Source organism: Diadema setosum, chromosome 21 (genome assembly GCF_964275005.1).
Source record: "Diadema setosum chromosome 21, eeDiaSeto1, whole genome shotgun sequence".
Lineage (NCBI taxonomy): Eukaryota > Metazoa > Echinodermata > Echinoidea > Diadematoida > Diadematidae > Diadema > Diadema setosum.
Genome location: NC_092705.1, coordinates 12,883,163 through 12,955,251, shown reverse-complemented (window position 1 = coordinate 12,955,251; position 72,089 = coordinate 12,883,163). Strand labels below are relative to the sequence as shown.

The following is a 72,089-nucleotide window of genomic DNA, read 5'->3' as shown; positions in this document are numbered from 1 at the left end:
GGGTGTACACATACAAAGTATGATATAGTTATTATGGATAGCTTCACGAAAATACAGTCCGACCTCTGTATCCGACCATGTCGAGACAGCCGCCCGTTCGGATAAGGGATTTGGCTGGATATGGAAGAAACAATATTTAATTCAGTTTAATATTATTTTGTTATTCTCTGCACGAAATTTTCTTTTGTACATCAATTCTCAAGCATGCTCAATTTCAGCTTAATCTGATATTCCCTTCTTCGTTGTTATTCCAGTGGTTTACATCCTCTTTTTGTCTCATTCATCGCCCATCCATCACGGTTGGTAAAGATTAAGCGCTTTAATAGAAACTGTATTTCAGAGCCTCTTTTCTCAGTTCACACTTCTCAGGAGTGTGTGCTTTCTTTCCAATATTTAGATAGGTTAGGAGAATTCATCTGAATTGAGTTATACACCATTTGAAAGCTCAAAGTGTGCTCTTTTAGAATCTGCTTTTAACTAAAAATCCTTGTCTGGCGACTTTTTGTTGCGTTTGTGATGCAGGGTCACATAATCTATGTATTTGAACCCATTACAATATGCCTGGCAAATCTTCACGTGATTATCATGGTTTATTTCATTTTGTAAGATTAAGTCATTTTTCCTATGCTTATCTTTCTCTTTTTTTTTTTTTTTGGAGGGGGGGGGGTGGAATTATAGAAATATGACATTTAATGACTTGTGTGTTTCAAAGTTTTTGGCTGTCTTGAATTGTATTGTGATGATTTTGACGTTGCTTTTTCTTTCAGTGTTATGATTAGTATTTTGCTGCTGTGAAATATGTAATATGAATTTCAATTCATTTCAAACAAAGTGTCAAATCAATTCAATCATTTCTGAGGCAAAATTACGTCAGAAATTGGTGGTTTATGGTACATTGACCTATAATTTCACAGGAGGAGTTAAATCAGCTCTGCACAGACGACTAGCCATGTACAAGATCTTGGGAAACTGCTATTGCGATGTAAAATGCGTGATCTCTTCTAATGTGCATAATAATAGTATGATTCTCGTGAGATTGATATTCCTATAGCATAGGAAATCCTGGGGCCCATTTCATGAACATACCAAAGTTGCTATGATTGCAAGTCCTGCTGGGATGTCAACTTTCCCTGCTGGCATGTCAGCTTGCTATCATAGCAATTTCCGTTTCATAAAACTCTGAAACTGCACTGCCAACTTTTGATATCGAAGGAAAAGTTGTCATGTCAACTTGAATGATCATGGACGAGCCTGATTTTCTATTCAATCCCGTTTGCGTGCACTCATTTTTTTTTTTATGTAGTCTGCTCTGATGGTAACAGTAGTTACGAATTCTTATCTCAAGGACGCGGCAAGGTCTTTTTTCTTTGGCTCTGTTCTTCTTCTTGGTTGTTTTTGTGCTTCGACACAGCGTAACATGCTTTAGTTGGGATTTTACTGTGGACGCTTGACACTTGCTAAATGAGATCGTTAAAATACTCTCACCATTGCTAGGATAATACTCCCATCATAACTATAGGCCTATCAAGGAGTTCGCACAATAGTGTAAAGAGTAATGAACATTCATGGTCAAGAACCACTGATCTGAACTGAACTGACCACTGAAAGCTCGGTGGTCTAGTGGAGGTGACGCCTGTTCGGTGATCAGGAGGTCGTAGGTTCGAATCCTGCTCGAGTATGTACGCCCATGATTTTTTATCATGGCTACTACTAAAACACTGATCAATTCAGTGCCTATTTACGTCGATGTAGGGCAATTTGTCAATCAGTTGCAACCACTGATCTTTATAGGAAGTAACGTTTATGGATATCTCATTGGACACATCACGTTTTACAAACAATTGAAGCAGTCGCGCCGCCATGTTTGCCTCGCACATAGGGGACTTGCACGCATCTTCCACAAGAGACTGTCACCTAGATTAGGTGATGATGTCGTGAGCTCCATACACAAGTTTTGGAAACGAACGTATAATATGCGAACGAAAAAGCGCGTTTTTGTGGCAAGAAAATGACTTTCAGGTAGACCGGAAATACAAAAACCATGCAATGGATGCATGCCGAAATGTCAACTGACAGACCATTTTGGGTCACCTGGTCTAGAGGCAAGTTCATGCTTTGTTTTTAACATGAATTCCGTAGATTGTTATGTAGGGCAAGCTTCCGCATCATTCCGCTCTGAAGATGAGTATATCTACCTAAACAACTGAGAGAAAAAAAGTCATTTGTATACCAATGTGCACGTGAGCTATTTGTGAACTGGCTTATTGTGAAACTGTGAAAGACTTTGTATGTCATTTTACAGGTCTTCTCCTTTTTTACAAAATGCCAGTAAAGATAATGTATTCTACTTTCAAGGAATTAATCATTATTCCTCGTCCAAGTTATAATCATCTGTTACGCGATCATATTCTAACAGAAGTTAAACGGTTCCTTGGAATAAAAAAAAAAAGCAGCATGTTGACACTTTTATATTGCCGCAAAAGCGAGTGACAGAAACACATAGATTCTTAAGTAGCCCTTAAGTAGCCCTTAAGTAGCCCAAGCGCTAAACTGAACTTGCGCCCTCTCTCGGTTACTTATCCATCTTCTTAGATGGAAATGAAAGAAACAAACCATACAAAAACCTTTCCTTTCCGCACTCGCTTTCCTCTACAACTTAGATATCAATAACGCCTTATTGATCCTCCATCTTATGCACAGTCTCACTTCTGTGGTATAGCCAGTTAAGGATATTGCCAGTTTGCCTCATTAAACTTGTCGCAAACGTTTTTACCCCCAGAATTCCAGCTGACTAAACTTTTTTTTTTAACAATGTTAAAAAGCACTTTCTCAGACACAATGATCTTTCCATAAGGTTAATATATGCTTTAAAACCCCCTCGAAAGTGACGGGTTAAATCTTTACCTTATATAGAGTAAATAAAGTCATTCGACTGTTTAGGTGAAACAGTCAAACAGAAATGGACTTGCTGTAACCTAAAGCAAACATATACACAACGTTCAATTCAATTCAATTCAATTCAATTCAAAATTACTTTATTTCCCTATAAAGTAACACAAAGTAACATACCTAACGCTTACATGAGTACATAATATTTAAAGGAACTTTGAATCACGTACGTTTCAACAAAACATGAATACAATTTTTATAATGATATCAACTCTGGTTTGGATAAATAAACAAGTAAGCAATATAATCTTAATTTATAACTCTACATGGAAAAGAGGAATTCCAAAGAAAAGCATAGCTTGTAAAATTTGTGAATACTCTAGAAGGTGAGGGCATCTCAGGATCCGTCAAGGACTCCATGTATAAAATTTTGATATCCTGATGTCAGGCGAAATAATCAGAAAATAAAAAAAAGGACTATGACAAGGACAAGAACAAAAGCAGGGACGGAACAGACAGAAAATAGAACTAAAGATAGATATGACAAAGAAAGGGAATGAAACAAAACAAGACAATGTCTACATTCAGTTACCTGGAAAGGTCACCAAGGCATGAGGAAGAACTTCTAAAGTTCTATTTCAATTGACGTTAGCGTCAACTGAAATGAATAGAGTGACATGGATAACATTCTAAGAAAAACAAATGAAAGTAACATAAGCATTCATAAAAACCGAACAGATGATAGAAAAGCCTTGGAATTGCCATGTTTCGCAAACTTTCAAAAAAAAGGTTGACATAAGACAATAATTCAAAGAGAAGAAATTCTTAGTTCATGATTATAAAACTTGCTCTGTGCTATATTATAACGATTCAATTATGAGTTTCTGAGAAGGTATTTTATTTTCTCCTATTGCTCCATCATTATCTTCTCCTTCTCCTTTTCCTTCTTCTTGTTAACATTGTTAATTTCATCATTAACATTATTATCATTATCAGTTTCGTTATATTTCATCGAATTATTTTTGTCGCGTTTAGTATGTAATACAGCATTCATGTGCACTGTGTGTATATTCGCGTGTGGTAAAACTTGGCCAGGAAACATTGACCTTCATTCGTAACCCCATTTTCGCGGGGGGGGGGGGGGGATGATTAAACAGTTCAAAGGCTTGTCCTACGTCTTATCGAACAATCACAGCTTTGTAAACATCATTTATATTTGATTGCCGTCTAGATCTCATCATTGATCGCGTGTCGAAGCCGATTAGGCCTATAATCAATGTCTATATTGATTCTTTGCTTGAAGAGTTTATAATGGGGCGGAGAATCAATGTTTGGTGGGCCGATGACAGTTAAGGAATGTTCTCGAATTGACCTCACAAATGCGCGAACACTTACCTGTACTCTTCTGAGTTTATTGCAAAGTGTAATAACAGTAAGTTGGCTGCACTAAACGTGTCAATTTCTGGAGGCATCCATGCACAAAAAGTGAGTGTGACCTGTGGGCAATCTTTATACCTTCATCACTCTTGACTACAATTCTCGGATCGCTCTTCTCTTGATGATTTATTCAGGTAAGTACTGATCTTCTTAGGAAACTCTGTCATAATTTCATACAGCATTGCCGTGTATATATACCCTTTAGTTTGCCTGCAACAAGAGGGACACAATCTTGTCAAGGAAAGTTAGCACTGGACAGTATTCGAACTTCCCCTCAGTATTTTAAGTTGACATTCATTATTGACGGGGAAGATTTCATTGAAATTATAAATATGTTCATATTTTTTTTTTGTCAATGCAATTCGATGCAGTATTGCACTAAACATGTATAACCATAATGTGACCCTGGTACATTACAACTGCGTGTGGAGTCTCACGTACATGCAACTCTCATAATTATTATGTATACGTTTAAGTCCTATAACCCTTTGAAATATGTATTGATCATTGCGAAGTTGTTACAACTCTTCAGTGATGTGATTCGAAGGATACGAATTATCAATTTTCTTGTGTAAAGGTCAGTTGAAAATTTGTGAAGCGATTACATCATTACGTCATCTATTTTGCAGGGTGTAATTGTTTCACATATCTGTTTTTAGAAAACATGTGAAATTACGATTTTTATTTTTTATATAATGATAATAGTACATTTTTATTCTGTAGGAATATGCTGAAGTGAGCATGAAAATATGATTCAATCAAAAGAAAGGCAAACATTAATTAACAATTTAACCTCCAAATCCAATACATCATCTGTGAACGCCTTATATTTTTGTTATCAAATATAATAATTGATGAATATTCATTAACTTGTACATGGAGTGGTATTTCGCTGTAAAGAAAACCTTGAATCCCCCCTTTGTTTATCTAGCGTTATTATTATCTTCTAAAAAATGAGAGAAGGACACTAAAAAAGGGTTTATGAATGCCTCAGAGCCTTCCCATCGTGAGAACTGCATGTGCACAAGAAAAGGGGGACCAATAATTCTGCCCTTTTATCGGTTTTATCTCTAGGCAGAAGACCACTTTGTGCGACGCGAAATAGCGTGTCACAGCTCCTTGACACAAACACAGGTATATTTTGAGACGATCTTTTCAGAATCCCTATCAATGATGCCGTTCATTTCAATGATGGTCATGTTAAATTTTGTGGTTTAACATTTACCACAGAAACCAAATGTTTCTTCACGAAAAAAGAGACAAAACAAAACAAATCACTGACATTAGAGCGAAACGGAAGGAATGAAATCCCAGCTGTCTGTTCCAATAGCATCTGGTTTTCGAATATCGAGTGGACCCCCCCCCCCCCCCCGCGGGTCGGTGATAGAGCGCTAACCCATGCAGCGGGAAAGCTATTAGCTAATTATTCAAGTTAACTAATCTTCAAGTTAGCTATCAACGAGTGCGTCTACACGGTGCTTAACTACGAGCTTATTCTCGAAGATAACATCCCTAACGTAACTGATAGGTATAAAGAAGAAATAGCATCATGTGTTTATGAGAGTGAGCTTGCTCAAAAAAGTGTCTTAAACTAACTTGTTGAAAACTCACCTAATATTATACGTGAACACAACAATGAGTAACAGCAGCCGGATTTCTTCGACCATTATACTCTTCTTCTTCCTTGCAGGACACAATAGGCGTTTTCACATCAGCCCGATAAAAATCCAAGCTCGAAATATTTTCCGCGATTGGAATTAGAGCGCTATTTCATTTCTTATTCACATCAGCCCGAAGAGGGGGTAGCCCGAATAGCTAAAAATTTTAAAATAGCTAATTCGACAGCTGAGTATGTGCAAACAACATCAGTAATGTGTGCGCCCTCTCAAAAATTCCTCATGATTTGTGTGCAGTTTGCCTCGGTCGATCGGGTCACACACGCTAGGCACGATGGGATTCATCGCGCTAATCTCTCGAGTCGTTTTCACATTATCAAATAGCGCGCTACTATCCCGCTATTTCAGAAATTTCCCGAGTTGGACTCGAGAAATTTTCTCGATCAGAGCGATCAGATCGATGAGTGATCATTACATGATATATTGTGTCTTAGGAAAGCTAAGTTGCAGTGATAATGTAAGTCATAAATACAAAAAAGGTAGAAGTTTAAAGAGATTCGATGAGGAGGTCTTTAGGAAGGATATGAAAGACATTGATTTTGATTCACTTTATCAAATTGAAGATCCAGAAGCAGCTTGTTCAGCTTTCTTCTCATTAATAATGCCAATTGTTGATAAACACGCCCCACTCAGGAATACACGAATTAAACAAAAAGAATCTCCCTGGATGACAATCGACATATTACAATTAATTCACAAAAGAGATCGTTTGAAATATAAAGCCAAAAAATCTAAAAGCATAGATAATTGGGAAAAATATAAAAAAGCTCGAAATATAGTTACAAGGCATATTCGTCAAGCAAAACGTAATTTCATTTCCACTAATATTGAATCTGCCGTAGGAGATGTTAAAAAGGTATGGAAAACTCTTCGCTACTTAGCGCCTGAAAAGAAAGCTGACAGCGGTGCTTCTTCTATCAAGGTGAATGATAATTACATTCATGGTCAAGAGGTGTCAAATGCCTTTAATGAATATTTCGTAACAATTGGTAAAGTTTTGCATGATAATTTTGATGGTAATGTAAAGAGGCGTCACACTGAATCCCCCAGTTCTTATAAGGCTCAATTTGTTTTTAATGATGTTACAGTGGATGAGATTGAAAATATAATTAAGACGTTGCCGCTGAATAAAGCAACTGGACCGGATAATCTCCCAGCCAAGCTCCTTAGACATGTAGCTCTTATTATTTCACCTCCAGTAACACACATCATTAATCAATCTTTACGTACGGGTATAATTCCCGGTCAATGGAAATGTGCACGTGTAACCCCAATTTTTAAAGGAGGTGATAAGACATGCATGGAGAATTATCGTCCGATTTCTCATTCCTATCCTAGCTAAGATAATGGAGAAGATTGTTTATAAGCAATTATATCATTATGTAACGGAGAACAATATTTTATCTGATTGTCAATCGGGTTTTAGGCCAATGTATTCGACTCAGAGTGCCCTTCTAAATGTTTTTGATAAATGGTTGGTTGCAATATAGTTGGGGTGGTAATGATTGATCTAAAAAAGGCGTTCGATACGGTAGATCATAAAACATTATTAGAAAAATTAGAAATGTATGGCTTCAGTGAAATAACTTTGGGGTGGTTTAAGAATTATTTTGTTGGTAGGAAACAATTCACTTCTGTAAATGGCTACATTTCTGATGAAGAAGATATAGTATGCGGAGTACCCCAGGGTTCTTTATTGGGCCCCCTACTTTTCTCTGTTTTTGTTAATGATATGCCGAATAATGCACACTGTTGTGATCTAGCTTTATACGCTGACGATACTTGTTTATTCACCTCATCCAAAGATCCAATGGACATTACAAGAAAATTGAATGAAGATTTGTTGAGTCTGTCAAATTGGTTAAAAGATAATAAGCTTATGGTTAATCCAAAGAAATGCGAAGTGATGTTTATTGGTTCACGCCAAAGGCTACAAAGAGTTAATAACCTCTTTAATGATTGCCATGTTTATATAGATGACAGTGATATTAGAAAGGTTGAAGCTTGTAAGTATTTAGGGGTTGTCATTGACCAAAATCTTTTATGGCATAATCAGGTTGATCATGTTTAAAAAAAAAGTTATTAAATGTATGTATCTTCTCAAGAGATTGCGGCCGTATATTAGTAATGACACTGCCTTGTTATTCTATAAATCAGTTTTGCAATGTCACTTTGATTATTGTAGTCCGGTTTGGGCAAATGCCTCCAAATCTTACCTTTCGCAATTACAAATACTACAAAATAGATCACTTCGTATTGTTATGAATGTTGATTATATGCATCCTTCTGATAATTTATATGATACATTGAAATTAGATCGGCTACATGTGAGATGGGCTAAACAACTAGCATGTACAATGTACCGTTCATTACATGAATTATACCCTCCCTATTTAAATCAAATGTTTTGTTTTCGACAGACTGCTTATAGCACAAGGTCCGGCCCATCCAAACTGAAACTAATTCAACCGAAGACCAACTATGGTAAACGGTCCCTATCTTATCGAGGGGCCAAACTCTGGAATGAGCTTATTTATCCCTCTTCAACTATTGTATCAATTGAAGCATTCAAACGCTACGTAAATCACAGCCCCGACATACCTATTTTTGCAGGATAATGAGTCAACGAAATTAGTAGATTATTTGAGATTGTACAAGAACGATTTTTCTCACCCATCCCCCACCCCCATTCCTCGATTTTTGATGTTGATTATATTATATGGTTTCTAATTTCTTAGTATGTAGGTTTTTTTTTTTCCTTAGTTAAATTGTAGCTTATGCCATTCTGGCTTTTTTATGTAATTTCAGTTGTATATTATTGATTGATTTGTTGTTTGTACTGATGGCATGTTTTGTATTTTGGTTGGATCCCTGTGAAAACCAGCTTTTAGCTGACCAGGGCAATCCATCCCATGAGTGGAGAATAAATAAATAAATAAATAAAATAAAGATACAACTAGCGCGTTAATTTGTGTTCACATTATCAAATAGCGCGCTATTTCGCTATCGGGAAAATTTCCCAAGTCAGAAAATAGCGCGCTATTTCGAAACATCGGGCTGATGTGAAAACGCCTAATGTCTGGGTGACATCGTTTGCTGACTTCCCGGTTGCCACCTGAGGTGAACCATGAGGGGTCGGCATCATTTTCCCGTTTTCTGGTGTGGGTATTAACATGTGGACGGACCACTTTACTAGGTTAGTACCCTGATACTTGGCGATGAATGAATGAAGCGGGATCTTGTACGTGCTTGAATCGTGACCAACTCTCACCTAAGACCTCGATTATTAATGTTCTGTCCAAGGGACAGTTTTTTTCTTCTACCTCTTACGAGTATAGAGGAGACAGCATGATTACATCAAAATAACAATTGTTCAGCGACACTCGATAGAATCGAACCCGAGCTATTTTGACAGATTGCTCAGATAAGCTCAAAGTGCATTATTTTCGTGATATATTGTATTATTTTATATGTTTATTTACATATGTATCTATTTGAGACGCGTGTATGAAATGAAAATACGTTTGCATACACAAGTACATCAAATAAACATCTTTGACACACACTCATAAAAAAACCCTATAAGGCTGCGTTCACATAGAAGTATTCGGTATTCGCTATTCGCTATTCGCTATTCGCTATTCGCTATTCGGGCCCCGAATACACCATCACCCGCACCGTCAACTCACCATCCCATGCAGTGAGGATTTCTTCCTCCTGCATCCTAGCAAATCTTATCAACAATTTCTAAACTGCATCAGAATGTCAGTCTACATGCTTATTTTTGCTAAAGGGCAAATCCAGACCAAAATTGTCATTATTTCATAAACGAGAGACGGTATACGCTGCAAGAAAATCGAACAAGTTCGATTCCCACTTTGCTATACTTTTCGCAGCTATTCGGTACTTTCGAATAGTGCCCTCCTATATGTGAACCGGTGTGAGGAAATCCTATCGTTCGATTAAAGCTATTCGCGTGCCCTCGAAAAACGAGCCCGAATACCCGAATAGTATACTTCTATGTGAACGCAGCCTAAGAAACTAATTAAGCGTCCACCTATTATAGCATATAGCATGCTCGCAATATCTAAGGCTGCGTTTATCAACTTTCCCCTGTTGAAACGGCGTTCAAAAGCCGTTTCTAAAGCCCTTTCCAAAGCCGTTTCCAAAGCCCTTTAAAAACGGCTTCCAAAATAGTTGCGTTTATCAACTCTTCGCGAACACGATAACTGACCTGTCACTGCGCAGCTGCATTGCGCAATTCGACCCGAGGAGAAGAGGTCATATACGGCGTGCATTGTTCGTTAACTGCAGTACAATACAACAAAGCCGTTTCAAAACAGCTTTGCGTTTATCAACTTCAAAAGGCTTTTACAAACAGGTTTCTGAAAACCTGTTTAGGAAACCTGTTTGGAAAGCCACAAATTTGCGGCTTTCGAAAAGGCTTTCCGAAAGGGCTTTCAAAACAGCTTTGCGTTTATCAACTCGTAAAAATTCCTTGAAAGCTGTTTGGAAAACCTGTTTCTGCCGAGAAAAAGAGTTGATAAACGCACCCTAAGACTTACATGTATATTGACTTGAGAAGATAGTGTACGAGCGACATACCATTACAAAATGAATATTCTCCACCTGTCCTCGGAATCTATCGATTGAGTGTAATATACCTAATTGAATGAATGTTTATTCAACATATCTTTGTTGTGCTTAGTTGGTAGCGTGTTTGTGTGCGTGTGTGTGTGTGTGTGTGTTCGTGAATGTGTTTACGAGTGTAAACGTACGTTTGTGAAGATAGAGAGTGAACATGAGAAAACGTTCACGTGTGGTTGCACGTATGTGTCATCTAATGTTGTTTTCTCTCCGTGAGGAGACATTACTGTACGGGGCTTTGTTCATTTGAACACACCGAGGGGCGTGAGTATGCGTCTGCCGTGTATTAAAGTGTGTGTGTATGGGCTTGTTAGGATTTTTTCATTGTCTTGCGAATCTATCATTAAATCGTACCTTCCAAAAACCACAGTGCAATAAAGTGTATTCCAAAACATGAGTACCGACGTTACCGACGCTCTTGTCTGTTATATCATGATTGGGAGATAGGCCCAATGTAAACGCGTGCGATAAAGCATCCGAGCAGTATCCTGACGTTCCAATACCCTAGTCTTTTAATTTCAGACCTGATCGATTAGATGCCCTCCAGTCCAAAAACCCATCCTGTTAAACCGGTAGGCAATCATGATTGTCTCCCCGCAGTGACGCTTTCTTTCCTGTGACGTCATTGCAGGGATCGCAAATCTCTGCGCGAACAGATATTTAAGTCGCGTTCTTTTTTTTAGGACCTCCAATTTCACAATCTATTTATGCTTTAGTATCAATTTCTCCAAACCTACGCATTACGTCTAACCAGTGTCATACCGTCATACGAGCAGACATTACACAAGTAATGACGCAATTTTGCGTTCCACGAAAGTGTTGGACCAAAAGAGGTCTGGAAGCAGGACTACACGAGAAAATATGCTGTCCTCGGCCGCGGAGTTGGCATCTCAGAGTGCGCTGCCAAATATCATAACGCCATGCATGCATAGAGTTGCATTCTTTCATTGCACCCGTACGTCTCCGACAGATCTGCGGAACCTGTCGGCGGAATGAGGTTGCCTCTCGACTGCTCCATACATGACATCTGCAGGAGTGAGATGGGATATCGGAGTGCTTGATGTGTATTGGCAATGGTAGCACTTCTGGTTAAGGTGAGAAGATAAGAACAAACATTCTATCTAGTAGTTATTCTGTTGGCATCTTGTTAAACGTTTGCAGCCGGTCAAAAGCTTGTCGATTAAGGCATCATGTATCTGGATGTTATATTCCTCTGGGCTAGATTATGATTTCTTTTTTTAAGGCAAGTCTGTAAATAATTTAAAGAAATAACTATAACTCAAGCTTTAGTGCTAATGAAGTGCAAGTGCATTCACACTGCCTATTATCTCTTGGTGGTTACTCTCTTTTATCTGTACAGGTTGATCTTTAAGTCGTTTACCTCCATACACTGGGCTGCGAAAATTGCGCATTTGTAGAAAAGTTGTGGCCTTGTGGACCGCGTAATGAGCATTCGATAAGAAGAACACAGGGTTCGAACTATGCCCAACACTCACTGTAATTCTTGATCTAGAAAACTTTTTTTTTTTCAAGACCTCGCTCCTTACCCTGCAGTGCCCAGGTGTATTTTATGGTCACCCGGTAGAAAGCTGAACGTGACACCGTGGGCGAATTTAGGCCAGTTCGTAGTTCCAGTTTGCGCATGAGTAGAAAAAAACCCCTAATTCTCTGTACAGTCACAGGCATGTTGGTTCACTGCAAGACAATAAAATGAATGCTTCCCCAAATGTTGACTAACGGATTATTCTGGTCACCTGGTGTACTCAAGTTCATTCTTTGTTTGAACATAATTCTATAATTTGCTACATCGGGCAATCTTATGCACTATGTTGCTGTGAAAAGAGTGAAGTGCCTATCATAACCAAGGAGGTACTACTAGTTTTACCTCCTTGTTTATAACCAACTGAAAAATGAAAGATCATTGATTTGTACCAATGTGCACATGAGCTAACGTCGAACTGGCTTACCAATCGTAGGCCCTATTTGACAAGTGCGCGCCGTTACGTGGCGACTTGGCAGAATACTGCCAAGGAAAAGGGGAAAGAACGCTGCATGAGCAGGTGCATATATTGCAAGGTAAAGAGAAATTGGCAGCGCGTCTTTATTGCAAACAAGTGGCTCCAGAAGTGGCTATACATGTCTAGCAGAGCATTACATTAAATAGAGGAAACGTGATATAGCCTTCCAGTATGATGCAAATAACGCCATGTCCTTCGGAAAGGATAATGTAAAGGAGGTGTTTTTCGACCCACGCATGACGAAATCTCACTTCACTTTCCACACACACACAAAAAAAAGCAATTACGGTTCCCCCTCTAAGCAGGGATCGAGGTGGAGAGTGTCTTTCTACCCCCCTGGTTCAAGCTGCACCACACACATCAGAAAACCGGAGCCGATCCTTACCCCTCGAAGATCGCCCACAGTGCCCAACGTGCCCCCTCCCCTCCTATTGGGCTTTACAGGGTTAAATCGACTTATGTTGGGGATGAATATCCACTGCAATCCCCGTTTGGGTATGTGATAAAAACACCGAGGTTGCACTTCCTTTACCAAACCAATGGGGTAGATTCCCGAGGACACACGGTCTTTTTCAAAGAGCTTTTATTGACGTGTGCCATTGTGCCAATGACAATGCTAACGAGGTAAAAAATCAATGTGCAGAACATAAGGAAATAAAAGAATTAAAGAACCCAGCGAACAAAACAGACAACAAACAGATCTGACAGACACGTAGGCGAGGGTAAAAACTCCGCAGAACCTTCTGGTAGACCAGTGGTAATACCGAAGAGGATACCCTGGATAAATAAGACCGCATTACTGTATTATAATTGTTATTGTTATTATTATTGTTATCATTACTATTATCATTATCATTATTATCACTATGATTATTATCATCATCATCATTATCATTATTTTTCTTATTCCTGTCATTTATACATTTCATTATCATTATCGTCCTTATTACTATTATTATTGTTATTATCATCATAATTGTTATAGTTAACAATCATTATCATCATCATCGTCATTATCATCATTATATTTTTGTTACACTCAGAACTCCAACAATTCCGTTTCAAGTCTATACAGACAATAACAGATTTAAAAAGAAAAAAAAAACTGGCTTGATACTTTTATACAGAATTTTTCAGACGAGACTTCCAGGCACGCTTGTACTAAATTTTCATTCATTTAGATCATAATGCATGACGCTATTCTTTTTCTCATTTCTTTTTTGTTTTTGCGTGTGTGAATACAACACAGTGCGAAGCAACTCTAACGAAAAGAGAGTATGAACATTTTGTTTTTAACATAATAATAATAATAATAATAATAATAATAATAATAATTATAATAATTATAATTATAATAATAAATAATTTATTAAGCGCAGAAACTATGTCTATATATTCTACTGCGCTTCAAGAGCTCTTAAATTCCTATGTTGCATAATGCTGCATGGGAAGTAAAAAAGAAATAGGCTTATGCTAAAACAAAAGTTTTCACTTTTGATTTGAAGCTGTCTAAAGTCTGACATTTCCGAATGTCTAATAGTAATCTATTCCATAATCTAGGGGCTGTACAAAAGGATCGGTCACCTAAGGTAACTTTTGTTTTGATTTGTTTTGACTGATATATTGGCAGGAGCTTTCAAGTGATTGAGTGCTTGAGAGAGTACGAGCAGACGACAGAAAAGAAAAGGAACAAACTCCAGACCCAATGGCCAAAGTGTCAGACATACCGCTAGGAGAGGAAATGGGCAGACTATGCCCAGATGACAACATGGAGAAGCCGCCAGAATCCCGACCGACGAAGGTGAGTGTATGGTACCTTACAATTTTCGTAGTGAAAATAGGTCTACTTGAATCAGGGAGGTGGAAGAGAGTCTTCAACCTCCCTGCATAAATTATCCTCCCCTATACTCACTTGTAGTGTGTCATGGGAAGAAAAAACAAAAGATGGCAGATCGCTAACGATACTTCATCTCTAACGCTTCCCTACAAGATTCCGTAATCTGCATAGACTTTGCACACGACACATCAGTCTTCCGTACTCAGTGGGTTAACGTAATTATCCAAATTGCGCAAGGAAATATATGGATCAAGAACGCTATAAGCAGTCGTCTCCCTTTATAAGCTATTTACATTTATTACGTAACAACAATCTCATTGACTTGGACACTAGGTACGTGACTAATCTCGGAGACGTCTTCGCGACGTCTTCTCAGCCGCAGCTACTCGCGGAGTCTATAACTATATTGGTCGACAACGTTTCAGAGACTTCTCCGTGACCTTGCGGAGACCCGTGGCGATCGACATACCGGCGACGACGTAAAAACGTAACTGAGACGTTTCCACGACTGAGACGACGTCTCAGAAACGTCGCGGCGATGTCCCCGTGACGTCCTCGCGACTTCCAGACCAATAAGTTGTCACGTTGTTTGGAGGGGATCTATCGCTTGGTCTACTCTCACTTCGTCTAATAGCCAAATTTTAGTCTCAACCCAAATAGTCCAAAATCCCATTAACCAGTTCGTCTAATGACCATGTAGTCCAATTGCCACTTTGCCTAATTACCAGCTGGCCTACATCCAGATGGGTTATGTCCATTTCGTCTAACACCCACAGTTTATTAGACACAGTGGGAAAATCCAAGGAGACAAAATTGCAATGAGACTATCTGGTCATTAGACGAAACGATACTTGGCCAAACTGAGCATTAGACCAAGTCAGGATTAGACCAAACCGGCTTTAGACGAAATGGATGGTTGAGAGTAAACCAGTGGTAAAACCTGTTTGGAGACGTCTCTGAGGTCGCCCAGGAGTGGCCTTCTTGGCGAGAGGGTAAGCCATTTCTTTGCGTCACACGAGTCGCGGCAGTCACGGCAGTCACGGCGACGTCTTCTCCAGTGAGATAGGTCCCTTTACTCCAGACCTAGCTTTTGATATTCTGTGCCAATTAAAGTAAATGAACGCAATTTACTTCGTGCTTTTTATTTGAAGATCCCAACATGAACAAAGCAGTATTATGCCATGACACAGAATAGTTATTTGTAGTGACATTCATAAATGCAACTTCTTGGAAGCTTTATATTTTGATATTTTTTAAAGTCTGCGCCTCTTTAAGTAGTTGCTGGTTTGCTGGAGTCCAATATACAGTTAAGAATTGAGATCGACATTGAGGTTCATTGTCTCCTTGCTGTAAGGAAATCCCGAGTGCAAAACATTTATACTTTAGACAGCTTTTCATTCATCCAAATTCACTGACTGCGGTGTATCATCGTTTGAAACAAATTATGTTTAAAAATTAACAATGTTGACAGTTAGATATCAGTTATTTTTAATCTAATCTAATTTGGTGTCATTGCATTTCATTTCACCTCATTTCACTTTTATCTTCAAAGTTCTGAAATGAAGATACACCGAAATAATGAATACAATATGATCTATGCAATACAAAACATAGCATTGTCATAATTATAGTCCATGGGCCAGGCCAGATATTGGTACCACCTGAGGTGGCAAAACCTTTTTGGTGTCATTTTGTTTGTCGGGCATAGATATGCTTATCAAGCTATGATAGCATTTCCAAATGAGTGGCTTAGTCATAATAAATAAATTTTTAACCAATTTGGTCTCGTTGTTATATCCCTATACTTCTGAATCGAGACTAACCGCTACACAAAGGAGAGCATTGTTTTCTGTATGTTCACAGGTGTTCTATTGTTGTTGTTGTTGTTGTTGTTTTGTGTTTAGTGGCGTTTTCCATTCTCTTTAGAATATTTACGCCAAACACTTATCTATAGATTTCTTTTCCTTTTATCATTTTTTTTTCCAAAAAAGAATATTGTAATGAGTATCCTTGGTCAGCTGTCGGTACGTCTATTTGCCTGCTTAAAATATCATATCTTCTGGCCAATCCGGCTCATTGTCTCGAGCAGACTTCTCAGCCGTTAAAACGGCCTAGGCCCCTCCGATATGCAGGCAGTAGAGTCCGATGCTTACCAGCACAGGAACCTCAATTGGTCCGATACAGAGCCAAACAAAACAAGCAAGCAATATTAATAAATTACAAATATATATAATAATCACATATACATTCTTTAATAAAGTAAGCAATCTCTGGGCTGTGGTGCACATGAAAAGCCTCTTCAGGGTACCTCGAGGCAGAGTTAGTGTAAACTATGTACACTCATATTATGCATGAAAGTTTATCTATCAGAAAACTCGTTGTGATCTTTTAACATATAACACAAGAGCTTTTTGGTATACTGGGTTAGTTGAAATTAGTAAGCTTTGAATGCTGTTCTCATGAATTTTTGTTTCAACTAACATCATAGCTCTGGGTATAATATATCTGGGGCAGAACATAAGAAAATGATCAACTGTTTCTGGGACGTTACAATATTCACACATACCCGACACATGTTGGTTTATTTGAAACAAATTGTCATTTAAACCGAAGTTCCCCATCCTGAGGTGATGTAGGATTGTCTCAGCTCTTCTGTCATTCAAAGTGCATAAATAGGTCTGAGAAACCTTTCGTTGAACATATTTCAGGGGGGAGTTTGTCTCCTCCCATTTAATTTGCCATTTTGTCATATAACACCTTTTCAGTTTTTTATTAAATTCATATTTATTCAACTTGTTATTCACTTGTATGGAAACATTTTGTAAAGCCTTTTTTGCTGCTTTATCTGCCACTTCATTTCCTGTTATTCCACAGTGTGCAGGAATCCATTCCAAACACACTAATATTCCCTTAAAGTATAGATTAGTACAGAAACTTAGAATTTCTGTAACAAAACTTTCTTCTCTTTGAGATCGAATGGCTTCAAGGGCACTGAGTGAGTCACTAAAAATAACTACTCCTGTTTGAAGTGGTGGTAGTTGATCAATCCAATACAAAGCTAACGTGATAGCCGCCAATTCGGCTCTATAAACAGATGTTTGGTTCTGCATTCTTTTACTCTGAACATAGTTATACACTGGCACATAAAATGAAGAGGCTACCTTGCCTTCAAGTGATTTGGAGCCATCTGTATATACATGTAAATAATTTTGCCATTTGGTATACATCACTTCCAAGGAGGCCTGTTTTTGGAAGGCTGTGTTGTCAGTCTTTGACACACACTCTTTTAATTGTGTCGATACACACGGAGGCTTCCACATCCAGAAAGGCACGTTGGGAGGTTTTACACACAATTCAACATGAAGTGGATCTAAAAATTCAAATGAGTTTTGAGTCCTTTGTCCGAAAGGTTCTTTTGAAGCAGTGTTTTTACAAAATTCAAATTGCCAACAATTCTTAAGCCCTTCTTTCATAGGATGATTGGGAGTATTCTCAATACGTGCTTTCAGTCTAGCCGAGAGCATCTCTCGACGTAACTCTAGGGGCATTTCTCCGAATTCCACTTGGAGGGTTCTTAGGGCTGTCCCTTTTTTTGCGTTTGCACAAATAGTTAAAGCCTGATATTGTATGGAGTTTAAAACATTCTTGACACTCATAGTAGCAGAATCATAAGCCTCACAAGCATAATCTATTATGGAGCGTATTAAAGATCTGTATACGCCTAACAATTCTTGTATGCTTTGACAAAAATTTGTATGAGCTAAAACTTTCAATATATTCAACCTCTTCTTACATCGCAGAACTACGTCTTGCAAGTGTGGTCTCCAAGTCATCCTCCTATCGAATATCACTCCTAAATATCTATACTGAGGAGCAAATTTCAGCTCATTTTTCTCCAACAATAGACGAACGCGCTCATCTTTGTTTCCACGAGAGAAAAGAACAGAAGTGGTCTTCAACGGTGATATTTTCAGTCCCCGTGAAGTGAACCATTCATTCAAAACGTCTAAGTATGTTTGAATTTGAACAGTCATTTCTCTAATATCATTTCCTGATGTCCAGATAACGCAATCATCTGCATATAACAAATTATAAACATTATTCGTTCTGCTTACAGGTACATCAGAAATCATAAGATTCAACAATATAGGGCTCAAAATACTGCCCTGTGGGAGCCCGTTTTCCATATGGAAAATATCAGATTTCTCGTTTCCTATTTTGACCTGGCAAGTGCGATATAATAGAAAGTTCTTTATAAACTGTAAAATATTTCCTTCTAAACCCAAATGACTGAGTTTTACTATGAGTCCTTTTGTCCAGAGTGTATCATACGCCTTCTCCAGGTCAATGAACACTGCTAGAGACTTCACACCAGTTTCTAAATTCTTCATTATTTCATTTTCCAAATGTACGATATTATCAAGAGTGCAACGGCCTTTTCTAAAGCCATGTTGAAAATTTGCGAGCAGATCGTGTTTTTCTATAAAATATTGCAATCTGTTTTTCACCAGCGTTTCCATTATTTTCATGAAACATGATGTCAACGCTATTGGGCGGTAAGAGCACAAATGGTGTGGGTCCTTACCCTGCTTGAGGAGAGGAATCAAAATCGAGTGTTTGCATGCTTCTGGAATATCTCCAGTATCCCATATTTGGTTGTACAATTTCAGTAATATCTCCTTTTTTGACTCTGGTAAATGTTTATACACTTCATATCCTATCTTATCTTCTCCCGGTGCTGAAGCCTTTTTATCTTGCAGAACTCTTTCCAATTCACTCATCACAAAAGGCTCGTTTAAGGCCAGTTGCAAGCCTTCCTTCTCCTGAACCTGGATCACATCAAATTCTTCCTCGATCTCTTTATAAATTTTACTTTCTGTATTTCCTTTCCCTGTATGCTTCAAATATCTTACAAATTCATTTGCTTTGTCTTTATCATCAACAATAATACGTTCACCTACATATAACACAGACATGCTATGGGTTTTATTCCGAGGAATACCGTTCATACTCTTAATGAATTTCCACAACGCCGAAACAGACGTGGATCGATTCAGACTTGCACAAAAGGCTTGCCAAAATCTGGCTCTTGCCTGCCTTATTGTTCGCTGCGTTTCTGCTTTCTTCTTTTTGTACCTGTACAAATTTTCCTCAGACCAACACCTAGAGAGTCTATTTTTCAATCTATTCCTTTCTTTAATTTTCAGAGAACATTCTTTTGTCCACCAAGGCTGTGACTTTTGGTGTTTATTTTTTCTTCTTTTACCTCCAACTGTATCTTCGAGTACCTCTGTTATGTGTGACATAAACCTCTCATAAAACATTTTAGTTTCCACGTTAATATTATCTATATTCATAACATTCTCACACAATTGAGCAAATTTTTGCCAATCCATATTTTTTAGATTCCAACCATTGCTTTCATTACTCATTTCTCGAAGGAGAGACTTTCCTCCCACACACAACTCAATACAAACAGGAAAATGATCGCTGCCTAGTTTGTCTGGCTTAACATTCCAAGTGCACTTGCTTGCTAACTGAGATGAAATCAGAGACAGATCCAAACAAGATATTTTTCCTGAATGGGGGTGAAGTCTCGTGCCAGATCCGTCATTTAATATGACTAGATCATTTTGTAAAACAAATTCCTCAATCAATTTACCATTTCTATCCAGTTTATCACTACCCCAAAGGGGGTTATGAGAATTAAAATCACCTACAATCAATAATTTTGCAGGATCTTTAGCTTTACTTATAAATAAATCTACAGCCTCACAGCGTATCTCTCTACAAGGGTTATAATAATTAACTACTGTGAGGAAAAACTTACCCCAAAAAATATCAGTCACTTGCAATTCAATTTCAGACTCGCCGCCTTTATAATCATAATATACAGAGTCATGTACATAGAAACAACACCCTCCTCTACTTTGTGTTGTTCTATTTTTAAACAAACAAGTATAATTTGGAATCTGCAAAACATTATCACTGTTAAACCATGTCTCCTGTACACATATCAAATGTACAATATCAGATTTATTTGTACTTAAAAATTGTATCAATTCTTGTCCGTGTCCACTCATTCCCTGAGCATTCCATTGGAGAACGAGGAAGACCGACATATATAAACTAGCAAGTTTCCCCAACATCATAGCTGTCTTGTCCAAGAAGTTTACCGGCTGCTGCATTTATCAGGAGGCGAATTTCATCCTCTGATTTATCTTTCATGAGATTCATGATCAAAATAACGATGAAGTTGATCAGCTCATTGTCTGTAGCCTGAGCTACAAAGTTTACACCTAACCTGTTTTTGGCCGGTCCCTCTTTTTCTTGGGGTAGCTTTTGCATGTTTTGCTGGGGCTGAGCTTGGTTTTTGCTTTGGTTGGGAATCAACGAAAAGGACCGTGTAGCTTTTGATGGGGGGTTGTTCACTTCAGCTGAATGTGGGGTATGACTCACGGGTTGGCTTGCCCGAGGGGTACCATGCTTCATTTCTTCAGTGCTCTCTTTAGTTTCTTTCACTGCAGGCTGAGGTATGGGTTGTGTCTCTACTGCAACATTCGGCCTTTGCTCATGTTCTTGCCATTTGCGAGTGGCCTGTGCGTAGGTTAAGTTGTTCATTACTTTCAATTTTTGTATCTCTTTAGCCTTTTTCACCTCTCGGCATCCGCTGTATGCAGCCGAGTGGTTTTCTCCGCAATTAATGCATTTTGGAGTGTCTTTCTGTGGACATTCCTCAAAGGTATGCGGGTCGCCGCATCTCACACATCTTTGTTTTGCCTTACAATTTGCAACTGCATGCCCAAACCTTTGACAATGGAAGCACCTGAGTACAGGGGGTATGTATTGTTTGACCTGGAATTTCTGGAAGTACAAATCAATGTCTTGGGGTAATGTGGTTGCTTCAAAAAATAGTATGACACTGCGTGTCGGGGTGAGCTTCATTTGCTCGTTTCCTGAGTTGTTTTGATTTTTCTTTTGTTCCTTTCTCATTATTCTTTTCACATGAGACACCTTTTGCTTTTTCAATTCCATCTGAATTTCTGTCTCAGACATTTCCGTGGGGATCCCAGATATTACTCCTTTAATGGTGTACATCTGATCTTGCACCTTTACTGGCATTGTACCAATAGATTGAAGTTCCATCAGTTTTCTGTACTGTTTCTCGTTTCTACATTTCACCATAATGCCATTTCGCGTAGACTTAACAAACTCTGGTGGGGATCCACAGCAAGTATGGATGGCTTTGGCTACCGTAGCCAAGCTTGTGTTTTTTAAGGGACCTTTTCTTGTCTAGTGGACATATGTACAATCTCAGATCAGGTGGTTTAGATCGGGGGGTACCAAACTTTTCATTACCATTCATAGATCTATCATGATGGTCATCCTCCGAAGAGGAGTCTACTCTTGTCGCAAGGTCCTCAACATCAACACTTCCTTCGCGTATTTTCCTCTTTTTTTCGACGGACTTGTCTATCAGACACAACAGTTTGAAATTCGTCATCAGGTGTCGCAGTACCCACTTCCGAATCCATAAATGGATCCGGGGGGTTTGCGGCGGCCATATTGGCGCTACTCAATAAAAAGGGCGGGAGATTCAAAATCTATGTGTAAATCTATGCTAACTCTAATAGGTCTATACTAGAATCGTTAGTTGTGCAAAATGGGGTGCAAATGAAGCCCAGAATGATTGCTTACCTCTGAATGATTCTATCCACAGTCATGAATCCATTTAGCCACAAAAATGGAAAAACAACGAGAGACCAACAACCAACAACCAGCAACCCCGTGTCTCGCCAGCAACCCCGTATTGTAAACTCGGTGCACTTAGTCTTTATTCAAGGCAGCGAAGGGAATATCCAAAGGTTATGATGTCCATAGCGCTTAGTCTTTATTCAAGACGGCGAAAGAAATATCCAAAGCTTATGATACAGTGTATATCCCTTTATCTAAAAACAACAACAACAAAGCAAATCCTCGTGAATTTTACCGTATTTTTCAATTATTTATCATTTTCCGGTGAAAACGCTAATACCACGCCAATGTTGCTTTATTTTCATCCAACAATGAAAGATAATGCAAAAACAATGTACCGGTACACTACAACACATTATAACAAATAATATTGTAAATGAACAGAGTGGTTTTTGTTTAAAACTGATGTACTTGATGAGAGGGTAGTATAAAAACAGCATATAATCCCTTTTATTAGGAACTTTAGATATCATGATAACGGTACATTGTTCTAGATAAAGACTAAGCGCACCGCATGACAGCTGTGGACATCATAACCCTTTGGATATTCCCTTCGCTGCCTTGAATAAAGACTGAGTGCACCGCGTTTACAACAGAGGTGCGTGTGGGCAATGCACTATCCGAAACAATGGAGATTTTTTTTTTTTTGACGCTTTTTATAGCCTTTATTCAGACCAATCAACATTGTTACATTGTAGTGACACAAAATATCTATATTACACTGTTTGACGGACAACAAAAAGGTTTGTGCAAAATATAGATTGAACATTAATAAATTGTACACACTTGACATGATTCAGTCACCAGTCTGAATAAAGATTTTATCTAAAACAAATACACTGTACAAGAAACATGAGAGGTGATGGAATTACAAAATCTTTAAAATGTAATCTATTCACCAGTTATAAACATCATGAGAACTAATATCTCTCTGGGTCATAGACAAGTGGAGATTGATAACCAGATAATTAAGCTTTAATAATGACGATCAGAGAAAAGGAACCAGTATATGGAGCGGGCAAAGCAAAACACAGGATATTCCATTCATTTTAAATAGATTGACTGAGATAAATACAAAAGATATGTCTTAAACGGGATGCAATAATTAAACCCGGTATTTCATGAAGTATAATTTTCCCATTTCGCGTAATGTGATATCAATTTATCCTTTAAAGTTGCTTTTTCATATTCAGACTGTTTTGAGGTGGCAATTGCCTTAGATATTTCTTTACAGGTTGGAACTCTTCCACTTTTACGGTTAGCAAAAATCATATGCTTAATCAAAATTAACACATGATTCAACAAAGCATCGAGTTTGATATTTTCCCTGAATCCAAGTAAAACGTCAAGCCAATTTATATTAACAAACTGAGGAAATTTTAGTTTATTTCCTACCTCGTTCCATATTCGATAAACTAAAGGACAGTCATAAAATATATGATAATATGTTTCAACCTCTTCCCTACAAAAGGAGCACAGATTTGATTGTGTTATTCCAAACTGGTGAAGTTTATCATTACAAAAAATAACATTGTGCAGAAGCTTATATTGGAATTCTCTCAGCTTCCAGTCTAGTGTCGAAATTCTAGGAATAGAAAAACAAACTGCAGTAGCCGATCTATCCATGTTTAATGCTAATACTTCTGGGTGTTTTGAAAGAAAAGAATCTTCAATGGTACCAATAAAAATATTGTATATCATTTTTGAAGATACTGACAATAAGGGGTACACTTTTTTGTTTATATTAAGACTAATTTCAAAAACATCAGCAGGGTTATCACTCAAAATATGATCCCTCACGTTACCTTTTCTCGCCACCTTCCATTCTGCTGGAAATTTATCATACAATTCATAAAGAGAGATTAAATCGTCTGCATTTAGGCCCTTTCTAATAAAATAAGCCCCTGGTCTAATTTTTCCACCAGCGTCAATGACATGTTTAACTTGAAAAACATTAGCTTTAAATAGTTTTTCATTAAAGGGAAAATTCCTACCTGAAATAAAAAAATTATTAAAAATTATTTGATTTTCATTATACGTTTCTTTAACAATTACATTTTTTCCTTTCAAATAATCCCAGATATCTAAAAATTCTAAATACAACTTCGGCGCTTTAATATTTAATAACCGGGGATCATAATTACAATGAAAAATTAGTCTCCCTCCTACTTTGTTAAATACATGTTCAAAAAACTGTTTCCATTTCATATTCTTATCACCTCTAAAAAGTCTCTTAATCCACATTATGCGCTGGGCATACACCATGTACCTAAAATTCAGCATTTTCATTCCCCCTTTATCATAATTCAAATACAATAAATTTCTCTTTATTTTGTCACGACCGTTCCAAATAAAATTAAAACAAATCGTTTCCACCTCTCTGAAAACCCATCGAGGTACTGACATTATGGAAGAAACGTATAATAGCTTAGATATAGCAAATACTTTAACCAGTTGAATTTTCCCAAAAAGGGTCAAATCCCTTTGCTTCCACCATCCCAACAATTTTTTTATTTTACTCAAAATTTCTTTATAATTCATTTCTTCTTTAACATTAATATCTAAAGAAAAATATATTCCTAGCACTTTAACTGTTTGAACCAATTTGCCCAGCGTTATTCCAGTCAAGTTATCATTATTCTGACTAGAAGACCCCAATTTCATAATATATGTCTTATCCCTGTTTATCTTTAATCCCGATGTATAATAAAAAGAATCCAATATATTATCTAATCTTTCTATATCACGTTTTTCTTTCACAAAAATTGAACAATCATCTGCATACATTACTATCTTTGTCTCCATATCACCAATCAAGATACCCTTTAAATCTTTTTCATTTCGAATAAACAATGCTAGTGTTTCTATAATCAACAGAAAGAGGTATGGAGACAAGGGATCCCCTTGCCTTACTCCCCTACCTATTTCGAAGTATCCCGTGGAGAAGCCTCCATTCATAACACAACTAATTGCATTGTTGTATAAGACTTCTATCCATCTACAAAAATATGGACCAAAGCCATATTTTGTCATTAATAACGGATTAGCCCAAGGAAGCCCTCTGAGCCCCATTTTGTTCAACCTGATGCTCAGGGATATTCCAGTTAGGCCCAACCCCAAAGTCCTATTATACGCCGACGATTGTGTAATATGGCAATCAGGTAACGACATCACAGAGGTTACCACATGCTTACAAGGATACTTGAATATACTAAAATGAGTGGTTCAAAAGATGGGGCATGCTCATCTCATCCCCCAAAACAGTTCCAATACTGTTTTCCCGATCCAACAAAGAAGAGCCCATTCTACTCTATCTAGACAAACAACCACTTATTCAGAGAAAAGAACACCGATATCTCGGAGTTATTTTAGACAAGAGGTTAACGTGGAAATCTCATATACAAGACTTAGCATGTAGAAGTAAAAAGAAAGTAAATATACTTAAATGTTTGGCATATGTAAAAGGGAGTGGCGGAATAAGGATTTGACAACAGTATATATATCCCTTATTCTTTCTTTTAATACTGGATTATGCATTCGAAGCATATGACTCGGCATCTGATTTTGTCAAAAATATACTCAACTCAGTTCAATATCAGGCTTTGTCAATTTGTTTGGGTATATAGCAAAGTCGGAACCTCCCTGATGAGAACTCTCCAAGCAGAGTCAGGAGAGATTCCCTTAGATATACGGAGAAAATTGCTGTGTGCAAGGTATATCAAGAGAATCGAAACCACTCCGGACCACCCTTTGCTGGAAGATGTCGGGGACTGTTGGCAATAGATTCTATGATAACAAAACTCCTTTGGAAACAGGGTAATGCAGTTGAAAGAGGAAGTCTATCTCGATATGCCTGTTGAGCCGGTAGCTCCTTTAACTATCCCACCTTGGCATATCCCCAAAGTGGATGTCTCAATTGAGTTAAGTAGGTTAATATTGAAGTCAGATAACCCATTGTTTCAAAATCAAATGAGTTTAGAAATTACACAAAAGAAGTGGAGTCACTACTTGCATGTATACACGGACGGATCAAGAAGTCAAACAGGCATAGTGGGAGCTGCTTTTTTCGCTCCCTATTACAAATATATTGAATCCAAAAGAACTTGCTGCAATTCTTATGGCATTAACCTGGTTGAGACAACTTAATAGTGTGTATACAGGAGTTGTCATTTTTACTGACAGTTTAAGCGCTCTCCGGGCCCTTGAAACATGTAAATTCGAGGATGCTTTTGTGAAAGAAATACACATTCTTTCGATCGATGCACTTACTCACTTATTATGATAGTGCATTTTGAATGGGTTCCCGGCCACCGTGGCATCACGGGCAATGAGACAGCAGATAAAGCGAAAAAAAAAAAACAGCCCTACAAGAGAAACATATCGGAATCAATAATGGACTCAATAAGATGGAAGTTAAATATGTTTTAAGTAGTCATTTTAATAAGAAGTGGCAAAAAAAAAAAAGATGGGAAGAAACACAGTCCCCTGTAAAAGAAGTACAGAAGTATGCATTTGCAAATTACGAATGCAGATTAAAAAACAGGGAAGAACAAGTCCTTATTCACCAAATCCGTATGGGTAACATTGGGCTGAATTATGATAAGTGGAAAGTAAATTTGCATGAAACAGGCAACTGCCCTCATTGCCCGATAACGGAAAATTTAAGTCATTTTTTATATGATTGTCCGAAATATTTGATAGAGAGAGCCATGTTGATCGCAGATATTGGAGGCGAAGATCAGAACGGGATATAAGAAAAGTATTATCCACAAACAATGTTAACCATCTGAAGGCTTTAATTTTATATGTGAAGAGAACAAGAAGATTTTCCAAAAGACTTACATAAGTTTGATACTGTGAGTTATGCAGGTAATTATATATATATATATATATATATATATATATATATATATATATTAGTTTTTGTTTAATTTAGATTTGCACACTGCACAACCGGATGTTTGCTTATTACATAATGTAAAATTGTGAATTAATTGTAATTTATGTTTATTTATTGGAAAGTGTATATGGAATAATTATTTTTGATGGCCATATATCGCATTCGGGAGTCTGCTTGTGCACCATGTTGGGCAGAGGGTCCTGAGTGCGGCAAATGAGGGATCTAGGTCTGTGTGCGCGACCGAGAAGCCTGCTCAATGTAACGAGCCGGGCTGATCAGAGTTTGCCATCAGCATGCACCAGAACTTATTTGCCCCAACCGTATAACAGCAGACATATAGCGCGCATAAAAATAATTGCAAAAAGTATATATTTTTTTGGTGAGAAATTAGTTATATGTAAAATAATGATATTTGATTTGATTTGATTTGATTTGATTTTATTGGTTCCTGCATTATATCATTGCTCATGCAGATACATAAACATACATCATATACATTAATGGTACCATGCATATACATGAACATTAGTTGCTAACAAAATGAGTTTTTTTCTCATTACCTTTAGAATATACAGCAATACATTTCTTCATTGCCTGTACATAAATGTCCAACAGAACAGTGATGCAATGAATAACGCAGAAGGGCTTGATTTGCATGCAGCCCTCGTACATAATACATAACATAATAATAGGAAAATAGGGAAGGGATGACTTGCATAGACCCCGTTTACAGTGCGGGGCCGGGCTCGGCCGCGGCTCGGCCGCGGCCGAGTCCGGCCTCAATTGCGCGGCCGAGCCTCGCAATTTTGTCCGTTTACACTGCTGGGCTCGGCCGCGCTTTTGATTCAAACCTTTCAATATTTTGTCGTAGTGGCGCTCTGCTTGTGAACAAACGCAATTTGGTATTGTCTGGTTTTCAGACCCTTTGCCAAATGAATTCCGTGGCGACGAAGTCGCCGTTCGGGCAAAGGCCTTTGCCGAAGGAAAAAATCCTTTGCAGGACAAAACCACCTTAAACTATACTAGTTTTCGACGTTGAGGGGGTTAATATCCTGAATAGCGAAAGATACAGGCAGAGGGTTTGGAAGCCAGACTAAAATTGGCCGCGCAATTGGCCGCGCATTTGGCCCAGTTTGCGTTTACACCAAGGAGAGGCAGGGCTCGGAGGCGGCTCAGCCGCGGCCGAGACCACCTCCAGAGCGAGGCCAAATGCGAGGCCAATTTTGGCCTCGCATTTGGCCTTTTGCGCGTTTACACTGAAGCGGGGCTGGGCTCGGCCGCGGCTCGGCCGCGGCCGAGTCCGGCCTCAATTGCGCGGCCGAGCCTCGCAATTTTGTCCGTTTACACTGCTGGGCTCGGCCGCGCTTTTGATTCAAACCTTTCAATATTTTGTCGTAGTGGCGCTCTGCTTGTAAACAAACGCAATTTGGTATTGTCTGGTTTTCAGACCCTTTGCCAAATGAATTCCGTGGCGACGAAGTCGCCGTTCGGGCAAAGGCCTTTGCCGAAGGAAAAAATCCTTTGCAGGACAAAACCACCTTAAACTATGCTAGTTTTCGACGTTGAGGGGGTTTATATCCTGAATAGCGAAATATACAGGCAGAGGGTTTGGGAGCCAGACTAAAATTGGCCGCGCAATTGGCCGCGCATATGGCCCAGTTTGCGTTTACACCAAAGATAGTAGAGATATAAGATACGAAGGCGCGCGATAAAGATGGACACAAAATGGCTACCCTACATGACGATACAAAAGAGAGCTAAGTACAAACTCAGTACACCTAGGAACATCACTCATTTCCAAAAGTAATGGTGTTTTTATTATCTTAAAAAGATTTAAAAATTATAGTCGTAGCTTTTTTTCGATGAAGGGGATAATTTTGAAGAACGAGATTTTTGAGTAATAAGGATTATTTCGTGGAGGTAAAAATTTGGCAACAACATGATCTCACAATCAAAACGCTTGATAAACAACAACAACATCTTCAAAGACAGCGCGTCTCAGGCAAAGACACACATCACCAGAAATTTTTAACAACCCAATGTCTGGGGAAGAAGTAGTAAAGCATATCAAGCTACTGAAAAATAACAAAAGCTCTGGAAGTGATTTAATAGTGAACGAGTGTTTGAAAAATAGCAGTGGTTCATTGATAGGTGTGTTAACTAAATTGTTTAATGTCATTCTTGATACAGGGATCATACCAACAGAATGGTCAATAGGTCTTATTCGTCCAATCTATAAAAAGAAAGGTTCCATTGATGATCCAGATAATTATCGAGGTATTTCATTATTAAGTTGTGTTGAAAAACTATTTTCTTCCATTGTAAATGAAAGACTCAATCAATATCTAAATTCCTTAGATCTTATTGGTGAAGAACAGGCAGGATTTCGAGAGAATTATTCCACAATTGACCATGTATTTGTGCTGCATTCTGTCATAGATTTGTACCTTTCCCAAAAGAAAAGATTATACTGCGCCTTCGTAGATTACAAAAAGGCATTTGATTCAATAGACAGAACATCTTTGTGGTATAAGCTTATACAAAACAACGTCAAGGGGAAAGTGTTCAGAGTAATATTATGTACTCCCATCTTAAATCTTGCGTAATAAATAATAATGAGAGGTCTGATTTTTTCAATTGCAATATGGGTGTCAGACAAGGTGAGAATTTATCTCCTCTTCTCTTTGCTATATATTTGAACGATTTTGAGTTGTACATGAGAGAGAGATTCAGTGGTGTTCATTTGTTACCAAAAAATATGAAGGAGCTCATGTTCGACAATGGCATAGACGTTCTTTTAAAACTTTATTTGCTTCTGTATGCAGACGATACGCTGATACTAGCAACAAGCGAAAATGAATTACAGTTGGCTTTAAATGCTCTCAGTGAATACTGTAAGTTATGGTCTCTCCAAGTCAATATCAGTAAAACGAAAGTGGTTATTTTCTCGAGAGGAAAGGTCAGGAGATTTAAACCATTTATGTTTAACACAGAAATATTAGAAGTTGTTGATGAGTATACATATTTGGGAGTAGTGTTCAGCTACAGAAATAATTTCAAAAATGCCCAAGATAAACAAATCAGTCAAGCAAAGAGAGCCATGTATAACTTGTTGATAAAATCTAGAAAATTAAGGCTGCCTTTAGATATTCAATTAGACCTTTTTGATAAACTTGTTTTGCCAATTCTTATCTACGGAAGCGAGGTATGGGGTTACGAAAATCTAAAGCAAATTGAAGCCTTCCATACAAATTATTGTAAACAGGTGTTAAGATTAAGAAAAACTACAATGAACTGCATGGCCCTTGGTGAGCTTGGGAGATTTGAAATGTCGCGAACAATAAAGGAAAGAATGGTTAATTTTTGGTTCCGAACTTTAAATGGTAAAGAAGTTAAAATATCGACGATTATGTGCAATATCCTAAAGCTTTTACACCAACATGACGTTTATTCCTCTCCATGGTTACTACACATCCAGAAAATATTAAACGACTTAGGACTGTCGAATGTGTGGCAAGACTATGGACACTTGTCTATTAAGTGGCTGAGGCCAGCAATTAAACTCAGGCTTTGTGATTTGTATACTCAAAACTGGATGAATAAAGTTAACACTAGCACGCAGTGCATCAACTATAGGATTTTTAAGAGCTCCTTATCACTGGATTCTTATTTAACTAAATTGCCATGTTTTTATAGAACTTCACTTGCAAAATTTAGGTGTCTTAACCACCGTTTACCTGTAGTTTCTGGAAGATATAACGGAATTGAAAGACAAAACAGACTGTGTAGCTTTTGTAACCTGGGTCGGATAGGGGATGAATTTCATTATCTATTTGAATGCCCAAAGATGGAGTCATGCAGAAAAAAGTTTGTCAAACCGTATTATAGGATTCGCCCAAATACATTGAAGATGAATCAGTTATTCAATACAGAATGTAATAAGGAACTGCTAAATCTAGCTAAATTTTCGATAGAGATAATGAAGATCCATTTAACATAAAACTTTAGTATTGTTCCCTTTTTGATATCTTAATTCTGTTATTTCATTATTATGTATATATACTGTACAGTTGTGTTTCGTCGGGTTTTTTTTTCCTTGTTTGTATATATATTTAATTATTTGGATTGTTTTGTTTTGTTTTTCACTCTTTTTAAAATCAATCTCATATTGTAACAATGTCTTGAATTCGATCCAGATAGCAATTATAAATGATAATGCTAATACCCGGTGTTGCCTAGCAGAAATTTTAATCAATATAATCTAAGATATTTTTTTTTTAAACCCATCTGCATACTTTGATATATTAATTAACCACATACATACTCAGTCAAGATTTTCATTCATGCATACATGCATCTATTCTATTGTTGTTTTTACTGCTGATTGTAAATAATGTAAATAGTTTATCAAACGCATTTCGTTCAAGATTTTCGCCAATTATATCAAATGTATATTATCTACTGTGCTTTGCTGTTGATTTGTAAATAATGTAAATAGTAGTTATAAATTGTATTTTTCTTCGTTTTTGTGTTATTACTCTGTGCTATGATTTGATTTTCCCCAATACTCTATATTTGAGTGACATGGGAAAATAAAAAAACATTGTCATTGTCATTGTCATTGTCATTGTCATTGTCATTGTCACCTGAGACGCGCTGTCCCTGAAGCCGCTGCTGTTGTTTATCAAGCGTCAAGGCAGCGCGTCTCAGGTGATGTGCGTATACGCTTGAAGACCGCGCGCTGTCCATTTGTTTTGTACAGGATTAGCGCGCACTTTCGTGTCTTATTTATTAAGCGTCTTTGGTTTACACCAAGAAGAGGCCAGGCCTTTATATTATATATTATATATTATAAAGATAAAGGCGTAAATATTCATATTTGAATGACGCGCCTTAAATATAAAAACAACAACAAACAACAGAACACCTGTGGATATACAGATGACAAGTGCTCTTCTTTGTATAGCGGTTAGTTTCGATTCAGAAGTATAGGGATATAAAAACGAGACCAAATTGGTTAAAAATTCATATATTATGACTAAGCTACTCATTTGTAAAGGCTATCATAGCTTGATAAGCATATCTATGCCCGACAAACAAAATGACGCCAAAAAGGTTTTGCCACCTCAGGTGGTACCAATAACCCATTTTTCGGGTCTTGGCCCATGGACTAATAATAATGGTTGATGATCGCTTGAGTGTATTACGTAATATACCGTCACTAGGATGGCTTTTTCAAATTGCCAGTGCGTCATAAAGCCACGTAGGAAGTAGTAGCACCAATAACACTCTTAACAGAGTCACTGTAGGAATTATGGTAATCGTAGTTCACCCCTCCAACCAATTTTGTCAATATCACTGGCATTACAATTTTACATGTGAAAAAAAAAAATATATATATATATAGGAACCGGTTGAAGCTGGTAGCCAACAAGCGTCCGCCTGACATGTTGATACCTTAGTCAATATATGGCAGTTTTAACAATGTTTCTGCGGAACGCCATAGACTCGTCTATTGTTCGTTTTCTCTAGTTCTTATCTCATAGTTCTTATTGTATCCTGAAAAGATGAAGTTCATCCATCTTTCATGAGTGATCGCAGCCCATTGTAAAGGAAACTTTACGACTATGTGTCGACAAACCGGTCGATTGTTTCGAAACGTTTATGGCCTGCCATCCGATTTGTTTGTTGTTGCATTTTTATATAAGTAATTTACAGCAATATTTATTTATATTATATATTATTTATATCATATATATTTTAATTTATTATTATTGCTGTGATGCAAATTTCTAGTTTCTGGAAAATAACGAGTAAGCAAACTCAACTGAGAAATTGTACAACGGAGCTTTGACTGTTGTTCAGAACAATGTACTTTGCAATCCTATGACATGGATATCTGGCATTCTAGATAAGGCATTACAAGTAAAGTGAGATAATGTCTGTTCAGGGGCAGATTGTATATCATTACAATGTATCGACGTTTTTCCACGTTTGTTTGTTCATTTTTCCATCTGACAAGATGGCTGGATAGCCCATATTCAGCTACGTTAAGCTGGTCTTCCATGGGGTCCAGTTGGATGTGAGGTGGGACCGCTTCACCGGGTATAAACACCCTGCTCTTTGCGATGAATGAATGAAGCTGGATCTTTTACGTGCACGTCGAATGCGATGCAGCGGAAATCCGCGAAATCGGGACTACTCCGGAGTAAAACTACATGTAACATCCTTACCAATTGCATGTATCGCATAATACATGTGTCCCGATTAAAATGGGTCAAATAATTATTTGATGCCAATCGAAATTCAATACACGGCTTTACGCTTCATACCAAAACTCGAACACTCCAAAATGATGATGCTTAAACAGTTTAGCTGTACTTTTCTTGGCTGTTAAGCACAAAGTTATCACAGGCTGGACTCCCATAGGCAAATTATGTGATAATTATTTTGCATTTTCTTCCTTGAGTTGGTCTATTAGTTTTTGTTTTTTAAAGTTGGCCTAGGATGTACAAACATTGAATGAAAATGTGTCCCATTCAATGGATTACTCGTCCCTGCCAAACAGTTAACATGTTATTGCAGTGACATTGCTGTTGTGCTGCTGTTGTTGTTTTTTAGGGTGTGTGGAATCCAAATCTATATGTCTTAGAAAGGTGAAAACATTCCAGACATGAACGGATGATCATTATACAATTGTCCAAAGCGTTTTGTTATAAGGGGGAAATTAGGTGGGGCTTTTTGTGACATGGAGACCAAGGAAGATCGTCTTCTTTTTGGGCGGTGTGGGTTTGCAGTGCAAATACCAAGACAACCTTGATTTGACTGAAAGCCTTGGCTACTAATTTATTTGGATACACGGATTTCAAAGAACCGTGCGACCAGTCCTTCTATATCTCTGCCTTAATATGTGAGCAACATAATAGCCAGATAGAGCGTATGTGTTATGTGGGGTGTGCTGGGGCGGGGGCGATATTTATACAGAAGAACATTAAAAAAACAAGAACAAAAAAACCCTTCGGGTGGCCACGTCACGTGGTAGACTTGAAAGACACAAGACTTGAAAGTGCCTGACTATACTGATATATCTTACTCCGCGTTCCTTATATTTCAAAGAAGATCGGACAGCTGACACCTACAACATAAAAGAAAATGTGTGGATTTTATACATTCATATTTGGTGAATCAATTCAGTTCAAACTTCAAGGAATGTTTTTCCCCCTTTTGTCCCTGCTAGGTAATAAGTAAAGGTGTAGGATTAATCGTTGGTATAATTCTTAATGGTGTGTTCTTTATGCATTTGCAAATATGAAATTATCATAGCTTGCGCTCGTATGATAGCAAAACTTTCCTTCACTTTTGTTTGTAAATGTGTTTGTGTTTCTATACCGAAGAAATCATTTCATCCCAAGCAAGGTGGTGCACAAATCATGCAGTTACGCAGACATATAACACACATGCATGCAGACATTTAAAATGCAAGCAGTATCAGGGTAACAAAGTTATAGTGAATAATCGGAAAACAGGTCACGTGACCACTCCCCTCTCCTTCCCCCCTCCCCTCCCCCATGCCCAGACCATCCTCTTCATTAGTCCACTTCCTGGACTGTATTCGTATGCAGTGTACCCGCGTACTTACGGACGTACGTTGATGGTGTCTGTATGTACACAAGATCACCCCTCCTGAATAATAATAATTTTTAAAAAAAAAAAAATCGGGAGTACCAATTGGTGGAGTGTCGCAATCAGCGGTTGGGCGCATTGTGTGGGTGCATGCATGATTGTGTATGCGTGTGTTAGTGTGGGGAATGCCAGTATCTGGACTACGTCTTCATGAGAACTCCGTGCATGATGGCCTGGGACCCACGACCGTGTTCATTCTCTGTCGTGGGTTTGACTGCGCGAGACAGCATTTAAATTTGAGTCTGCCCACAAAACAGACCTTGCAAAGTTTTTAGAACTGCGTCCTCCACATCGGATTATTGCAGAGTGTGAAAACGAACGAAGCTATATATAAATACTGAATACACACTATAGCATCCCGTATATTTATAGTGAAAAAGGGTATTTTCTTCATTTACACCGGTGGACCATGAGGCACTCTTGCTAGTGTGCATCAAAATAAAAGGAACATCCCATGAGATAAAAACAAAAACAAAAACACACAAAAAATGAACAAAATCAAACCAAACTACCAAGCAAACAAGTGAAAAAAAAATGTCTGAAAGCAAAACAAAGCAAAACCAGTTTAAAAAAACACCCAGAATTATCAGTGTCCATGAAAATTGATATTTTAGACAATCAGTGGTATATTATGGCACAGCTGATGAATATTAAGAGTGTGATAGTACCTATAACACCCCTGTTGATCAATGGCCCGATAACAACCCACTTCCGATCCGGACACACTTTGGTGTCAAAGTACTTCCAGAATTGCGTTACAAGGTATACAGGCAAACGTCATTTTCGAGCCATTTCAATTTTTTTTTTTAGTCAACTTTGACCGAAGAAGAAAACAAGAAGAAGAAATAAACGAATTACTAAAAGTGCGTTCGTGTGATGTCACGTATTTTCGCGCGATGAAACAGTTTAGATTAAATATCAATAATGTTGTATCTTGAGGTAACAAAAAATTACGAGCAAATGTCGATCTACAATTGCTGTATCATATTGGTTGGCATAATATTATTTTTGACGGTCAGTCTGTCTAAGGAGTTATCAAGGGATAAGGTTCTCTTCAATGCAGGAGTTGTGAAGACTCGGAAAGAGGTCCCATTGTCTGTATAAAAAGTTTTCCTAACTGATATCATACTAGTAGCTCGTAGACCCATCTTATAAAACAAATACTGCACAGGTGATGTTAGTGGAGATGCAGCGCACTCGCGAGTATATTCACGATGTTGTGCATCGTGCACCATTGTAAATACCCTCGGGTGCGCTGCAGCTCCACTCAACCCACTCTCACTTGTTCATTTTTGGTTTACTAGTATACTAATTTAGGTTTATTATTTTCATTTCAGGGAGTGCGGATGTAGATAGGGCTTGTATTAATTTCACGGTTTGTTTTCTATTTTCTTTTCCCTCAGAGGGGACTTCCGGGGAATCTGCTGTTACCTATTCTCTCCACCACCGTTGGCGGTTCGATCCTGTACGGGTTCAACTTGGGAGTGCTGTCGGTCCCATCGGCGGTAGGTCTTTTTGCCTGACATGTGTTACCATGGTAACCAGTGCACTCGATGTACTAGGTATCATGTCATCCAAAGTTGGAATCCCAACTGTATGGCTATGATCATTCAAACAGCTGCCAGTTTCCTATGGGTTCACACACACACACACACACACACACACACATTATAACAGGTGCATATGCCTTCATTGATCAGGATGTGATGCCGCCATCTTTTGAGCAATTTTATGGGAAGATTCATTTTGAGCTCTAACATAATTTTGGGAATATATTGCTTGTTTATTCATGAAATGAGAGGAAAGGAAAGGTAACCTATAATGATACAATTTAATGACAAAACACATAAAACAAAAGTCATTTCCGTCCAGAAATATGTGCAAATGTATGAAACAGAGCTGTATATTGTGAAAGTTTTTGAAGCTGTAATCTCCTGGAAAGCTATCCTTTCACTTTTCGATTAATTCTGTCAAATAAACTGTGACAGTACAATATTTTAGCGTAGATCTTTATAAATTGATATGTGAGATTAGCGTCTGGGTATTGCCCATTCAAATTACTTTCCATTTTAAGTTCATTTAATCTTTACGCAATAGCTATTCGCTCATCTCGTTTCTTCACCATTTTGCACAGCTCATCATTTTAAAGCACTAATGCATAGCGAAAAGTAATTAGGTGGCCTTCTATCATAAAAATGTACCATCCACCAGAGTGGCTGATCAAAAAAAAAAAAAAAAAAAAAAAAAAGGAGACGTGAATCATCTATTGCCTTCCTGTCTGTGTAGCAGATTCAGTTGGTTTATTGCCACTTGGTCTAATACCAGAAGGGTTACTTCCCAGTTTGTCTAACACCACTACGGCTATTAAAGACCCCGTTTATAGTGCAGTTCCGGGCCGAGCCCCGAAATTGCTGGGGTTGGCCCGGGCTTTTAATTAAACCTTTCAATATTTTGTCGTAATGGCGCTCTGCTCGTAAACAAACTACTGTATTATTGGGAGCGCGCCGGTAGCAATTTGGTACCGCATTTGGCCCAGTTTGCGTTTACAGTGAGAACAGGCCGGACTCGGCCGCGGCCGAAGCGGGCGAGACTACCTCCAGAGCTTGGTACCGCACTTGGACTTTGCGCGTTTACAGTGAAATGAAGGCCGGGCTCGGCTCACTGTGAACTGGGTCATTGTCTACTATTTCGTCTAAAGCCCGTTTGGTCTAATCCTCACTTGGTCTAGTGCCTAGTTTGGTTAATTATCGTTTTGTCTAAGGGCCAGTTGGTCTAAGTGCATTTTGGGGGTATTAGACGAAAGGAGCACAGCCCACATAGACCAACTGGTAATGAAGCAAAGTGCCAATTAGACTAGGTCAATAGATGAACTGGTTGTACATGGAATGGGGTTAAATCATGTGGGTTGAGACTAATTGGCAACTAGACGAAATGGGAGAAGACTAAGTGACAGATCACCATTCAGATTGGCACATACTTCAATGTTTCTTTTCTTTCTTTTTTTTTTTGAAGAGGCGGCGTCAGTCATGGGTTCAATGGAAGGGAGACTGTTTTGACCCTATTATTCTCGTGAATCCCCTTTGTTCCAACTCACGCGGTTTTCACATTCTCGAGAACAATGTTTCTTGTTTGAGTGAACGAAAATTACATGGAACTCGTGATGCAAAATGGAATTTCTTGACACAGTCACCTTTTCTTGTCTTGACATAGTCACCTTAGCCTGAAATGGCATTAAAAGACATCTCTGAACATAATTTCTTCTTTTTCTATTGAAATCGAAAGAGCACTGACGACAGCTCCGACGCAGAAATACACGGAAAATACATTTTTTTTTTTCACTCGACATTGAATCTTCATAACAGATCGAGTGTACTGATCATAGAATAATAAAAAAAATAGTATTCAAGTGCTTGCATCATTCTTCTACTCTGGCATCACGAATTCTTTTATATAGATGTCGTCTAGAGGATGTTGCACATGCATGGCATTACCAGTACAAATGTATTTAAAAGAGTCCGTCGCAATGTGCAGAATTGTACTGTACCGTATGTCCAAAAAAATATATATATATATAACGGGACCCTCCGCAATGATATCTTTAAAAATTGTGGATCAATCTAAATACAAATTCAGGGTATGTAACTCATTGCCCACATCTTACAGAAAACCCCATTCGATTTGCTTCAGTAGTTAAAGAGAAATGAGGAGTTTAGTAGAGGATGTCAGAAATCTCTTACCTCCAAGTTCTATTGTATTCACACACAAGAGCATCGAAGTGCTAAACTTGGAAAATCAGACTCATGACAAGCTTTACAACAATCCATATTTCTCTCTGACCACTTAACCAAATTGAATGGGGTTTTCTGCAAAATAGAGCTGAGACGTTATATTTTAAGACTCTGAAGTAGCATTTACACAGTTGAATCATATTGGATGTTATCAGTGCGAATATCTGATTGTATTTTCAAGCTTTACAACAATCCATATTTCTCTCTGACCACTTAACCAAATTGAATGGGGTTTTCTGCAAAATAGAGCTGAGACGTTATATTTTAAGACTCTGAAGTAGCATTTACACAGTTGAATCATATTGGATGTTATCAGTGCGAATATCTGATTGTATTTTTTGGAGGGGATATACTGTATGTCGTCCATTATTCAGCGTACTAGTATGTGTGCGCAACGTAAGACACCGCAGTTAAAAGGGCATTTTACCGGTTTTTTTATTTTTTTTTTATATGTTGTTCTTTTAATTCTAAAAGACCCAGCGGTGCAAACAGAATCAAAATTTCATTTCGATTTAGCCCGTAATTTCATGTTAAAAATTGAACTTTTTGGGTGAGAATTATGCTAATGAGCTGACGAGCCCGGATGTCGTGACGTCACAGGTGCTCCCTTCGTGTGTGCTCGCTTGAAAAAATACGCGTGTTCTGCCAGGTTGGATCGGTCTTCAGTCTTTAATTCAGCGTTGCATCAGTTTTTGCCCGCATTTTTTGTATACATTTTATCAATTATCAAGAAACGTTGAGTCCTTTCATGCCTGACATCGTCAAAATCGGCTCAATGCATAGATTATCCCTGTAGTATAATCATGGACCTAGGTCCATGGTATAATAGACTCACATTCTATCCATGTAAACCAACCAAGGAGTTTGACCCAAGAAATGACCGAATCTATGCAAGAGGTCGTATTCTCTGACTATGAAAGATAAATTTTGACAGGCCTTGAGATAATTCAAATAGCAGCGGTGACCTTTCAACTAGTTTTCTCCCGATCATAGAGCACGATTGTTTTCTGTATGAATAATATACTCATTTTCATTTCATTTCATTTCAATTTATTTTCATATTTCTCACATATATCACAATATAAAGTAAATTGATACGAAATCTATACAGAACATAATTCAAAATAGAACTTCACCGGAATGTTCAAAAGTTTGTCTTGGTATACACAAGGTCTGTATACATGCGAGTTAAACTGAGATCATAATGCGAAAAATATGAATCATAAATCATAAATATGTCTGCATTGTAGTGGTGTGCCCAGGTATCGTTCAAATACCCTCCTGTAGGAACTATAAATAGCGTGAGAAATCTCTTTTTTTTTCACTACGTTCATTTTTCAAAATGTGCATAATTCGTGAGAACGACATCGACAACCTTATGTACCACCTCTCATGATTTATTGACATTCAACACAATACGGTATAATTCTCTCTTTCCCGTCTAAATACAGCTAGACATTATAGTTTGTCTATCTTTTTTATTCTTCAGGACAAATTTGATGTGTGCCTTTTAAAAAGAAAGAAATTATAGTTCTCGCGCGAGAATTGATCAACTGAAATGAAAAAAAAAATGACTCCAAAATTCAGCGAGAATTAGTGAGGAATTTCCCATACTTTTTAAAAGATATTTGTGTTTCTATGTGGGTAATCAGGCAATCTACTACAGGGCCGGCGCAGTGTTTTCAAAAGTGTGGGGGCCCACTTCCGGGTTTCATGAGCTAACAAGCAAAAAAAAAAAGCTCATCTCTTCTCCCCGTCTACTTCCGGGTTTCTTCAGCTGACAAGCAAAAAAAAAAAAAAAAAAAACAAGGTCTTCAGACAAAAAAAACATAACCTTACCGCCGCCATACTTCAAGATCCCTATCTATTTCTATTTTAGTGCCACTTACGTACTTCAAAAAAAAAAAAATAAATAAACCACGGCTGCGCCGGCCATGTACTACACTGTATAGATAGACAGACATTCCATACTTATGTTAGTAAGATCAATGAACAGAATAGTAAAATGTTGAAGGTCCTAAAAGTTGGATATGACATTTTCAAACAAAGTAAAATACGGAATTTGAAAGTCTTACCATTTTTGTATGAAAACCCGGATTTTAGTTGAAACCTTAATGAAAATTATATGAGACGATGACGATGATGTCATTGTTAAAATCAGAAATGTTGAAGATTTGTGTATACAGGTAACTTGGAGACTTGTGAGTTGATAATGTCATCAATTCATCTAACTTGCATACAATCACATTATGATTGTAATCATTTTTGTCCCCTATTCTGACAAAACATGCAAAATGATGCAAAATTTCAAAGTTTCTCAAAGCGATGGTATAGTTCTGGTTGAGATGGTGATTCAGATTTTATGTTTTTGGGTGAAAATTAGAAGCTACTTATGGAATATTTAAGAGCAAACATATTGTAATGGAAATTCAAAGTTTGTCTGATGAAAATCCGTTTTGAAATGGCTGAGATATCCAAAAGCAAAGTGAGCCGTATAAAAATGTGGTCAAGCATTTAACAGGACCTCTGTTTTTGCATACTTTAGCCATTTCAAAACTAATTTTCTGTATATAAATTTGAATTTCTTTAGAATTACATGTTCATTCATATGGAGGCTTCTCATTATCTCACAAAAGATGGAATTCTGAAACTCCATCTCAACCACACAATACCATCCCTTTAACCTTTTTATATGAAACGATTTCAATGTCTCTTATACTCTTATCTTTTATTTGGTACTCTATCTTTTATAGTCACCTGATGACCAATGGATGGAGATTCATTTTAATGCCGCATATTATGGACGTGCCAACAGTTTAATGTTGTAAATCCTATTCTAGTCCAATAATTGTCTGGTCATCGTCCGTTCCGGCCACCGCCTCCCGTCCACATCCGCCGATGATAAGATAAAATTATAAAATCCCAGGCCTATTCTGCCCCTTGGATTCTTGCCTATTTTCCATGGAAGTGAATTCTTAGAGAACTCTACGTGGAGATTCCTACGATATTGTGCTGAGTCTAGTTGAAGAAACTATAATGGCTTACCTCCCCACCCCTCCACCAGCACCATTGATTCTTCAGAACCAATTTGAATACAAAGATCATACAAGGTCCAGTTTGTTAAGAAGATGCAATGAACTTTGTACTCAGGACAGTAGTGCACGAAGTGTACAATCTGTGCATCAGAGATGCCTTGGGATGTGAACAGTGAACTCTTGGACAATTCCCGTGACGTAAGGGCGTTGCTATACTGATGATAGAATGAATGGTGTATTTTGATATCTGTTGAGCACCAGTTAAAACTTCAATAGTCTCAAAGGAAGCAAGCTAATTTGTTGTTGTTGTTGGTGGTTTTTTTTTGTGTTTTGTTTGTTTGTTTGTTTGTTTTTTTTGGGGGGGGTTCCAAAAAGATGACCAGTCTTAATAGAGACTATACATCTGTAATCACCACTTAGTTTCGTTTCGTTTCGTATATATCAGGCTGAATGGAAAAATCATTTCTCAACATTTTCTCTTTTTCCATTACTTCAAATTCATTCCAGTTACATTGTAACAGTGATGTATCCATAAAACAGGAAGACGTTAAATAAAGAAAAGAGTGTAGTAATGGTAATGATAATAATAAAAAAAACCAAACGAACTGTGATTAATGATAGTGATTATAATATGTTGCTACTGCTTCTTCTACTTTTACTATCTCTATTTTACTGCTTCTACCACTACTACTATCTATTTGTACTACATTATACTCATCATCATAGTCATCATCATCGTCATCATGATAATCGCCACCGCAGATTAATTGGGATGCCTCTGTAGTAAGACCTGTGCCCCACTTAATAGAGACTGAAATGTGATTCATTCAGATACTATAAAACGATATAAATTTAAGTGCAAACACGTGAACATCACTAACTACATGCATAATTATTTGACTATTATGTATAATGCACCTGTGTATACACCGAGGGTATAGGTTTTGTCTCAGTCGTGAGGGCAAATATTGCATGCGTTTACACAAAAGTATATAATAATGTTAAATGATCATAATGCTGATATACGTCTAAAACTCTAGTGACTTTTGACTCTTTTTGACTCTTGACCCTTGACCCTTGACTCGTACCTCGTTATATCATCTGCAGCATATGATGGGTTTCTTCAACGAGTCGCATTACCACCGCCACGAGGTGTACCTCATGGACCACTCGAGTACCTGGCTGTGGGCATTTGTCGTGGCTATCGTCTGTGTAGGCGCCTCCGTTGGCGCCATCGCCTCTGGGTATCCTAGCAACCAATTTGGCAGGTAAAAACAAACAAACAAACAAACAAACAAACAAAAACAGATCTGTTAACGTACTACAATGTCAGTAATTCTATTGCAAACGCCCGAGCGACTAGGACACATCATGACGTCACAGAGGGATTCTGATGTCCAGATCCGTGTTTCACAGTATATACCATACAAGAAGTTATTAATCGATATTTTAGTAATGTTATGACCTAAAGATGATGGATGATCATTCTAAATGGGATGATGTTAAACAACGACAATATGATATTGAGAACGACTTCATTCATGCTAATAGTGCCTGTCGCAGTTAAGACTGGAGAGGTTCTGTAGCTTAAAGAAAAACAAAATGAATGAATGAATGAAATAAATCAAATGAAAAATACATAAACATATATGGGCCTTGACGCGAGAAAAGGGCCCTTAGCGCATGCCGCTGCGCGCAAACGCCAGAAAACGGCGCGGAAGTTTAACAAAGCAATACGCGCAAAAAAGATCAACTAGCTAACTACGCGCACTTGCATAGACGCAGCAAAAAGTGACAGGATTTGGACAAAACATGCTGTTTTGAATGTCGTAATTGGGGCATTTAGGAGTGGAATTTCAGAAAAATGTTTTCATATCCAAATACGTCAGAGTTTCTTCTACAATATGGAGGTGAAAACACATTTTCGGTATTTAATGCCCTAAGGGCCCTTTTCTCGCGTCACGGCCGATATTATAAATAACACCAAAGATAGGGAAATGATTACTAAAAGATAGACGGATTTTACGCGATTTGCATTTACTCTCAACTTTTGATGTGGTTAATTGAGAATAAAAAGAAAGAAAGAATATTCCACTTTAGAGTAATTTAGACAATATCGACAAAGATAAGGTATGCGAGTCGATTATTAGGCATTTGAATTCCATGACTTCAAGGATCATTATGTTTTTCGTAAATGACATTCAGATATGCATTGATGTTTTGTTTTTGTTTTTGTTTTTGTTTATTTGTTTGTTTGAAGGAAGAAGACCATACTCGGTAATAACATTTTCTCCGTGACGGGGGCTGCGTTGATAAGCTGGAGTTACTTCGCCTACTCCTACGAGATGGTTCTGGTTGGGCGCTTTGCAGCTGGCATCAGTGTCGGTAAGTTACATTAACCCTTTGCTAGTCAAACGGAATCCTCATGTGCCACGTGTAGTTTCACAGGGATATCAAAAGAGTTTTAGCTCTGTCTAAACCACGTAAATATAGTAAAGGAAACCATCCCTGCTGGAAAGAACAGAGCGTCCCACAGCGTGAAACACAATCGTGAACACAGTGTGAAATCTCTTCACACTGTTAAATTCGAGCGTTTTAACACTGTAAATACACATGGTGAACACAGGGTGAAATCTGTTCATACTGTTAAATTCGAACATTTTGACAATGTGAATACACTGCGAATCATAAATTGACAGTGTGAATCAGCAATTCAAAGTGTGATACAAAACATTCCTATGTGAACTCTCTGCGAAAAAAACCACACCACAGTGTGAAATCATCCTCACATTTTAAAATTCGAACGTTTTCGTCGTTCATGTGAACACATTGTGAACACATTGTGGGACACTGTGTTCTTTCCAGCAGGGATGTTTAAAACATTTCAAAGGAGCGGTCCTATGGAGTTTAGTGGACAGGCTTCAATGCATAGAAATTATGTTTTAAATTATGGAATCTATTATTACCATTAAGACATTAGATAAGTAAACTATGCAATTTCACACCTCTCATTTAAAGTCAGTAATTTTCACTCAGCATCTATTCTAACCCTTTTCGCATCTTTCATGTCAATTACATATTTTGATGTTATTCTTTTCCCTTTTAAATAATATGGTTTTCATTTTGTGTTTGTATTCGTTGGATAATATCAGATGAAACTAAATAGATTCAAACTGAAACTCAACCAAGAACGAGGGAAGAGGAAGGAACCAAAAGCAAGAGGTAGCAATGCATTTCAAGGTGTCATCAAAGATGCATGCAGCGATAGAAAAACTTGAATTAAACAGGGAACACGGCATTACTTTTACGAAGAACGACATCGTTTAGGGGAAATTGTGTATAAGGGACGTCTCAAAAAGACCTATGATGACGATATGGTTTGTTGAAAATGTATGTTAACAATTTGCGCTGTTTACACATATGTATTGTTTATTAAACGTGATGGATATAATATCTTTCTACTACTTGGTTCGTTGAAAGGCACGGGCGCACTACTATTCTATAGATGATGACTGGCGGGGGAGGGAACATACCGAATGTTCCACCCGAAGGGTTTGAAATTCTATTGAGGGAGGTTATAAGTCCCGAGACGAAGTCGAGGGACTTATAGCCTCCCTCCCGAAATAGCATTCAAACCCTGAGGGTGGAACGTTTGGTACATGTTCCTGACAACAAAAGTCATCATCTGTTATATTATATGGGTTAGTCAAACCACACTTTCGTACGCATTGCAATAATCGGTCATCTGCTTTTTCACATTGTATGGAATAGGCAAATTTATCCTATCGATTGCGTGAAAAATATGACCGTTCAATCGTTTGGTATCGTTTGTCATTTATTACGTGAAAATATTTTCCCATGGGAGAACATTACAAAAATGTTCTACCCACCGGCGAACATAACCAGTTTGCCTCCATCACGTGACTGTGTTTAGCCAATCACTAACCGGTATTTGACTAACCCATTTAATATTTCATTTTGTTTCCCTCCACTGACCACATCTTAATACAGGTGTTGTTTCGGTGGTGATCCCACTCTACCTGTCTGAGATTTCGCCGACCCCTCTGCGAGGAATGATCCTATCGATGCACGGCGTTCTTTGCAACATAGGTGTTGCAGTGGCCCAGGTAAGAGCAGCGAACCCGAAAACCTTGGTGTGGATTGAACGGTGTCTTCGTTTTGTTGGTTGTCGAGAACCTTCGTCTAAACACACAGGTGTGTTAGCACATTAATTATCAAAATATTAACATGAGTGTAATATGTATTATATAACGATAACACTGGTAATACTAGTAATAGTAGTATAGTGGTAGTAGTAGTAGTAGTAGTGATAATAATAATAATAATAATAATTGGCCTAATGATAATAATAATGATGATAATAAATATCATTATCATTATTATTATACATATAAAGTAGGCCCTACATAGATTATGACATCTAAATGATAACACAATGAGTGTTGGTAAAAACTATCGAATCTCGTTAATTTGATTTCTATACCCATCAATGATAGCAGTGCTATCAAGAATACTGCATAAGTGCTGCTTGCATGAACACTCCAAAGATTTGCTGCTTTTCATTAAAGCGAAATGATCAAAAGATGGCTATGTAGACAATGTTTTTATTTATCTTAAATCTCATACTGTGACATTAGACTCTATATTAAACAAGGAGATCCTCATAGTTTTTCTATAGAGAAATACAGACATTACAATGATTATAATTTCCACGTTCGGGGACCTGCGTGCGGTTGTCTCTCTTGTATTTCTTACTTTCCATATATCCCTCGATGCAGTTGACTAATATTACAATAGTATCTTTCAGTCGACGAAAATCGTTGAATCTTGAATATATTCATCGATCATCGGTCATTGACTTCTCTGAAAGGTTACTGAACTTTAGGCGTTCCGTAAAACAAACGAGTTGAATTGATGATTATACTGCAAATTTTAAGATACGTGCAGTATTAAATCCTCTCGTATACAATACAACGCTCACCGCGTTTGTCCTGTGGGAAAATTATCAGGTCCATAAATTTGTCATAATGGACAAAGGGGTAGTGGGCTCGGGCGTTTCGTTGGAAGTTTACATTATTCTTTATCTACTATCTTATGCATTATATCTAAACTAAGCGAAGTGCAAGTGTATCTGAAAGTTCATGTGACACAGCTTATCTTATGGTTCATTAGAACAGCGTCATTGTTTTTATAGTGATTGTTATAGTCATGGAGAGTAAAACCAAAATTGTTGATGAAGAGTGCGATAGGGGATGGAATCTTCGTGAGAATATTCCTCGTGCTGTGATATTGCATGAGGGTATTTTGTTTTAATAGCAAGAAAATAACTTCCGATTTCCTATTATGCGAAACGGCTTCCAAAAAAAAAGACCCCCCCCCCCCCCCAACACACACAGACTGTTAACAAAAGCAACCACAGGGTGAAATGGGTTGAACGTATTGGCAAAGACTAACCATAATGTACGTTGTATCGGAAATGATTGGGGGTGATCTTGCGTTCAGTTTTTTGTTTCTTTCTAAATTCTTGTATTCCACGAGCTTTCTCGTCCACGGACAAACTGCGCTCTGTTCTCCCTTTTGTGCAGGAAATTCAGATGATTTAAACTTCATTAAAAAGGCCTAAAATTAGATGACTCTTACCCCGTCCTCAAGGGAAGAGAGATAATTCTGATGCACTTTCTCGGTATACTTGCAAGAAGAAAAAAAATTGCACAAAGCTACCAAAGAGTACACAGAAAGAGACAAAAAAGCGAAAGGAAGTGAGAAATAAAATGGAGACCTCATCCTTTTAAATCTCCCAGTCAGGTTAGAAGAGGTTAACGGTACTGTTTACCACTATGGGAGCAGTGATTAAAAAAAAAAAAATGTTCGAGTTATCACATATGTGTGGCGCTCCGTCGGAATGAGTCAAAAGTCGCAAAAAATGAAATCGTAGTTATGCCTATATGTGAATTCTACAGACTCTAAGCTTTACACTGATATGTAATACAACTCATTTCGACATCCCTGTAGATCATAAAAACGAATATTAACTACGCTTACGATGTCAGTCCTTTTTCTAAATAACGGAGAAAATCGCTCTCAAAGTTCAGGTTAGGTTCAAGCTCACAACCTGTTTCTTTCGCGGGACGAAACAATACAACAGTCCTGCTTAGCGACGGCGTTTACGCTCCATCGCGCGCACTACCGTATAAGGCGATAGCTTGGGTGTGTAAGATAATTAACCAATCGCAGGACAGGTCTATCATTAACGATTCTGACCAATACGGTCGTCCGATGTAAACTTCGGTGCGTTTGTGTCCGTGCCGCTGCCGCCGCATGAATGAGTCGGTACGCGTTGTGTGTCGGCTGCGGTGTAGTTTGCCGCAAGTTTTTGACTCACAAACAATAGGAAACAGTAGAAAGAAAAAAAGGCACGCAATGCGTATTACGAAAAGCGTCTATAGCGAGAGCGTTGATCGCTTCCATTCTCCTCCCATGTTGTTGTCAATGGAAACTATAGAGGATGCGTTTAGCAAGTACCAATACCTAAATCGAACCTGAGTACCTATTGTAGCATAGGCGGGCACGCAATGCGTCTTACGAGAAGCGTCTTTTAGCGAGGGCGTTGATTGCTTCCATTCTCCTCCCATGTAGTTGTTGTCAATGGAAACTAAAGAGGATGCGTTTAGCAAGTACCAATACCAAGATAGAACCTGAGAACCCATTGTAGGCGGGGGTTCAAAATGAAGTTAATTAACGATAGTCGTCTTTTGAGATTGTATTCTTTGCGTGTACTAAAAACCTTCAAATTACGCACATGGTCGTAATGTTGCAGAACATCAAAGACTGCTTTCGCGTCTGTTCTGCTGCAGCTGTATACAGCCGTAACATTCTGAAATCCCGCCATATTAGGCACATATCCTTAATAGACGTTGCGTCCACAGAATTATCGCTTATCAAGCTTGCCAATGTTGCACGTACTATACGTATCAGAAGCAAAGGTTGATGTAGGCCTGACAGCTTCACGTTGGGTTTATAATTATGACTGTATCATGAATATACTTCTTATTCTCGGTCACTTTTGTAATACCATAGCATATAGAGACTCGTTAACTTGTAGCTTAACCTTATCTTCTTTTTTTTAACATCACATTTACAGTTACAATCTTTCTGCATTTGTGAAGTTGAGTATAGATAATTATAATGACATACATTCTAAATTGATAGTTAGGCCTTCCTCATTTCGTTTTGTATTCACAAACCTTACTAAAATAAATGATTGCTTGATTACTTTCGGGTAAAGGAAACACCGGAAAAGGAACCGCATTTAATGTGTGTGTGTTGTTTGCTGTTGTTTTTTAACGAACCTAAGCTAATAGCGAACCATATTTCATTGTATGATTAACGAACCTTCAGAATAATCAATTATTGTATTACCCCCCCCCCCAAAAAAAAAACAAACAAACAAACAAACAAACAAACAAACAAACAAACATTTCAATGTCATGTGTTGTCAATAGTGATAAAAGGCCCGTTTTTATTTAGTAGTATATCTCAGTACTCCTGTGTTTATTTTTAAGGATGTGCCTCTCCTTATGATTGCGAGTGATGTTCAGCTATTTCTTTCCCGCAAGCTTGAAAAGGAAGCAGCTAAAATTCAGGCAAGGAGACTAGTTTTCTTCCATGAGATACAATCATTATTGTATCAGGCACTATACGAAACGGTTGAAATCTGCTGAAAGTTGAACTTCATTTTTTTTTTTAAATTCCATTTCAAGCGGGGATAGACTAGAAATTAGTTTGTCTATACTGGCAGGAGACATTAGTTTTACAGTACCTACTCCGCATTTAGATAGTCGCCATATTTTCGTGGTCAAAATCAGATACACACGTGATATTATCATGAAAATGAAAATACAAAACAACTAACACGCCATAATCGTACAAATATTATGAACTTCAATGAATTAGTGACTATACTTACCTGTAATAGTCCGCATAAAAAACAAGCACGCCAATCAAATAATTTGATAGAATCAATAGAACATACAGCGATATCATGCGTGGCAGATCAAATCAAGTTCAATTGGTGAGAAAGCTAAATGAAGTTAAAAAGTTGACTTCTTTACGTTTCTCTTTCATTTTATGAAAACAGAATTACATTGTATATCTACTGAAACGGATTGTCTCTGTTGCGAGCGATCGCCATATAAAGCATTTTTAGTCTTCTGAGCAAATCCGAATCCCTATATACTTTAATTTTTGCTTGATAATGTAACAACCCTTATAACTTTACAAAGGACTCGCAAATTCAAAGTTTCAAAACGTATACTAAAACATTACATTGTACACGGTGTATTTAAAAAAACATTTTGAATGCGTTGTGTGTTAGCATGTTAATGGAATCAATCTGCCTTTTATTTTCCGTACGTAAAGCGCACAGAAACGTAACCAAATGTTACCAAATACAGTGGAATGCATTGTACGGGGTGGTATCATCATTAGAAGTATATCCCATTCCTTTTTCCTTTTATTTGCTTGAAGCAGTAGTCAAACCATGTGTCATTATCGCAGCGGCATCACTTAGGAATTAGAATGTATGAAGATAATCGTTACTCATTTATTTCATGCTATTATTATAGCATTTACATTTTCCAACTGTTATTGACAGTATTATGGTACTGTATGGTTACGATTACGAATGTTGGTTATGAATTCAAAAGACTGGTTCATTAATCGAACTATAAAGGTAATAGCTGTTTTGAAAGTAGTTCGGTACAAGTTCGAAATGCAAACGAAATCATCGTCATAGGGGGAACTGATAGCTCTAGAAAACTTGTTTAGGCCAGTAAAGATTGCCGTATGCAATCCTTGTAGAAAGTTTTGACTATGGCCATCTTTTGAGCATTTTGAGAAATTATATAAAGAATTATTTGTTTGGATTATGCCAAGAATTAGTTTGAACTATGAGAATAAAAAGGCGCGGTTACCTCAACAATGTCGTAGTTCGATTAGACATGATGGGTAAAGTGAATTCATGACCTGTTGATTAATCCTTGCTGATTGATGATCATTTCTGTATTAAAAACCATCAGATAAGTCTCGTAGATGATACCTCTGTAATCGTAGTCAAAATTCGTTTGAGCAATGAGACGAAAACCAACAAAACAAAATGCCATGTATCATCGCTCGAGTTTCCAACATTTGTCGTCACCCGACCAACAATAAGTGACGAATCAAATGGAACATTTAATTGTGGGAAAGCGGACTGCGTTACGATTTTTAAACGTTGCGAGCAATTCTTTAAAAAAAAGAGAAAATGAGGCAAAGTTCAAGAAATTAGAAAAAGCACGTAAATGCAGGCGATCATGTTTAATAGTCAAAGTAAGAGATTACAATCGGATGTATATGATTGCCTTATTTACATGTCTGATTTCTATAAACTATGTTATATTTAAATTTAAGTTCCCTTCCCTCCTTGATAAAAGTTATGTTGGGTTTTCGCTAAAGGCATTTATTAGGACGCGCTATAAAAACGACAACAAATGACTACTATACATCAAAAGATTACCTATGCATGAACCACAATAATTCTGTACGTTCTGATATAATGCAACTGCTTGTTTGTCTGTTTGTTTTTTTGTTTGTTTGTTTTGAATTACCATGGTCTTTGTCGGGGGAAAGATGAAGAAAAATAGTAGAGTGTATCACTCTCAAATCCGGATGATTGCGATAAGTGTGTATTCCCGCCCTTTCTATACAGGTAAACGATTTAAGCTTGGTATGCTATTATAAAAGCCTTGTGTCACGCAGAAGAACTGATTCCGCGATCACTTTCAACCTTTCATAAAATTCACGTTTTAAGATAGTAACGATAGCTTGTAGGAGATAAAGTAAGTTGGCGTCCCTGGCTGTGGTTCTGAACACAAGAGGGGACTGAAAAAAATCTTTTACAAATTAGCAGACATAATGCCGATCCTCCAACACTGTCGCTCCGTTACGTCACTAATTCTGCTATCAATAGCGAAAAAAGGAATTGTACTGGTTGCGTGATTATCCACCCCGTGATAGCAGGAAGTTACCTTTCATTGTTCAAGGCTTCGTTGATGCCGGGTTTACTCGGATACAAGGCGTGAACAGTGTCGTCCGAGTTCTTTCATTCGGAATTCCTCAGAATACACAATTCAATAGGCAATTAGCGCTGCTACTTCGCAAAGCTGTTAGCCAAATTCTTTGCAGACTTGACCTCTCATATGTCAGCTACACGTAAGACACGACAAACAACTATCATTACACACATTCTGATTTTAAAAAAAAATGAAGAAAAACACTTTTGAGTAGCGACACAGCTTTCTGTCACTTTATCATAGGTCCTACTTCTAAAAAATACACAAATGACAAGAGTCAGAATATCCTCCAAAGGGAACACGAGCTATTTGGGCATTGATAATGTTTGTCGTCCGATTTCTTTCCATGCCGTTGCGGCCCAAACCATCATAAGAAAATAGGGCAATAAGTTTTATTAACCGGGGAAATAAAATTACGCATTACACACATTTGGCTTAAATTATCATGCGAATTGTCGACTTTATAAAGACGAGAATAATTGACAACTTATGCCATGCTATATCTCCAAAGATGAACTTTAAACAGCAAATCACATACCAGGGAACGACAGTTATACATAATTATTTGAATGAATTCATTAATGAGGCGAATAAAAGTAATAAAAGTACACACACACATAGAGAGAGGTTTCAAGTTCGATATGTGATCATGTATTAGCTCATTGATAAAGTATCATAAATTTTGCGTGATCATTCGTTGGAATTTTTTTTTCAGCGCCATTTGTGCGTCACATCAATCACCACTTCATGAAATGTGGTGCATGTATCAAACGCAACTCGCTGGTCATGCAATTGATAGCCTTGGTCAGCTCACTGTTATTGCGTAATTAAGCCCTCGCCGCCGCCGACGCCGCCGCGCGCACCATGCTTTGTTTTGTCTTCAATGGGGTCAAGAGCAATGCTTCATTAGCATACGCCCTCGCAACGGAGGCGGAGTCTCAATCGGGCAAGAACAATAGGTGCGAAACGCAGCGCAAAGGCGATCGTTCGAAAAAAATGTAACCGAAAAAAATTGTCTCAGAAAAACTGTGATTTGGGACACTTGTCCTCATTTTTACACGCTGAAATTTTCTGTACAAATAGATAAAACGTCAAGGAATCAAAATCCGTCATAAAAAATTTTCGACCCGAGTAGTGCTTCCCCTTCATTTTTGGCTCATTACGGGAAAAGTCCCCGTGCGACTTATGACTCATTTTGTCGGAGCGCCACACATATGTGTAGGTCAGTTGTATCACAAAACATGCTACCATACAAAAATTTCGCAATAAAGCCTAAATATAAGGAGATATCACTTTTTCTCACTAAACCATAACTGTAAACGAGATAGTCTGGAAACAATTTTACTATAAGTATATTGTTCACATTCCGAATATTCAACAATTATGATTATGTTTTTACAATGGCTGTTTCTATCCCTAACTCACATTTTAGAACTATTTTGAAGCACTAAAGCTGAGTTTTTGTTTCATTTGCAAGTGGTAAACAATGCCTTTAATTTTATTACAAACGGTACCGTGGGCACATTTTGACCATGGAGATTAGTATACGTAGCTCCGTGATTTGACCTTGTATCGCTCACTCCGCAGAATCAAGACATGAGTGAGAAATACTGGCCTTTTAATCATTCACAAAGCTACCTTGCAAACAACAATATTTAATAAATCCTAGATGCTAATTGGCTGTCAGATCGACTCCGGTTGCGATCGTAAATCATTGTGAGATTGAGTCTTTTCATGTATAATAATTATTTACAATCATGTCTGCGCTGAAAAAATTGTTTTGTTACTATTTCCTTTGTACTTCGAGTGACTACTTGATATGGTTGTCGAAAGTCTTCACAAAAAAGGTACTTTATTTCAGTTTTAGCTTATTTCAACGTTGTCACACTTTGTCCTTCAAAAAAACACTGTATGCCATGTGATATCATAAAACGTACTTCTTCTCCATTAGAATGAGAACTACATTATCATGCTCTTAACTATTCATTCCATTTTGTCCTATTTTGTTCCCAAGACTCTTGGTTTGTACGTCTTTACTGGTGAGGACAGCTGGCCTCTTCTAACGGGCATCCCAATCGCTGTGATTAGTCTCTTCCAAGTCGCTACCCTTTCACTCTGCCCCGAGACACCGAGGTGGCTGCTGATCAAGCGGCGGGATCGGAGGAGTGCCACTAGAGGTATGACGACTCTATTCAATATCTGTTCAATATAGCCCCATAAATCTTAACTCTATTACCTCTATTCAGTATCTGTTCAAAATCCCCATAAATCTTAGCTCTATTAGCTCTATTCAATATACTGTTAAATATCCCCATACTCTATATCCTGTAGAGTAATGTTTGATGCTTATCGAGCTCCATAAAGGACAACGTACAATCAGTTGGCTAAGAAGAGTGAAGACATTCTGGTGATTATCGTTAAATTGTCGAGCAGATGCCTACTTCTGTATTTGCCACCCTTCTTTATAGCAGTCACCAATGAACAATCAAATTTTTATTGACTGGACAAACGTAATATCCGCTCATCACGCTGCTGTTCAACAGATACTGGACAATTCTTGATACCATTTTGTCATTAGTATTCTTATTGTATTGGTCACTAGTGCTAGAGATGTCATCGACCGGTCTATTACTGGTGTATATCACCGTGACTTGCCAAGATTGTAACACCAAATTAACAAGAGTTAATGAAATGACTTTACTTTACTATCTTTATGCAGAAAATCCCGTTGTAATTGGTGCAAATCTCCGGAAACTCAAAAAACCTTTATTAATAACGAGACAAACTGTGTGTATAGTGCGGTAAACATGATAACGGCTAGTGACGTAAACGTGATAACAGCGCATTTAATAAAGATATTGTTGACATGCAGAATGTATCCTTGCTAATCAATGAAATTTTCTCTGTCCTTATGTGCAACAAATACATTTGCCATGAAAGGCTGAGGGAAAGAAGAACAAAAAATATTATGTATTGTAACTGTTTGAAAAGCAAAATCTACATCTTGTCGCTCCTCTGCATGACCAGTAAAACAGACCAATAGCTCGCAGTCAAAAGTTGAACTAAGAGTTCCCAGAAAGTTCGGTAAGTTCGAAAGTTAAAGATTCAAAAATTCTAACTATTGAATGGTGTCGTCGTCATCATCGTCATCATCATCATCATCATCATTATTGTCATTATCATCATCTCCATCATCATTATCATCATCATCATCATCATCACCATTGTCATTATCATCATCATCATCATCATCATAATCATTATCATAATGAACATCATCATCATTGTCGTCATCATCATCGTCGTCATCATCATCGTCGTCATCATCATCGTCGTCATCATCTCTTCCTCTTTGTTTTCATCCTCCAGCTCTCCAAAGTCTTCGAGGGTCGAAAAACGTGACGGAGGAGATCGACCGAATAGAGAAAACCCATCTCGGCAGCGGCGGCAAGGATGCCGTCGGCATCGTCGACATCCTTCGACTCCGTAATCGAGAGTGGCGGAAACCGCTTTTGATCACCATCGTTTGCAATTTGTGCTGCTCAATGACAGGTGCTAATGTGGTATGTATTAAAAAAAAAAGAAGAAAAGACATGTTTTAAAAACTAACTCTAGTGAAGCCATGATAAAACGATCAGTACCTGTTTAGCCAGGAGGTCGTTGACTACTGGCAATGTACTTTCAGACCTGGCCCCCTTTTATCAAAAGAAATAATCAATTATAAATTGTCTTACCACACAGGTTGCCATAGACTTACCATAGAAATCAACTATATAATCAATTGTAACTCTACATTTGACAGGGCCCTGATCGGTAGCTATATACTAGTACACAACGCAATAAACGTATAGTTATTTGCTGGACCTCTTGAGTTGCACTCTAAAAGGACCTGTCAAATTTCGATACCTCTGACCACAAACAGTTATTGATTGTTGTTTTTGTTCGTTTTGTTGTCGATTGTCATTATTTTTATTGGGAGGAGAGGGACAATTCTCTTTGACCTTAATACAAAGGCCAATGGTATATACAGGATACTTTTTTTTTTTTCAAAGTGACTCCTTCGATAAGGTTTCAACCTGTACTCTTTTTACCCTGCAATGAAAGGCAGGTGAATGATCCTTGTCTATTATTGCAATAATGGCGCTAATTATTCTCACATGGTTCTACTGTGCTCTGTGCAATCACGCGGAAACTGCATCGGGCATTGACCTCTAGATAATTGTGTTCTATTTTGCAACTGATTGACAAATTGCCCCACATCGACGTAAATAAGCACTGAATTGATCAGTGTTTTAGTAGTAGCCATGATAAAAAATCATGGGCGTACATACTCGAGCAGGATTCGAACCTACGACCTCCTGATCACCGGACAGGCGTCATCTCCACTAGACCACCGAGCTTTCGCCCGACAGCAAGTGTTGGTTCTAATCCTTATAGCATGCAGCGGGTACTGCTTTGTTATTCAAATTCATGAAATTCTTCCGTCGAGATGTTTTCATTGCAACTGATTGACAAATTGCCCCACATCGACGTAAATAAGCACTGAATTGATCAGTGTTTTAGTAGTAGCCATGATAAAAAATCATGGGCGTACATACTCGATTCAGTGCTTATTTACGTCGATGTGGGGCAATTTGTCAATCAGTTGCAATGAAAACATCTCGACGGAAGAATTTCATGAATTTGAATAACAAAGCAGTACCCGCTGCATGCTGTGTTCTATTTTATTTCTTTGTTTTCATTTTATTCTCCAAAAGATCTGGTTCTACCTCGTTGAAATCTTTCAAACGGCTGGACTCACGGCTGGGCAAATTGGTATCGTCACTGTGTGGATCGCAATCGTGAATGCTATCGTCACGTTTGTCGCGGTGTGTATATAGATGGGTCAACATTTTGAATGGATCCACAAATAACGTCAGTCGAAAGCTTATCTAGCTTTTTCTGTCCATTATTTCTGTTATCCATTATTTCTGTTAACAGTAGTTCTATGATTCTTACGGTGACACGATATTTGCTCATGCGACAATTGCTTGGAATGGTGTTTTAGGTCTAATAGTTTGATATGAGGATTAGGATTGGGGTTTAGGTTTTGTTCGTGGGTATAGAATTGCGTTCGGCTTTATCATGGAGTGCAGATAATTAATGGAAGCAAATGCCGCAGGGGCAGTGTCATGGAACCGGTGGTTACATGTATTTGTAACCAGTCATGGATAGTTGCTTTTTAAATGCAAGCAAGACATTACCTTATAATTATTCAAAACTCAACCAATGGAACAGATTACGATTATATAGTGTCGTTTGGTCCACTCCTCGTGAGGGGGGGGGGGGGATGTGTCCTGCTATGGTCAGTCATCTCAAATAAATACTGCATGGCGTTATCTAGGATTAACAACCACAGCAGTTAATAGATAACGCGATCTAGTTGCAACAATGGCTTTCCTTATCTTTGCCTTAAAAGATGTACTCCCTATGTAGAGTAAATAAACTTAATATGACTGCGTTGTTGAGTTATTTGCCCTTTTGCCTTAGCCATGGCGGTCGTGGCCCTTTCCTTTATGTTTAAGACAATATCAGCGAGCGAAGTTTGGACAGGTCTAAGACAATTACAATAAGTTGCTAGGGTAAAGTCGTCAACGCAAACAGCGTTTTGGGGGAACTTCGGGGGAAAAATCCTCATGGTCACATGGTGCTAATTCTGCAAGGAGCTTCTCTGTTTGAAATAATAAACGTAGTAATAGTAAACGTAGCATCAATAGCAGTACTGAAGACTATTTCACTGGAGATACATGTATAGAGTGAAACTGCATAATTCACGGTCCAACAAATGCAGAGTGTTACGCCAACGATGACACCATCATTTCCATGTTTAAAGTTCAAATTCGTTGGAGAAATTGAAGAGTTTGTTCGCAAAAACCGACAAGTTCATATTTGCCAAATGGAGATATTTGCGATTAAAGGTCAAGAAAGATAAAGAGAATAATAAGAAAATGTTTGCTTCTTATGACTATAACTTCAAAAATGTACCTTTATATGTAGTGACCAATATATCATTTAAAAGGTATTATTTTGTATTTTTTATGAAAAGAATACACATTGCCTTATGATTTAGAATCTTTAGAACGCATTGAATGCTGCTGTAATCCATTTGAAGGCATAACTTACAAATATCTAGGATGAATTCAAAGATAAGGAAAAAATATATTTCACAATGCGCTGTTTTGTGTTCTCTTTGATATCCAAGTGAAGCAAGAGAGATACGCTGTGTTCTGATGTGTATTTGTTGCTTAATGATAAAACACATGGACGATCTGCATGGTTTCAAATTTCCTCCTGCAAAATTGTTCCATCCACTAGAGTGGACCTGAAAAGGTGACGTGGCGATTTCTTCAGCATATACCATAATTATAAATACTAACATACGTGTAGGTGCCATGCAGGTCACGCCTGGCATTGTAATGAGTTAGTTCACTTGCTGGAGGCCGTAGAGCCCGAACAGTGTTTGTCACAATGACACATTTCACAAAGGTTTGTTTGGTTACAACTCTGCTGCGCAATAGAACTCTCAAAAGCGATGCCTTTACATCTATGTTTTTGTTTTTGACAGGAAACAATAATTGCTTGCTACTCTTGCAGGCTGATTTTCATCTATTGTGGATAATTCTGCAATATAATAATGAGGTCACATTATTAGAAAAAAAGTGCACTGAACATTCCACGTATACACTGTATACTTCTTCGCATATTTTGCAGGGTTGCTGTCTGGACAAGTTTGGGAGACGACCAATTACCATCTTGCCTTTGTGCGCATGCGTAGTGACCTTGTCTAGCCTCACCGTCTGCATTGTCTTTCAGGTAATCAATTCAGAATTTACTTCTCGAAGAGAACACGGGTTTGCCATTGACTTCTTATTTCTGCAGCTGAGTGTTTTTGTTTACGTCTGTTAGGCACAGTAAGTATCCACGTTTTTTGTGGCTCAGTGAATAAGTACAGGGATTACTTGTATATTAATAACGATGTCCTATGGCCTGGTACAGAGTTCAGTGACCGCGGCGGTTTTGTCCCTATAGGCAAGGCACTGGCAATCGTTGTTAATTCTGCGGAGGGGACTCAAAACCGGTCATGTGGTTTCTCGCATAAATACGCATCCAATGTTTTCGTAGGAGTCAGGTAGAACAAAATCAATTCATACACTGATCTATGTTTCTATATCTCCCATAGGTCACTTCTAGGGCCCTGCAGGGTAGCTGTTTATTTTATCCTGAAAGGCCATCAGCTATCTGTAAATGTCGTCATGTGCGATGGTTCCTGTTTTCCATCAAAATATACCCAGTTGAGAGTCACATCACCACAGGTTTCTTGTTTTGTTTTGTTTTGTTTTGTTTTTTTCATGTAGTGGCAAAATACACCGTAGTTATTATCTAGTTCATGTAACACATCTTTAACAGACGTCGATCATGACAGAAAAAAACGATCTTGTCGATGTAATGCAGTTTGAAGACCGCTTGTAGCTGGGTGTTTGTTTCCTAGCTGTTAAGAGAAAGGTACTTTGAATCAAAAGAAATCTGTCCATTGATTTCCTACAAGCACCAACGTATCGTAGTATAGACAGTGGGTTAGAGATGTGTTTGATGTTCTTGCAGTCAGCCCCTCTCCCATCTATTAGTAGGGTAGAAGAAACCAGATTATCACGTGTTTATCCCTCGCGCAGTTCGTCGTGTGTGTGTCAGAAGGGCACAAATTTTGTTGGCTTTGTTTTCCCAATTTTCTGTCAGATTTGTGGTAAGTTCAGTTCAGTTTAATTCAGTGCATTGCTATTTTTGCCACATTTTCACGATACAAAGACCAAACGAAAAGACCATGGACATAAAAAACCAAAATACACATCAAAATGCATAATGACTAAACGAAACATTAAATGTTGAGTTTATGGACATACGATAACATGAAAAAATTCGTGATCATTCATAGATATTTTAATGATTGTAAGGAAATCATATGAAATAAGAAATCTCTTATTCATTTGACATGACATTGTCTACAACAACTCTCCTTTCTCTTGTAATAAAATAGAAACTAAAACTTTTCCCAAGAGCTGTCAAAAAAAAGCAAACTTGCTTGAAGAGATGACCGTCCTATCCAACATGCCCAATGAAAATACATGTATAGAAAGTTAATCAATGGATTAAACCGAAGAAAAAAACCAACCAACTAAACCAAGCAAGCAAGCAAGCAAACAAACAAACACACACTTTTTGATGTAAAAATTGAAATATAGATTTGTGATGATGTATGTGTTTACTGTATTGTGACTCATAAATAATGCTTGTACGATTGTGTAAAACTGTATTTATTCATATGTGTACATGTACGTGAATGTACGTATGTATGTATATGTATGCAGATATTCCTATGTGTACACCCATATGCCAACAAGAAGAATTTCCTATATGGACAATAAATGAATCTAAATCTGAATCTGAATGAATTTATAGCATAATTTTACATTATATCCGAGTTTTCTGTCTAGGCGTCGAACTATAATCAATATGATCTCTGTGAATCACGTTCGATGAGGACGATTCCGATCATTTTTATCAGCGTTGAAGAGTGTAAGACAGGCATATTTTCACGCTTTTTGTTGGCCATAACTGAATGTAGTTTAAGTATTATGCGTGTTTCCCATTTACCATTAGGATCAAGTCCGAAACACTTAATTCACACAGTAATGACACTATCTGATGTATTACATCACCATAAATGTATGAGGGTCTTTATTATGAGTGTTCTGCTATTTAAAAGAAGGGACATCTTCTGGCCTGGCTTGGCTGACAGCGTGGCATGTTCCGTTATCTTTGGGTCAATAGTCTGAATTTATTTCAAACATTTGCATGTCGCGTCCGAAACGCTTCATTCACACTCTAATGACATAACCTGAAACATTGTATCTATTATTGCATCACTGCATAATATTATGTGAGGATGTTTCGTGTGAGCGTCTATAGTTCAACCAAATATTGATTCAAACCTTTGTTCCCTTACCTACCCCGTCTGCAGGACCAGTCACCATGGTTACCGTGGCTCAGCGCTGTGCTGGTGGCGGTACACACGTTCATGGTCAGTCTTGGGCCAGGTAAAGAACACACACCTTCTCAATGGCACGTTTATTGAAGAGATGAATTCACTTGCATAAAAAACATTAAGGAAAAAAAAGACATCTAGCAGTGTTAAAGAGCATGTGATTTACCTCTATCAGAACGCAGTAGGAATGATATTAGGTACTCTTAACCTGTGTCAGTGACAAGTCCAGGGAGTGCGTACTTTCTATTTTTTTTTTAACAATGAAATTGTATGGATATGTGAAAGTATGTTGAATTTGTTGATATTTTCCTCATATCGTTGTCCTGCAGTGATGTCAAACTGTTGTAGTCTTCCCATCCAGCGATGGTGGAGCTGAAGTTTTGAATATTCATATTTTTTTTTTATTCATTGTTCCATATTCCAATGTTCATACAATTTACTTTCCATTCGATTTGAGGAGAGACGTTCAACACAAGGCAGTGAATATGGGCAATTATGAATAACGTGTAATTTGAGGAACCTACTAAAATACAAAAGCTTAAATGTGCATAATGCAGGCTACATATTGTACAATGTATCAATGACGAAACGTACAAGAATACAAGACATCGAGAATGTAATAAAGTTACGTAATGCTCAAAACATTACCGAGTGTTCATAATGAAAACTAAGATTACAAAGCTTAGAAACGTTTTATTCAAACAACTTTAGTCACCCGAGCGAGGCCAGGCTTCATTGTGAGTACACAAATATATTTCCGGTGATCAGGGTAAAAGAACTAAAGGACAATTAAAAAAAAAACCTTTCACATTTTAGAGAACTTGATTAAACAAAACTTTTGGATGGTTTGTCCGATTTTCCTCAACATGCACTGATGTATTCTACTGGCTGCGTTCATTCAATCCCCATATATCACTATAATGTTTCGGTGAACTTGTCATTTAACTATACTGTTGAGAAAGTTCGTCAGCAGTACCATCACCGAGTGACTCGGATCTCTTTCCCCGTACCAGGTCCAACGGTGTTTATTCTGTGTGCGGAGATTTGGGACCAGGGTCCTCGTAGTGCCGCCATGGCTCTTGGGGGACAGATTTTCTGGATTTCCAACTTTGTCATCGGCATACTCTTTCCCTATCTGCAAGTAAGTCATTTTTTGTTTTCTTTTCTTAATGTCACGGGCGTAGAATAATGTGCTCGTAATATGAGTAATTATACACATTGGACAACACCTAACAAGGGTTTCTGCTACTCGATTGGTCGACTGATTATCACGTGACATTCGCTCAAACATGTGCAAATACCGTCAAGCACTAAATCGCGTAAATGATGATGTCATCAAACACGTTCATTACTGGTCCAGGTTTTGCACCATCCAGGTTTTGCACCATCTCAGTGGTTAGAACTTATTGCTTAGACCCTGGCCTAGACCATAATGATTACGCTCGAGGTATTATTAAAAACAATTAGCAAGTTGTCCAATATCATTCATGCAATTGAACAAGATTTCAAGTAAATCATATAGGGAAAAAAATATGTGTAGTCACATGCAGATCAGATGACATATCTTAACCCCCACGGGAAGCTGTCAAAAACAGTCAATGTATGAATGCACAATTAATATTATAATGAAAGTAACGTTGATATCCATTGCCCTGTTTGTTCAATAAACTTCAATCTTTAAAAGTAACCCCTTACGAGAAATTGGCCCTCTGATTCTACTTCATATCATCATGTGTGTGTTTGATACAGCACAACACTTTAATATCCATAGTTGTGTCCGCTCAAATCATAATACGTAAAAGTTTGACTGCATAGGTTTACCTTGAGCGGGATCACGATTATCTACTTGTATTGGTATTGAGGAGTTTTGTTTTTGCTTTTATATATATATATATATATATATATATATATATATATATATATATATAGCGAAAACTTTCCTTCCTTGTTTCAATATATATATATATATATATATATATATATATATATATATATATATATATATATATATATATATATATATATAAAGAAGCGTGACATCCTGATTTGTGAGAATTTCTTCAGTTTGTCTCCCTCTACAAATGAAATTCCGACATGTTTATTCATTAACAGATCAGCAGTTGCGGTCTAAACAAATTTCATAATGTAGAGGGAGACAAACTGAAGAAACTCACACCTGAACCTTCAATCCTCTGAATAATATCTTGCTTTCATTTAACCTGATTTGTGTTGTTCTTTCTCACCTAGAAATCGATGGGGCCGTATTGCTTCCTCGTGTTTGCTTCTTTCATGGCCGTCTGCGTCTTCTACTTCTGGTTCGAGCTTCCCGAGACGAAGAACAAGACTTTCGAGGAAATCTCTCAGGCTTTCAGGAGAGAGGCGGGATTGAAGGAGAAAAATCACGTGGAAAAGATTTACAGCAAACCGCCCTCTACGTCATCGTCCGCCGATATCTCGTTTGAAGACGCCGTCGTTTGAAGATGGGACTTTATTGAAGAGCGAGACAAAGAATGAAAGCAACCTACTTCCCGCCACTGCTTCACGGGTAGATTTTCGGTCTACGGTCCATCACTTGGCCAAGATCTTTCAGATGAAGACACTTCCAATTTTGTTCTTTTGCTATAATTCTTTGTATCAAAGTGTTCTATTTTGATGTCTCAGGGAAATGGTGCTTGCAGTGAACGGGACAGATGTATACTCTTTTCACACGCAATGATTAATGTTTTGCTGAGAGAGAAAGAAAGATTATAACAGAGATAGCTGGATGGAACAGCAAGTGTAATAGAAGTATATATATATATACAATACACATATGTATATACGTATCATTTATTCATTTACTTACTAATTTAAGAATTAAAAGTGAATGAATGGAATTATATATATATATATATATATATATATATACATAATTATATTTTCTTTACTGTTTATTGAAGAAAAAATATCTTACATACTTATCAAAACCTGCTAGTGTGAAAGCCATTCGAAAAGATAAAATCTGATGAACTTGATGATGATTAATGCTTCATGATAGTATTCTATATTGCTATTGAGAGTGTATGTGTGGGACGCTCTAAAAACCAACCAAATTCCTTATTATGTTATACCATACTGCCAGATAAAAACAGCGAAAGTGCGAGATAACTAAGGTTACTTATTGTATGTAGTGAATTAAATATATATATTATATATATATTTTCGTGAGAGATGCCGTTTGCCCTCTTCGGGAAATCTTGGATAAGAATGTTGGGTCTTTATGCAGTTATCACAAAAGAGGTTGACTTAATGAGGATTTAATGTAACTTACAGAACAACGGGTTCAATCTTGTGTGTGTGTTTCAATTCATTTTTACGTGGTATAACCAACAATTGACCAAGAAGCACTTAGTTGGTTAAACAGCTACCAGGCACGCAAGTAACGGCTTTATGTGTGCAGAGACTAAAGTTATTTCTCTCTAGAGCGATGAGTGACAGCTATTGCAAAAGATGGTGTATATTTCACATATTTACAGTGCAACAGTAAAAGTTAGGTGTGATGCCAATGTGAAGCTATAAACGGTAATATTTGATGAATCCCTGGTCCCAAATTGTATTCTTTCCACTTTCTATAGTCTTTTTTTTATCGAACTGTTGATAATTTCTAAACTGAATTTCTGGGACTCTCTTCACCAATTCAAAAACCTTTGTAAGTTATCACCAATTAATGTCAATTTGCCGAAACGAGTACCTCATGTGTAAATGCATGTACTAGATGAAAGACTTGAAACGTGCCGAAAAGAAATCACCTTTTGCTATACTAATCAGACAAATTATTCAAATTGTTTAGTGATCTGTTTTATTTTGAAAAGACGAGGTTAAACTATATAATCTATTTACGAGATTAAACCAATAAGGTACTACACGAGATCGCTGAGCACTTCCTTGGTTAAACACGATACAAACCTACGGGAAAAGGTTCAGGCATAATGTTCCATCTGATCAAAGTTTAGAGAGTCTTATAGGAAGTACGCGCAAACCACATCGAGAGATGTTCACGTGTATTTTCGTCACAAAGTGGAACAGTAAAATTAACGGTAGGCAATGCGCTGATGTAAAGACATATATTTTGTTTGATTACGCACTTTTTCTTGCCCGTTTATCATATTGTTTCTGTAAACCAGCTATGACTTCTTTCGTTACTATTTTGTTTATTTTTTTTTTTGTTACTGAATATCACACAATGTGTTTGTTTTAGTAATTAATCCGATGTATACAGTGTAATAGCATATCGGCAGATATGACATGACGTGCAGTTTGCAACCTCAATAAAATAGTATTATATGAATATATGAATAAACTATCACGATTGAATGGTTGAAAATACAATGTTTACTTAATGTTTAATTTAATTCATTTTTCGAGAGTGAATAATTCGTTTCCAAAGAGCATTTACCTAGCCTAATCCAGCATATGCCATCAACATTGAACAAATTTGAAGGTCAGGAAAGATATTGCACAATGTTGTACGCAAGTATTTGAATACGAAGCGCCCCCTGCGGTGGCCGGTGTCACGTGTAGGTACATGTATCAAGAGCCTCTGTTTTGTTTTGGTTTGGTTTGGTTTGGGTTTTTTTTTCCAAATTCACTTCAAATTCAAATCAAATCTTATGTCTAATATCAGGGGTTTTTTTGATACAGTTACAAAAAAAAAAGAGAGATAATACGAAAGATGCATAAACATAAACATATGAAACTATTTGTTCATTATTATACTTAATGATGCACAAGACTAAGTGGATCGGTGAGAATTGGAGTTTAACTTTGGAACTGTTGGTTTTAGACTGTTCCAAAGTTAAACGAGAGCATCCAATTCTCACCGATCCACGAAATAGGCCCGTGCATCATATTTTGTGTTATAAAATGGGCCCGTAAATTCATGAAATACAACCATTTTCCCCATCATGAATCCGGTACACCTACAACACTGTACAAGACTTGAGCCATGCGTTCGGATTTTACCGGACGCATGGCCATGTGTTCGGATTTCACCGGACGCATGGCTCAGTGTGGATCAGTAAAAAACAATGCATGACAATTGACCAATCAGATGCAGAGATTCTAAAGTCCATTCTATTAAAAAAAAAAAAGAAACTATGTTACAATGTACTGGAAAAAGAGGCCCAATAAAGGATTACAGAGATGTGGCGCCCCAACGGTCTTCTCGACTACTGATATGTAAGATGTAAGACGTTAAAACCCTCAAACTGTTGATCCAGAACAAATAGCACGAATGAAAAAAAAAAAATACAGAAGTAGCGTTTGCGGCAAGTACTTTAGCGAAAACACGCAATCCGGTTCTGTGGATATGTTGAAGCTCGATGATCAATTTGATGGTGTGAAAATTTTGATGTAATCTATGCATTTAAACTACATAGAAAAATCAGTGTAGAGAGTTAAAAAGGCAATAAAATGTTAAGTATGAAATATCTTTTTAAAGTTGTAATAGCTAAAACATTTTTAAGTGTCGATATTTATCGTGGGATTTTTAGCAGCTAGCGTCTCGTTTCCCGGGAAGCCCAGGCAAAACAAAATGGTTGCATACAGCTTCCCGTAAGGTCGTAGTCCGGTTTTCTCAAATATCTAAACTGTTGCTGGAGTGTACGACTCATGAAGTTATATTGCAATTTACAGTTCTGGTTCAGCGCCATCTACGACAGCAGTGTTGTCATAAAAACAGGAGAAAAAAAAAACGAGGATTGGGCACAATTAGAATTTGACATTGGTGAGAGATGGTGATCACCTTTCGTATTTAATTCGACATGAATGTCTGATCTTGCAAAATTCCCTCCAGCTGGTCTTAGATATTTAGAATTTCTCCATATAATAAGGAGCGATTGTCAGGGATTTTGAGATAATGCGGCGAGTTTGTGGTCATAATCATGTCTTTAGCAAAACGCGTCGTTTTTAAATTGAACTTAAACATCCTTGTTGTAAAAGGTCATCATATTTGATTCCTATGTCCACAATATTTACCAAAATACCGTAGTAATAGATTAATACAGAGTCAGAGTGTACAACATGTGAAAATTTCTGTAACTTTACAGCTATCAGAACCGCAGTGACCGACACCTACCTGTCTTCGCACACCAATGTTAGAGCTTTAGACCGTCAAGATTACGTCCAATAGATGACATAATCAGTTTACGAAAGTTTGAAGAATACCACAAATCTAATTCGGCCTACGTAATAGTCAGAAACTCTTACAGGGTTCTTCCTGCTTACTTGCCTGTCTGTTGCTTGCGTGTTTTCGTGTTTATGTACGCTTCACGATGGTGATTTTTCTCAGTCGGTATGTAGGGCGTCTGCCTCCATGCAGATTCCAAGGACCCAGGTTCGATCAGTGCTGTCGATTCCCGAGTGTAAATGCATGGGCAATGTTGTGTGTAATCATACTGTCCCCTCTAGAAATGCCCCAGTCACATATAAACACGGATGCTCAAGGATTTACACGGTGATCTGGGGAGATCCGGGGACGTCCGGGGAGATCCGGGATTTTGGTTTGACTGTACACACGGTATCAACACGGCAGCTACACGGATAAGGCCGGAAGAGCGCGGCGTCTACACGGACAAACACGGCATCTACACGGATCAACACGGCAGCTACACGGCAGCCACACGGACCACCCCGGATTGCTCAGCCAACACGGCAATCCCCGGATGACGCCGGATGTTTTTGACCTCCAAAAGTTGCCGTGTTGGCCTCCCGGCGTCAACACGGATCTCTCCCCGGATCAGATCCGGGGTGGTCCGGGGTGATCCGGGATGTCTATGTGACTGGGGCATTTAAGGAGCGAAACACCCTGTCCCTCGGATAGGACATGTTAATGGAGGTCCCGTGTTTGAGAGAGTCACAACTCATGCACGTTAACAAACAAACAGACAAACAACAACAACAAAAACCGAATTTTCAATTAGAATGGCCTTGTATATGTTATTATTTGATGAGTATGCGTTTTGATCTATGTTGCCGAGCTGTTGAGAGAAAAAGAAAAAGGGAATTACATATTTTCAAATGAAAAAAAAAAAAAACACGTAAGGAAAGTCTTAGCAGCCATCATGAGTGTGAAACACAAATGAAGTAGCAGACATTTAAGCTTATGGGTATTCAAGACAAGATAATCCTTCTAAGAAACGAGATCATCTCTTGAAGAAAAAAGAAAATTTGAAATTTGAAACATTGTTTTCTTTTATATAAAATGAGGCATGTCCTGACAAAGATTGAAATGTGTGTGTATGCGCGCGCGCGCAGTTTAGCATTTATGTGCTTAAAATTAAATAATCCTTTTGCCATGTAATTTCGGAGTCAGCTGAGACTGAAAGTTTCCATCAAAAGAAATCAGTGTTCTCATTTAAAAACAATGCAGTACCAACCAGCTTGTGTTATAGGCCCTGTATTAGTAGCATCATCCAGCATTTTTTTTTTCACATGGGAAATAGAGGTGGTAAAGTAGGAAAACACACAAGGAATAACACTTGTTATGTTTACCGTCTATGATATTCTCTCATATGACTATGACGTTTCTAGCACAGGTGCTCTGTTTTGCAGACTGTTAATGACCACTTGTACAGCTGAGTACATCTTCCCACACAGATATCACTCGAATCGTCTTCTTTGTCTTCTGTTTGCTTCTTTCAAGAGGTTCTTTGCTTGCGGTGCTTTCAAGCATTTCGTGGCCTCCCTGGTATAGCCACATTAATAAATGCAAGCTAGAAAACTTAAACTAACAGCACGCAATCCAAAAGACCACATACGCACACACACACACACACACACACACACACACACACACAAAAGAAATAAAATATTATGAATTTAAATGGTGTGTACAGTTGTGGTTGAGGTGAGGATTTAGCTTTTAACTTTTTGCGAGATATTCAGAAACCACTCTATGAGATGTCAAAGAGCATGCAATTCTAAGGGGTATCAAAAGTTTATTTGATGAAAATCGGTTTTGAAATGGCTGATATATCCAAAAACAAGGTGAAACAAAGAGATCCTAATATAAGGCGTGGCCGTCGCCTTTTATTATTATCACTTTTTTGGATATCTCAGCCATTTGAAAACCAATTTTCATCAAATAAACGTTGGATTCTTCTTAAAATTACATGCTCTTTCATATTTCATATGAGGTTTCTCATTATCTCACTTAGGAATATTCAAAACACTAATCCCCACCTCAACCAGTACTGTACAGTCCCTTTAAGTGACAACCAAAACTGAAACACAAGACTGTACGACTGGCAATAAAAACTAATACAGGACATTCACTTCTATGAATGAACAAAGAGTTTTTCAAAATGTTACTCGCAAGGTGTCTTCTAGTTCTTGTGTCCCTTTCGCAACCCTCAAAATTAGATTTCATTTATAAGATGAAATTCCTAAGAATGACAAAACTGGAAACTTCTTAATGATGGACAGGGAAACTACACCCTATAGATTTTTGGTGAATTTATTCGGACCCCGGAAAAAAAACAAAAACAAAAAAACAAAAAAACAAAAAAAACGGTTATTCCCGGTACAAAAGGGGAGCGTATCTTCGAGTGACATCGGGGTTTTTTTATTTTTTTTTTTACTTCTTTTTCCTTTTTTTTTAAACTCCAAGGAGTATCAAAGTAAGATTTCATACGCAGTGTCAGGAGACATTATTCTTCAACCGTGCAAAATTTCGTGACGCTTGCAAAGGGGAAGCAATGGCCTAAAAAAAAAAAAAAATCGAAAAGTGTCGTATTGCTATTTGACTGAAAGAATTTTATAGAAATGACAGCTCCCTTCGTAGACTCTTACAATAATCTTGCGTCGCAAAGCAGAGTGCTTTATGTCTGGGCAACCTGTCGATTTGAACCATGACAAAGAATTGAAGTACAGTGTGTCTTCATCTCTAGAGACCTTTGATTGCTATTGAAGGGTAATTATTTTTACATTTAGGCCTACATCTTGATCTTTCCAATTTTCCACGCTTTCAAGTGCTGCTTCAAGTGGGCAGATTACTCGGATGAATTTGGTTCAAGAGGTATTTATGAGCATCTTCCATCTCATCTCATCTTCCACGAGCATCTCTCCATCTTTATGATTGCTTATGGGTTGGTTCGTACACTTATACTGCTTTATTATTTACGAGTGCATGACACCTGGGGCCCGTTGCATAAAACTCCAACCGGATTTTTTTCCGGTTGAAATCACAAAATTCCGGTTGGAAGCTCCCAACCAGAGTTTTTATGCAACGGATTTTACATTCTTAGATTAGCAACCTTAAAAAATTCAGGTTGGGCAAATCCCAACCTGAATTTTTTAAGGTTGCTAAAAAAGTTTTATGCAACGGGACCCTGGTATGCTATTACCCTAAGAAAGTGCGTCTGTTATTACGTAAGCTCGTCTTGTGTTGACGTAAGGCTAGAAGGTGCCAACATTGGGAGCCCGGCGAGCTCATGAAACCACTTCCGTAACCGGATGAACATTATGCAGACCCTGAAAATTATTTGATTTTCGTTTTTGGTAGAAATTGATCTTGAAACGTATATTGTAAAGGCTTACCTAATAACTGGCAATGTAGTTGCATTGTTTTAAGAAAATTACACATCGTGGCAAAAAACGAAACAAAACAAAACAACAACTGACCCGAAAAACTTGTGTATATCTAGGGCGTGTAATGTAGCATACAGACCCAAGGGGTCCCAATCTATAGTGGGGCATAGCTCAAAAACGATGTGAATTTGATTGATGAAAGAATTCACAGGATGCATGTTGATTCATGATACCCAAACCATCATCTTTGTGGCGAAACAAGTACATGTAGCTAGATTATACGTTCCAAATATCTTGTAACAAATTGTTTACTGTTTTTCTCCTCATACTTCTTAGACACGCCCCCTCCCCCCAAAGAAAATCTTCAAAACCAGGATTCTGCTAGTTACATCATCTGTCAGTCATTGATAAAGTGCTTATATGATTAACAAAAGACATTTTTAATTTCAATGCATCTTCCTCCAGACAATTAGGCATAGCTTGCATGCTTGTATGTTTCCTTGTTACTAATACACCAGTTCGTAATTCCACTTTGCGCATGAGCAGAAAAAGGTCATTTGTACCAACAGGCATTTTGGTTTATTAATTCGCCGAGATAAGCATCTGTGATGTGATGATTATTCATGTGATCCTTATCTAAATAGTGCTTGCCAGCACATCCACCTGACAGCAAGCCTGGTATTGGGCAATATATATATATATATATATATATATATATATATAAAAAGTTGTTATTGCATTCAATACGAAACAATTAAGTAGATGCCTGCTTAAGTGTCAACTGACGGACTATTCTGGTCACCTGGTCTAAACACAAGTTCTACTTTGTTTGAACATGAATTCCATAAATTGTTATGTCGGGCAAGCTTATGCATTATGCCGCTTTGAAAACGAATGAAGTGCCTAATCAACTGAGAAAAAAGAAAGGTAAATTTGTACCAAGGTGTACATAAGCTAATTACGAACTGACTTATCATGACTAGCAAAATACATTGAGCATACAAGATATCCTCGCTCTTGGGAAAGGTACATTCCAATGCTGTCTATGACCTGTTCATATTAGTACTTTAGCAACGATCTGATGACGTCACAAGAACAATGTTGTTTTGGAAGGGTTATGCGTGGGTGTATCCAAATGATATGGAGTGAAAGAGTAGAAATTATTGTATGATATAATCATTATGTCGCGCATTTAGATATTCCTTTCTCCACGTAGGTAAAGTTGAGGGTATCATAAATCAACTCAAAGTCAACATGCATTTGCATTACATAGGCCTAGTTCGTTAGAATTCAAATACTGGTTCCTTGGGAAATGAGTGAAAACGCTACATTTGGAGATTAACAGACGTATTTAAAACGAGTGTGACTAAAGCTTGAATGAAAGTTCACCAGTCGAAATATATCTCCCGCCAACAAGGGTCGATTTCACTTGGCCCCTATACCTGATGTAGTTGTGATTGTTTAAGTGATGTAAATAAAATGAAGTTACTTGACTACAGTTTGCGTATGTATGAGTCTGTGTGTATGGATTTGATTAAATCAATGGTGAGTTATTATCCGTTTAAAGGAAACCAAAACCCAAAGAGCAATGTGGATTGAGTGAAAGCAGCAACGTTGGTAGAACGCATCAGTGGAAGGTTTAGGAATA

The 72,089-nt window shown here is 37.7% G+C and overlaps 2 protein-coding genes across 2 annotated transcripts; one reads left to right on the top strand and one right to left on the bottom strand.

The window, feature by feature from the left end:
* Positions 1-14,301: 14,301 nt before the first annotated feature.
* LOC140244713 (solute carrier family 2, facilitated glucose transporter member 1-like) lies at positions 14,302-63,624 on the top strand. The gene is made up of 12 exons (XM_072324329.1): positions 14,302-14,468; positions 36,246-36,347; positions 42,773-42,933; positions 43,926-44,050; positions 45,677-45,792; positions 53,810-53,972; positions 55,165-55,358; positions 56,553-56,663; positions 58,546-58,647; positions 60,851-60,926; positions 61,888-62,015; positions 63,122-63,624. The coding sequence occupies exons 1-12, from the start codon at positions 14,373-14,375 to the stop codon at positions 63,350-63,352; spliced, it is 1,605 nt and encodes a 534-aa protein (XP_072180430.1). The 5' UTR covers positions 14,302-14,372; the 3' UTR covers positions 63,353-63,624.
* Positions 20,634-23,664, bottom strand: LOC140244781 (uncharacterized). Its single transcript, XM_072324401.1, has 2 exons — positions 23,655-23,664; positions 20,634-21,718 (listed from the first exon to the last, which is right to left on the bottom strand). The coding sequence occupies exons 1-2, from the start codon at positions 23,662-23,664 to the stop codon at positions 20,634-20,636; spliced, it is 1,095 nt and encodes a 364-aa protein (XP_072180502.1).
* Positions 63,625-72,089: the final 8,465 nt, after the last annotated feature.

Bases quoted from the DNA above. Each gene is read 5' to 3' on its own strand.
- LOC140244713 (XM_072324329.1), top strand. From the start codon at position 14,373: ATGGCCAAAGTGTCAGACATACCGCTAGGAGAGGAAATGGGCAGACTA. The intron at 55,359-56,552 runs GTATGTATTAAA...ATTCTCCAAAAG, and splicing joins CAATGACAGGTGCTAATGTG to ATCTGGTTCTACCTCGTTGA. The intron at 60,927-61,887 runs GTAAAGAACACA...TCCCCGTACCAG, and splicing joins CATGGTCAGTCTTGGGCCAG to GTCCAACGGTGTTTATTCTG.